At 51.8% G+C, this 71,070-nt stretch overlaps 1 protein-coding gene across 2 annotated transcripts; it reads right to left on the bottom strand.

The window, feature by feature from the left end:
• Positions 1 to 24,349: 24,349 nt before the first annotated feature.
• MYL10 (myosin light chain 10) lies at positions 24,350 to 41,440 on the bottom strand. 2 transcript variants are annotated; one of them, XM_063089037.1, is made up of 8 exons: positions 41,256 to 41,440; positions 32,195 to 32,287; positions 31,666 to 31,741; positions 30,961 to 31,053; positions 30,703 to 30,807; positions 27,087 to 27,165; positions 24,687 to 24,735; positions 24,350 to 24,592 (listed from the first exon to the last, which is right to left on the bottom strand). In XM_063089037.1, exons 1-8 carry the CDS (start codon positions 41,307 to 41,309, stop codon positions 24,494 to 24,496), a joined length of 648 nt encoding a protein of 215 aa, XP_062945107.1. In that variant the 5' UTR covers positions 41,310 to 41,440; the 3' UTR covers positions 24,350 to 24,493. The 2 variants fall into 2 exon arrangements, with proteins under 2 accessions (XP_062945107.1, XP_062945108.1); XM_063089038.1 differs by lacking the exon at positions 30,961 to 31,053.
• Between the last annotated feature and the right edge of the window lie 29,630 nt (positions 41,441 to 71,070).

Consider the following 71,070-nt stretch of genomic DNA (forward strand, 5'->3'; position numbering starts at 1 on the left):
ATGAGAGGTCTTGATTGCTCCCACACAGTGGGGGCAGGAAAGAGTCTGTCTGGAACGCAGTGTTTCACTGGGGCATCTCTTGGTGCCTCCATTCCTGGTGACAACCATGACCAGGTAGTAGTCATGTCCTAACAAAGGAAAGGCAATAAAGGGCTTGGATTCCTCATGAATGAAGTCCTGGGTCACCTCAGCTGGCTAGTGACTTGGACCAGCTGAAGTGCTGGCCAAGGGTGAATGAAACTTCGCATGGGTTCTGGAGAGAGTGGATGATGGATATTGATCATGGACTTGGGACCAGTCACAGCTGCAGGGACTGTAGCTTGTTCCGATACACCTCTGTGTTCAGTGTTTCTATAGGTTATGGCTGTCCACCACCCTGAAGATTCAGTGCCACAGTGGACTTAAGGTGGGCACCACTGGATCTGCGTGGTACCAGGGATAGGCTGTAGCAGATGCTTTTCGGTGGCCCCACATCACTTTGCCTCCACATCCCTCTGATTTCAGCAGAATCTGTGGTGGACAGTTACAGATGAGCTCCGCATGATGAGTGTCCCACACCAAGCATGTGACATGTGTCTCTCCTATCTCTGGCTCAGGGTCCTTTTGAACAACAAGGATCTATTCAGTCTGTGGGCAAGCTCTGCCCATGGGTGTGTGGAAGTCAGTGTCCCCAAGGGAAGCCGTTAACCACTGGGGCACAGGAGCTGCTGGACAAATGCTCCAGGCTTTTTTTTTTTTTTTAGAAGACATTCTGTACTCTTCCCAGGGGTCCCTCCAGAATCAAGCCCCCTTTGCTAAGAGAGGTGAGCATGACAACACCCTGACATTGGCTTTTCCTCCTTCCATTTAACACCTCCCTTTTCTCTCTGGCTGAGAGAAAAAGGGATATTTCCTGAGATATTTCCCCAGTAACCTGGCAACTCCCATGACCTTGTCTTAGGTTCTACTTTGGGGGCAATCAAAACTAGGACATCTCAGATGTGAGGGCGATCTGGCTGTGACATCTGTCACCCTATTGATTGCCAGGGTGGATTCAGCTGATCTCTAGCTGGCTAGGTGGGTGTCTCCTTCCTCCCTCACCACTCCATGTGCGTCCCTCCCGAAGCCGCGCGCTCGGTCGAAGAGGGCGACCTTCCCCGATACAGGAGAGGACCATTCTTCAGTCAAGGGTATACGAGTAGCTGCGCTCCCCTGCTAGAACCTCCAAACAAGCTCTCAAACTAGGACATGTCTTAATCAAGGGGTCCTGGTGGAAGGGCTGGGATGGCCAGGGCTGCAAGAGAGGCACTTCCAGTGTTTTGAATGGTTTCTATTTACTGACACATGCAGAATAGACAGTCATACTGTGTGTGCTGGCAGAATGTCAGCTCTTGTTTCCTGTTAGGCCAAAGTTCAGGGTTTAGTAAAAGCATCTACAGGTCTCAGATCTGAGCAGGTTAAGCCATTCACAGCCAGTTCTTTCATGTATTCTTAAAGTTCCAAGATAAAAACCACTTTTAGGTGGTTATCTGACTATCTGGGACCTACTTCATTGGCATCTGGAGTATGCAAAGCATGGTCCTTCTTTTAGGAAGGACCTGAATGAGGCTTCAGTCAGAAATTTGTCTTGTTTGGTTTTGTTTCATGGTCGGATTGTGCCAAACATTACATATGATGCTTGGGTAATAATCATGATGATAACAGAAAAAAACATTTGCAGGCACTTATGGAATGCCAGGCACTGTGCTAAGCACTTTACGTGCAGTATGTTGTACATCTTGGAATTACTCTCTGAGATAGCTATTGCTGTTACCTCTAATTTCTTGATGAGGAAACTGAGGCTCAGAGAGGTTAAGTAGCTTGCCCAGGGTCATTCAGCAGTGAGGTGACAGAGCTAGTATTCTCACCCTCCCTCTGCTCAGAGCATCTGTTGGACAGCATCTGCTTCCTGAACCTGTGCATGCACAAACGGGACCAACCCCTGGTGTCCCTGGGAGTCCAGGAGAGGCCTTGAACTCCACTCTGGATCAGCCCTTCTCAATGCAGATTAATTGCTGTTGATGTTCTTTGGATGTAATTTTCAGTGAGAGGATCATTTGGAAAGCCATAAATACACATTCAGATGCACGTGATGGATAATAAACTCAGCTCCTACAACTCACTTGAGCCCCCATAAATCTTGGCTGCCTTTTCTTCCCTGGTGCCTGTAAGTCAGGCCCCATCTCTGCCTTCCCCTGTTGTTCTGGCGGCCCCTACCTGCCACCCATCACGTGCAGGTGGAGCGTCCGACAGCCAGCCCCACATGCTGCCCTCACGTCCCACGTACATCCATCGCGTGGCTGACCCTGCATCCTGCCCCTATCCTGGGGGGCCCAGGTGACTGCGCAGTTTTAGGTCTCCCTTGTGCTTTTCTGAGCATCACCTGAGCCCCGCGCCTCATATCACGGTTTACATGAGCCTGGCTGGGTTTTAACAACATACAAGTTTGAAAAGCTGTTGCTGCTGCTTGGCTTCTCCCCTCTTCTCGGCCTGTGCAGCCAACAACGCAAAGAGCAGGAAAAATCTCACAGGTTTGGAGTCAGACACAGCGGGCAGAAGTGGCTCTGTAACTAAGAGACTGCAGCCAAGTCCCTTCTCTGGGCCTCAGTCTGCTCAGCTGCGGGGTGGAGATAACGATCCCTGTTTCACAGGGTCGCGTACTCGGGGTGTTAACACTCAGGTAACAAACATTAGAGAAATCCCTAACCCTCATTTGCTTAAACCCACATAAAGGTTTAATTTCTGTCCCCACAAAGTCCAATGTGGCAGTTTTCCTCCATCTTACAGCTTTATTACCTGGAACATGCGTCTGTCTAAAATCGCTGCAACGAGAGAAGAGAGGACATTGGCTGAGAACTGCTTCAGCCCAGAAGTGACACGGGCCACCTCTGCTCACATTTTATTGGCCAGAACTAGTCACATGGCCCCAGGCTCACTGCAACGGATGCTGGGAAATGGATGTTCATGGCTGATTGGTGAGCACTTATGTTTCTGCCAGAGCGGTTGTGAGTGTTCCGTTAAATGCAATTCACAAGAGGGTGCAAGGAAGGGATCCATTAGAGCCTCAAGATGTCAGAGACGAATCTAAATCGGGATGGGCTGATGGAGGATTTATGCCCAGCCCCCTTCCATAATGGCATATGTGGCCGCTGCTCATGGGCAGAGCATTCACTGTCATGCCTCCCTTGGGGCCAGGCTGGGCAGTGAAGGCCACACACCTGGGATGCCTCTTTGGGCCGGTTCAGCAATGTCTCACCCAACCTCAGCCAATGGGGAGGGACCTGGGATGCTCTTCTCTAAATAGCCATTCCTAAGGGACAGGACACAGGCCTGAGGTCAGACAGATGTGCGTCAAGTCCTAGATCTGCTATTGACTTGCTCTGACATCACTAAGGACTCTCAGGTGAGTCATTGATCCTTCCCACCCTTCTTAGTTTTCTTCTATGTCTGATGGAGGTAAATCAGGTCACTGAAAATTCCATGATGGTTATAAAGGGCCCAGAGCCAGGTTTCTAATAGGTGCTCAGGAAGTGGGCTTCATCCAGGCTGCTCCATTTTCCATGACACCATGCACACTCCCTAACGGCCAAGATCTCTCCCCTTCACACTCCCACCACCCGCCCCTGCTTTGGGCTGACACCTAAGCACCCATGGCCTTTCCCAGCCCTTGGTCCTTCCAGTCTCTGTCGTGGCTTCAGGCTCCCATGACTCAAGAGGATGGCTCCTGCCCACAGCTGGGCTCTGCCTGCAGGAAGCCCTCTGTGATTTCCCAGCTCTTGTGGGCGTGGGGAGGGGGTGGACTGCTGGTGGTCCTGGGGTGCCCTCCAGCTGTGGCTGGATAGGAAGGAGGCAATCCAGCAGATGAGGGTCACCCTCGTCTCTGGGGTTGGCCCATCCACCTAGCAGCCGCCACGGTTGGGCACGTGGTTTCACAGCTGGGACTCTTCACACACACTCTGCCCCCTTCAGGCATAGAAATGGCAGGTCAGGGGACAGCAGGGAGGCAGGAAGTCCAGAGGGCAGGGTCTGGGGTGGCTGGAGGAAATGGACAGACAGAGCACCCTCTGCTGTCGAGGTGGGAGGTTAGAGACACCTTGGGCAGCCTCTCCCGTGGCTGCAGACAGCTGGGGTAGAAAGAACCAGCTGCGCACCATAGGGGCAGATGCAGTCCTTGCCCAGATGCTAATTTAGCATGCGGCCTTGAGCCAGTTCCTCTTACACCCCGGCCTCAGGTTGCTCCTCCGTAAAAGGGGATCATTTCATCCCACCCACCTTACAAGGTTACCTACAAAGCACTTGTGGGGGTGGGCATGGGGATGAAGGGGTGGGAGTCCCAGGGACCCTCTATTGGGATCTAAAATCCTGCCCGTGACCAGCTCTGGGCCGGGGCAGCAACCCTGGCCCCCTGGGGATCCAGGCGTGACTCAGAGGTCAGCTCCGGGCCAGAGAGACTGCTCCTCCCCTCTCCCTCCTCCCACCGCAAGGGTGAAATCTGTTGCTTGTCCCGGGTGGAATTCCTTTTCCATGTCCCATCCTCAAAATCACCCCATAAAATACCAAAAATAAGTACCGTGCATGGCTTTCATTTGGGGAGGGTTTGTCATTCTCCTTTTATTACTTCTTACCACGACACACCAGCCTTTCATCTTGGCGCACCCTGGTCGGTGACCCTGGGAGGCAGACCAAAGGCCATGTGGCCAGGCCTCTTGGGTCACATGAGGACTCACGTTTTGAATGGTGAGCACAGGGGGTACCTGGGGAGGCAGCACACGCTGGACAGACGGGAAGATGCTAGGCCTGGGTTTTGCAGGATGAGTAGAAGTTTGACAGGCGGCAAAAGTCAGGGAGAGCATTCCCAGCAGAGGGAACGGTATGTGCAGAGTCGAGACAGGAACAAACTGGCATGTTCCAGGAGCAACTGGAGCTCAGCAAGGCTGGATACTAGGGTGCCTGGGCAGGGAGAGCACGGGAGGGCTGAGTGCCGGGCTGGGGAGAGCAGACTTCCTCTTGAGGGCAGTGGGGACGAATGCAAATGGGGTGGGAACACCCAGGACACCTGCCCATCAGGGCCAGCTTTTGTGACAGCACCCAATCTTGTTGGTGGCAGGGTGGCCCTTCTTCTCCCCAAATTCAACTTCCTGAGCAAAGGCAGTCTTAAAAGAATTTGAAAGGAGCCTCCACATAAAATGACTCTTAAAAAAAAAAGTCAACATTCCCGTGACTTTTGCAGAAATTAATCAGGAACACATGTGTTCTATTTTTCATAAATTGCACGGGATCAAAAGGAAAGGAAAATCCTCTTAGGGTAAAAGACGATGTGATTCCATCACTAGCTGAAACACCCCACACCACTGTCTTGGAGCGTGGGGCCTTCCTCCTGTCCAGCATCTCTGGTGGCTCCCGCTGGGTGGGGGCCCAGGCTGGACATAGGACACGGAGTGGACTCAGGTACGATCAGCCCCGAGATGCTCCCAGGCGGGAACAAGGTGTGACCACAGTCAGCGTGACCAGTGCTGGGAGGGAAAGCCCAGGGCTGAGGAAACCCAGAGAAGGCCTCTAGCTCAGCCTGATGTAGGAAACAGGATAGGCGACAATTAGAGATGAAGCCAGACGAGCAAGCTGGGGACATATGAGGACTGTCTTGAATGTACAGCTGAAAAATCTGAATTTTTCCCTGCACTTTCCCCCACATCTGCCTGAGGATGGGGTGTGACGGGAAGGCCTGGGGCTTGCAGACAACTCCATTCAGGTTTTCTCACAGCATGATCAGTCCTGCACCTTGAACCTCAACGCCCTCATCTGTAAATGGGGATAAAAAATTGACCTACGCCCCCCAGGGGAGCTGTGAGGAGCTGCGGACAGGTGGACACTCGCTGGGGCCTCTCTCACCCTTGCGGGCCTCCCCTGGGTCTGGGGGCTACAGTCAGGGGACAGGAGAGGTGAGGAAATGCAGCTCCTGGGGCCTGGACCCAGCTGACACCCTGTGTGTCCACAGCCGAGTAGTTCTGCAGCCAAGAAGCAGGGTCTGGGCTTCTGTGGGTCGGGACATTCCTGCGTCCATCCTGGGGTGGAAAGTGAGGCCAGGAGCCCTGCCTAGCCCGGCGCTCCGAGGGCCTCAAGGCACCAGATCTAGGGCACCCCCCTTCCCTGTGAGCAGCACCCCGAGGCCGCCCGCCCCCGCGGTGGCCCGTCGCCAGCCCTGCGGGCGGCCGCTGCGATAATCCGGCTAGACGGGCTGCCACCTTGGCACGTCCCGAGGCGCCTGGGGCCGCGAGGAGCTTCAAAAAGAAAATTAATGTCTCTTACAGCAATTAGAGGAAATTATTCAGATAGAAATCTTGTTTTATATCTCCTCATCCTTGTTTTTCAATCCCCAGCCTTTGATTTCTTTCTCCTTCAGGGATTCTCAGAGAGACACTTGAAGCCCGGGCGGCCACCGCGGCCTAATGAGCGCGGGCGCACCCGGGGCAGCCTGGTCTAGTGAGGCCCGGGCCTTCCCAGCCCCGCCCGAGGTCCTGCAGGCCGCCGGCCGGGGCAGCGCTCCGGGGTGGGCAGTCGTGGGTGGGCCTCTGCTCTGGCCCCTTTTCCTCTGCCCCAGGGAGGCGGCACCGGGGCCACAGGCCTAGCAGAGGTCACGAGTCTGGGGGTGGCTGGTGCTGAGGGCGATCTTGAGTAGAGGAGAGGACAGGGGGTGGCCTTGGTGGGAGCCAACATCCTTCCTGTCTCAGCGGGTACCCCCTCACCCACCATCCTGCTGCACTTCTCCGTTACCCCAGACGCAGTGTCGGCTCCGCAGCCTGGTGCTCAAAGGCCTGCAAATTCATCCACCAGCTTCTCTGGCCTTGTGCTGTCCCCTCCACCACACACCCCCACTTCAGCTGTCCCCAGTACCTGGCTCGTCCCAGACAGCAGCTGAGCTGCCTTTGCCCGGGGTCCTGTATAGCCTGGGCCAGACATCAAGGACCTCCTCCTCTTTCTCTATCTGGCCAACTCTTCAGTCCTCCTTTCAGGTCGAGCCCTGCCTCACCTTCCAGAGATGCTGGCTGGTACTGTACCCACCAGAACAACCAGTGCCCCCAGCACTTAGGCCAGGCCACTGGTCTGAGCTATTCATGGGCTGTTCATGGGCCCCTACAAGCTCCTCAAAGCCAGGGAACAGGTGCACTTCATCTCCAGGTCCCCAGCACCAGGTGACCCAGCACGGGCTTCAATAAGCTTCTGCTTGAATGAATGACACCCACTGACAATGATGGCCTGAATAAATGAAAGAGTTGAGGGAATGAGTGGATTTATTGGAAGAAGCACCACACAAGAACAAGGTGTCAACAGACTAATCTTGACTCATGCCTCAGTCACTTGCTCCCTGTATAACATGGAGCGAGTCACTTTACCTCTCTGATCCTCAGTTTTCAATTCTGTAGAATGGACTTAGTAGTTCTAGCCCTGCCTTCAAAAATGGAGATGTGAGGATAAAACAGAAATAAAGGAGTTGAGAATGCTTTGCAATTGTGTTAAAGGGCCATGTACCATCCTCCATTCCTACCACTACCCATCCATCCTTCCACTCATCCACTCATTCATCCATCCAGTTATCAGTTCATCCACCCATCCAGCCATTCACTCATTCATCCGTCCAATTATCAGTTCATCCTTCCACTCACCCACTCATTCATCCATCCAATTATCAGTTCATCCTTCCACTCACCCACTCATTCATCCATCCAGTTATCAGTTCATCCACCCATCCAGCCATTCACTCATTCATCCATCCATGCATTAATCCACCCATCTAACTCTCCGCCCATCTATTCACCCACCCACCCGTCCATCCACCTACCCACTCATTTATTTACCCATCTAGTTAGCCACCCATTCCTCCATTTATCCATCCATCCATCTATCCATTCACCCATTCATTTAACAGCCCCTCAGTGAAGTCTCCTGTGAGCCAGGCCAGTGTTGGGGTCTGGGGGACAGAGAGGGGTCAGAAGCAGGACCTGCCTCCAGGGACCCCACCACTAATGCACCAGCTCCTTTCACAGTCCTCTGACTTTGGAAACCCTAGGAGACCAGCAAGACTTCTGCCAGGAGTCCAGTTAGGAGGGTGCCTGGAGGTGGAAGTGAGGAGTCAGGGAAACTCAGGCTCAGAGAAGTTAAGAAACTTGCCCCCAACTACATAACTAGGAAGCTGCTGAATGGGACGTGGGCCCAGAGCCACTTTCTCAACCTCTGACTGGTCAACAGCCTGGACTGGAGGGGCCCTCAAGTCAAGTGCCCAGGAAGCCTCCGATAAGTGGCTGTCCAGCATCTGCGACACGCTTCCTCTGACGAGAAGCTCACTGCCTTTCCGGGCAGCAAGGCTCCTCTATGCACAGCTCTGACTGAAATGCCAATGTCCACTTTGGCCCTAGTTCTGCCCTCTGAACCCTGTGTACTCCTGCTGTCCCAGAATGTCTCTGCAGAAACTTGAATACAGTGATGGTGTCCCTGAGCCTCCTCTTCCCTAGCCTGGGCGCCCTGCTTCCCTCACACCCTCTCACCTCCCAGCTGTCAGTCTGGTACAGAAGGGCCAAGCGCACTGCCGAGGCCACGGGGGCAGGAGGCAGCCTAGGAGGTCAGAGGAAGAAAAAGACCTCGTAGCGCTAACTTGCGGTCTTTGCCTCACCGCTGGCCTTGTCCTGTGCCTTCCAAACATTAACCATCACCAGCCCCCAAATCCTAATTGAATCACTCCATGCTATTGTATTACCTTCATTGTTATAAAATATCTTGATTCCATTTTGAGAGAGAGTAGAGATAAATAAATGGCCACATCTGGGTCTTTTCTTCCTCACAGTCACTAGTCCCATTATACACACCCACCAGAAAATCCCCTGAGGTCCTCTGTCTGCTCCGTGGGAAGATCAGGGTCTCTGGGGTCAGGCAGACTCAGGCCCCTCCCATTGCACATGCCTAGCAGACCTCCATGTGTATTGATTCTTCTCCGCAGCGTGGGGGGACGGGAGTATAAACTCATCCAGCGTGTGCTGGAACCTACTCCAAGAGCCAGTTGTTCATTTTTTAATAAGTTGCAGGCCAGCTGATGTCATGATGGTATCTTGAAATCAGCCGTGATGAGAGTATTTATACCATGAGAATTGACAAATGCTGCCAGTTGGGGCATTTCCTCCACATTCTCCAGCACACAACTGAGTCCGTCATCTTTCTTCTTTCCGTGGACTTGTAGCAATCAAACAGGGAGGGCCTGGGTCTGCCTGACCCCAGAGAGCTTAATCCTTCCAAGAAGCAGAGGTCCTCAGGGGACGTTCCCATGGCCAGCCCCTCCTCTGCACAGGCTGTCTTCCTGTGTATTCTTTTAGGAGCTGAAGGGACTCAAGGATACGTTCATTCATTCATTCATTCAGCATATGTTGAACGCTACTATCTGTCAGGCACTGGGCTGGGGACCTAGCAATGGGACAGAGCTGCTGTCCTCTACCAGCTCCTGAAGGAGGCCCACTTTGTGCCGCATGCATCACACATGATCTCATTTAATCCTCACAACACCTGGGCCCATTTTATAGACGAGAAAATTGTGGGGCCTGGTGAGCCAAGTGAGTAGTTCCCATCCATCCAGCTCCAAAGACCCAGCCTTAACATTCTAAAATGACCACAGTGGTGGTTATTTTTTTCTTGTTTGCTCTTAACCACAGCTCTGAGAGGAAGCCATTATTGGCTCTCTTTGCCAATGAGGAAAACCTGAAAGTCGGAGAAGTTGGCTGGTCCAACTTGCAAGTTCGAATGAAAATACAGGACTCTGTCCCCTAGTCCAGGTAGTGAGGAAAAGTGAGCCCCATCCTGGGGGGGCCTTGAGTTGGGAGCCCTGAGTTCCTGTCCACACTCCACTCATGACACCAGGGGTGACCTTGGACAAGTCACTTCTCACTATCTGTAGTGGATTGAATTATGTCTTCCCCAAACTCACTGGAGCTTGAATTGTGTCCCCAAGTTTTATGTGTTAGAAACTTGGTCCCCACTATGACTGCTAAGAGAATGGGAAATCCTACTATGGTAATTGGAAGATGGAGCCTTGAAGAGGTGAGTAGATTGTAGGACCATGCCGTAGTGAATGGATTAATAATGGTGGTCAGGGATGTGGTTCTGAGAGCTTTAAGAGGACAGTGCTCTCTCTGCTCTCTCTCTATTTCTACCATCTTACAATGTGAGACACCTGGGTCACTGTCAACACCACCAGATGTGTTGCACTTTGGACTTCCCAACCTCAGAAACTGTAAGCAATAAATTTCATTTTTTTAATGAAATACCCAGCTCCATATATTTTGTTATAAGCAACAGAAGTAGATTAATATACCATCTAAGCCATTCTAGGTCTCCCCTACCAATCTGTCTCTGAGCCCCAGACCCTGGTACCCCCTGCCACCTGGGCTTCATCATGAAGTATCTCTCACACATTGCAACTTAGCATGTTTCAGATGGAACTCTCTAAGCCTCTGCTTCCTCATCTGCAAAACTGGAATAACAGCAGTTTCTACTTCACTGAATATTGCACAGATACAATGATATACTTTCAATGGGCCCCTTGTAGGTGCTCAATAAATGTTAGCCATTAACCATCTGGGAACATGTCCCCACTCTCCAGCTGGCTGTGGTACTCATGCATATGGTGCATGAAGCATCCCGTGATCATCTGACATTCACACCAGTTCACTCACCCAATGTTGACATTGGTGGGTGGACTAAAGCTGGCCACAGATTATCTGTTATTCCCTTCGAGAGATCTATTTCCCCTCCCCTTGAGTCTAGGCTCTCCCTATGAGAGCTTAACCAATAGAATGCAATGGAAGGGAGGCCACACCAGCTCCAATTTCAGCCTTTAAGAAGATAGGCAATTTCTGCTTCCTTCCTCTTGGAACACTCGCTCTGGGGACACCGCTTCTCAGAATCTAGCCATCATGCTGCAAAATGGGTTGAGAAGCCACATATAGGCAGTCTTATTGACAGCCCCAGCTAAAGCCCCAGCCAACATCCAACATGAGCTGCCAGTCATGTGAATGAGCCACCTTGAATGTTTCAGACCAGTTGAGCCCCTAGATAGTTGTAGTCCAACAACAGCACTTAAAAGCAGAAGAACCACCCAGCTGAGCACAGTCAACTCACAGAATGATGAGTTTTAATAAGATGGTTATTGCTTTACACCACCAAGTTTTGCGGCAGTTTGTTATGAAGCAAACCAAAGCATGTAGTATACCCATTTATGAGATATTTTAGTATTTGTTTGCTACTTTTAAAAAAAGATTAGTCATTCTACACAGGAAAAGTAATTGGAAAACTATGTTCAAAAGCTGTTTTTGAACAGCCCGCAAGGTAATAATGGTTTTTGTATTTTAAAATAACTGGAAAAAGTCAAAAGAAGGATACAATTTTGTGACCTGTGCAAGAAAATTATATGAAATTCAAATTTCAATATCTATAAATAAATTTCCATTAGAATACAGGCACGCTCATTCATTTATGTCTCATTCACAACTGTTTTCTCATGACAGCGGCAGAGTCATGTGTATGTGGCAGCAGCAGAGACTGTATGCTCACAGAACCTAAAATATTTACCATCTGACCCTTTACAAGAAAAGTTTACTGATCCCTTCTGTAGAACATTGCATACGTATCACCATTTTGAACTTAAAACTCTGCATGCAAGGATTCGTATATGTTTATGAGCACATATTTACTTAGCCTACTAAGTTAAAAAAACAAACCACTTCAGACTTTTTTGCTTATTTATTGAACGTTTGAAAGTTTTAAGAGGTATAAAAATGGCCAAAGAGTTTGCAAAAATGAAACAAGTTATAGGAGAAATGCTAAGAAAGCATTTGAGGAGAGATCAAAATGAAAGTCTCTGATGATGGGGAGGGACGGGAGACTTTGAAGAAAGAGAATAGGATTGAAAAGGGGGGTCCAGCTGGACAGGGGTGTTCCTGAAGCTGGCTCAGCATACTGCAGCTGCCTCCTTCTGTCCTCCCCCCATCCTGCTCTGGCCAGCGCTCCAGGCCTCCTGTCTCCCACTGGGGGGCTACTGTCCCCTCCTGTCCCCTGCTCCCTCCACCAGTGCCCAGCTTGCCAGCCCCTCACACACCCCACCCTCTCCCACAGGCCATTGCTCACTCCCTTCTTCATGTTCCGCAGCGCAGCAGATGGCGGGCGCCTTTAAGTTCCCACCTGCTGGGGCATAAGTTCGAGACCCACTCGTTGTCTTTCTGCTTCCCCGCTGGACACACCTCGAGGGCAGTCCCTGGGCTCATTCACCTCCGAGCCCCCAGGGGAGACATCAGAATCCAGCTGCTGCTTGCAGGAGAGCCATAGCCCTCACTGAGCATTTGGGTATCAGAAATCCCCAGGACGCTGGGGGGACCACACTGTGATCTAGCAGGACTTTGTGATCCGGCATCCCTCCCCACACCCCGCCAGCCAGGACTAGAGGTGCAGAGATATCAGGGTCCTCCTGCAGGTGGGAACATTCAGGACCAAGCTCTGGCTGCCTCTCACCCTTGCCTGGCCTCTGGCTGGGCAGGAGTGGCTGACAGAGTCACCTCCCACTAACAAGCCTGGCGCTGACAACTGGGATGTGGAGAACAAGCAGCCCATTCAGGATGCAGGGCCAGGCAGGCCCCACTTTCAGGTGCATGATCTCACCTCGTGGAAACCCCGCGGGCCTGCCAGAGGGCCCGGGACAGCCTTTGATGATCCACTGCTGAGGACACAAATCATAGGTCCCCAGGGCCTCCTGGGCCTGGCTGACACCCCACTTCATGGACTAACATTTGAGGCCGGAAAGGGGCCCAGATGGGGGCCTGGGTTGGGGTGGAACTTCATGGGCAGATGGGCAGTGTGTTCACCCCAGATAGCAAGCCCAGGCCGGCTGGGGCCCAGAGACTGGCCGAGTACCTGGTGTACCTGCCAAGGCAGGGGCGGCCCAGCTCCCTCTCACCCCACTTCCCTGACCCGTTGGCTTTGGCAAAGCTGACGGGTGACATCAGGCAGACACATACCAACCCACACCTGCCACCCTCACACACTGGGCCCAGCTGGGGTCTGGAGCTAACGGACTTTGCTCCCAGCCTAGCTGCATGTAGGCTTTGTCCCCCGGTGGCCACAGGTGTCCTGGGGGCACTGGACCAGCATGTGGGAGCAGTTGGCTCCATCTTGGAGGCCCTACATTTCTGTGAGCTTATGGGACATGTCCTGGGAACCAAAACCAACCCAGAGGACATGGAACTCAGATGGCCAAAGAAGTCACGGCCCTCTGCCCTCCTGGCATGGCTCCTTAGCTCCACCCATGAAGACCAGATGGCACTCTCTGGCTTTTCCAAGTACTCACAGGGCAGGAGTCCAAGACAGGGCACATGATGGCCTCTCCCTGTGCCCAGCAGCAGCTTCTGTCACCGCCTCTGTGGACGGCAGCACGGGCATTCTATTCATTCCCTGCTGTAAAGGCAAAGCCACAGTGCCCATCTGGCCCCCAAATCTCGAGGGAGGTGCCTCATGCCTTCAGGAGAACCACTGGGCTCTGGCTGGAGGCCCCAGTTCCTGCCACCTGACCCTGACAGCCTCTCTCAGGTCAGCTCAGATCCTGTCTCCCAGCCTCCCTCTGGCTTGGCCGCCCAGCGACAACAGGCTGTCTGCTGCCTTCCGAAGCTCCTCCTGCTCCGGGAGACCTGGCTCCTCCGTGCCCGCGCTGGCTCTCTCCTCCCCCCGCCGCAACAAGGGCTTCTCTCTGCTCCAGGCCCCCTAGGACACTGCGCAGCCCCTGCCATGGGCTGTTATGGATACAGCCGCTGCTCTCGGGACACAAGCTGCATGAGAACAGAGGCTGGGTGTGAGCCTGCTCCGACTCCCAGGGCCAGCGTGGGCCCTGTCATGGAGGCACCCACAGGTGGTTTGCAAAGTGACTGGTGCATTCAGGAAGGATCTGGTCATCAAGAGGGAAGTCTGACCACACCCTCGGAGCAGAAAGATGGCAGGTTTTGAAGGCAGACAGCCGTGGGCAGCCATGGCGCTTGGACAAGTATCTTAGCTTCTGTGAGCCTCAGTTTCCTCATCTGCAGCATAGGGACATTAGCGCCCTTTCCCCACAAAATAGCACGGTAACACAAGGCAGAAGAAGGTTTCAGAGAGATCAGCCGCATGAAGCTCCAGGCACGAGGTCCAGCAGACAGATGCTCAAAGAGAAATCAGTTCCTTATCCAGCTCCAGGCCTCTTCCATCACCTGCCCTCTGAGCCCAGACCCCAGGAAGCGGACCTGACCCAGGGGCTGGAGCCTTCCTGGCAGGCAGTGGGAAGAGTGTAGGACCCCGACTTTTTTTAGGGTCCACTTTGCTGCTTCCTGTCTGTGTGTCTAAGGCTAGCTGCTTTTCCTCGCTCAGCTTCCTCATCTGTAGAACGGACATTCCTGCTTCCCTGGCCCGCCTCCCAGGTGGTGGCAGGCCTGAACCTCATCATGGAGGCCCAGCTGCTATGTAGACTGTCAAGGGCTATGCATCAGGTGGCCCAGGCCTCCCCCTCTAAGCAGGTTTACATCAAGATGGCCCTTGTCCAGGAGTGCCTGCCTGGATGGTGGGTGTGAGAGTCCTCGGCCCCCAGCCAGGGATGCTCTGAGCCAAGCCTGATCTGAGGTTCCACCCCAAAGTCTCTTAAACTGGACAGTGGGTTTCTGGGGCACCCAATTCCCTTTCCATTTTATTTGCAAGTGCTCAAGCCAGCTGAGCCCTCCAGCTTTTATGGGAGACTTATGTCTGCCCACAGATACTTGACGAAGCTTGGAGGTGGAGCAGGAAGGAGCGGAACCAGTAATTACCAGAACTGATGAGTGCATTTCCAGGAGGGGCCATCCACTGAGTGGGAGGCCCCCACAGGAAAGGGGCAGGCTGGCCTGGATGGTGCAGAGGCCCGGGCTACACTCAGGCCTGTCCCAGGATCCTGAGCTTCCTTGGGGTCCCTTCCTCAGCCTTCACCCCCACCGCGGCAGCAGGAAGCTTGCTGCGCCCACCTCGGGAGTCAGACTTCACAAAGTCCTCCCACAGGAGGTATTTGGAGACCTTGAACCTGCGTCCTTGGATAATCCAATACCCGAAGGAGAGGCCAAGGGGAGGAAGGGAGAGGCTGGGAGGTGTTAGAGCTGGAAGTGGCTGGAGGTAATACCATAATCCCATTTGCAGGCAGGAAATAAGGGATCGCAGTGGGGAGACGAGTTGTTCAGGATCGCACGGCCAGGCGGTGACAGGCTGGAGTCAGAAATGCACATTTCCTCCCACCCCACTGTTGTCCCGGGCAGCCACCCAGGTTCCTGCGTGGGTGGTGAGGGCATGCTACACAGAGGGCCCCTGGAGGCCCACAAGGAGAGGGAGCCCTCTTCCGTCTGACACAGACGTTGGAAGGAAGCGTGAATTGGGGCAGACAGGCGAGGCCCCTGGTGCTGCCTCTCCCTCCACGCGAGGCCCCAGGGCTCACACAGCCTCAGTCCACTCCCCTGGACACAGGGACCAGGATGAAGGTCCCCTCCCTCTGAACATCCAGCACTCCATTCCCAATACCCCAGGGATGCAGGACTGCAGCTGTGCGAGGATTGCTCCTAGGACCAAGACTGGGTACATGGGGACCAGTGGGCGCCACCAGCTCAGAGCAAGGACTCGTGGATACTGAAAACAGTGAAGAGCTCAGGTGATGGGGTCCCTTACGTGCCTCATCTCTGATCCTTATGCCAAGCCTGAGAGGAGGGGGAAGCTGGTACTACCCCACTTTACAGATGGGGACACTGAGGCACTGCAAGCTAGGCAGCTTGCCCAGTTCCCACAGCTAGCAAGTAAAGCCAGGTGTGAACCTGGACCATCCACAAATGCTGTGCTGCAATCTCCGGAACATAGCAGCAAAGGGTTTCAGCTGGATTCCCAGGTGCAATGCTACTTGCAACCCTGCAAAGTAGATACCCCAGCTGTGTCTAACTCAGCCTAGCTGCTACAGGCAAGGCTGTGGAGCTAGCCCACCCAAGTTCAAATCCCAGCTCTGCCACTTACTGACTGTGCAAACTACAGCCAGTGCCTTACCCTGTCTGGCCTCAGTTTCCTCATCTGTAAAGTGGGATAATAATCGGTTCTACTCAGGCATGCTGGGAGGGTTACATGTGTGAATGTACAAAGCCTGGCATTGGGCACCTGCTCTTGAAGTATGTGCTACTGTTTTTTACTTAAGGAAACTTCAAGTCAAAAGGCGAAGGAGCTTCCTTGTCTTTCCGCCAGTAATTGAGGCAGACGGTATTCATATTCAGTCTTGTCTGCCCCAAAATTGTGCTCCCAGCAACTGTGCCCACAGCAACCAAGGAGGTGCTCAGGCTGGGGAAGCCTCGGGGAGGCCAGAGCATGGTGAGGCCGCTCAGTCATCAGTAGATGGCGCTGTGGGGCCACAAGGCACTACCCAGGAGGTGGGTGCCACTCACCCTGTTTCTCTGGATATGAGGGCCCAGAGAGGTTGAGCCTCTGGCCTCAAGGTCACACAGCTGTAAGGGGCAGGGCTGGGTCTCCCCCCCCCACAGATGCCCCACCCAGATCCCTAGCCCCGCCCCCATGCCACCCACCCCACCTCACACCCCCGCCCTCAAGAGGCCACAATTACTCTGCGGAGCTTGATGGGAGCCAGGCGTGCCCCTCCCACCCCCCAGCTGGACATTCCAATGAAGCTGAAGCCACCAGCTCTGAAGTGAGAGCTAAGCCCCAGATTAGGTGGCTCCGGCTGGCTTCTCCCACCCCGCTCCGTGGCCAGGCCCATGCGCAGCAGCCACCCCAGTCTAGAGTCCATGTGGCACAGAGAGGTCTAGGGCCCAGTGACGGGGAGTCTGTCTGTCTGTCTGTCAGCAAGCAGCCGTACCCCCCAACCCACCCTGCCTGTTTGGGGTCCAGGATCAAGCTTCTTTGTTAAAGAATATTTGAACTCGAGACTGAAAGCTGACACAGTCGGGAAGGCTCCCGGGTGCCAGAGAATTCTGGAACATCCACCTTTAGAATAGTCTCTCGCAGCTTCTTTAGAATTAAGCTCTTCCCAAACCAAGTGATTCCCATTTCACCTTCATGATTTTTGCCCCTAAATATTATTTACATTAATCTTTTTCTTAAACCAACTCACATACATACATTTAAAGAAAGCTTTTATAAAAACCCCACTACCAAAAAATGAAAAGCTAGTCCCACGTGCCATAAACAGAAGATGACCATAAAATTACATACGATAAGAACAAAACGATACTGATGAGTTCTAGCTGGTGCTGCGGGCTGCGGCCTGCTCCCCGGTTGTTAAGAAGGGCAGTGGGCTGGCCAGAGACTTGCCAGCCCCGAGCTGAGCCTCCTGATGCAGTCAGGAGTGAACATTTCTGGAAAGAGACTGCCTGTCTGCATCTTCCTCCTGGAGCCCGGTCGTCATCTCCGCCTCGTTTGCATTTCTCCAAGTTATCCCCTCCTCCAGGAAGCCTTCCAGGCTGGACTGGGCAGCCATCTGTGCTTCCTCAGTTCCACAGCCCCTTCCTGACTTTGTGCTTGTCACCTTGGGGTAATAATTCACTTTTCTGATCATGTCTCTCCCAATGGGATGGAAGTGGCCCTACTCCTTGGACAAACATTTACCGTGTCCTACATAGTTGTGGTCCACTCCCTCCCCCACCCACCCCCAGCCTGTCCTCCAGCCCCCACCTCTCTACCACCTTGAGTCCTTCTTAGGTCATGATGTCATCATTGGTCATGGTGTCTGTCTTCTGGATCTAGGCTGGGGGTGCCCCCAGATCTGTCTACCTTTGGATCCCCAGACCTGGCCTCCCTGGAGGAAGGAACCATCCTGTGAAGTTAGCACTGTCGTTGTTTCCATGTTCCAAATAGGGAAGCTGAGTCGCAGCAAGGTTAGTGACATGCCCAGGGTCACTCACCTAGTAATGATGTGACAAGATGCAAACACAGGTCCCCAGAACCAGCCCAGGTCAACCTGGCAGGACTTTTCTCCTCCTTTATCAAGTGAGACTCGAATGCTTTGTGTGTGACAGAGACAGGAAGAGACAGAAAGACAGACCCTTGGAGCCCCCAGAGGCCCAGCCAGACCGAAATCCTTGGCCCAGCCCAGGGCTCCGCTCGCAGCAGGCATGGAATAGAATTTCCCACCAAGCAGACTCTGTGGCTACAAGGGGCGTCCCCTCGGAACCTCACCACATGCCTTCACCACCCCTGAAGCCTGAAATTCCACTGGGACATTTCATAACGCTGAGGTCTGAGGTCCCAGGCTGAGGACGACATCATCTCCCCCACCCCTACCCCAGCCACTTCCTTGGCCATGAAAAAGGTACAGTCACCCCCAGAGTTGCCACAGAGACAGAGGATGGTGGAACCCAGTGTCAGGCTGGGTCTGTCCCCAAGCCACGCTGTCCACTGTCCCGGAGGGGCCCCGCCTCCTGCGGTCAGCAGAGGCTCCCTGGGAGATTCACCGCCCAGCCGGCTCCAAGCCCCTGGGGTCCGTCCTGGAAGGACCTTCAAAGGACTAGACCATTCTTGAGTGAGTGCCAGGAGGGAATCTGCTCTCAGAGTCAATTTAACCAGCCACACGGGTGGAAGGAATTTGCCATTTCTCTTAACAGCGACCCCCTCATGATTTATATGGGGGCCACTGTCCGAAGGCCCCAGCTGATGGATCCTGAGTGGAAAATAAAATGCCAAGACCCAGGCGTCTCACTGGGCTAATTACCCTCAATGAGACCCAGCTGGCCGGGGTAGCCGGCAGGGCCAGGGCAGGGGCAGGGCCAGATCCATGCGCCCAGCTTGCTGGGGACACGGAGGCCTGCCATGTCCTGCCGGGGCTTGCTGCCCATAACCTGCCAGGCCCAGTCTGGGGCCACCAGGAATTCCAGAAGAGCCAGTTCAGCCAGCTCACCAGACAGGTCACTTTTGATGCAGCACAGCCACCAGGCGGGCCCAGGAATGGTCCCAGCCTTGGGTTTGCTGCTGCCCTGGGAGCTGGAGGTCCCTGAGACCCCAAGGGCCACAGAGTTCGGTTCCCCTTATGGGAAGACTAAGGCTCAGACAGGGCAGGTCCCTGGGGATGGCTCTGGACCAGCTGCAGTTCTGGTCTCAGCTTCTGGCCCGCAGAATCCTCTGGGAGGCCCAGAGCCACAGAGCTGCCTCCGGATGAGTCATGCGGTCCAGGGTTGGCTCTCTGGGCCTCCTGGAGTTGGTCAAATGATTCCCAAGAATCTACTACATGCCAGGCCCCATGGGGGGTGCTGAGGTTATAGAGTCGGCAAAATCCAACCTGGTCCCTGCCCTCAGTGGTACTTCCCCACAGTGCTGCACCACTCTCAACTCCCGGACAAAAGTATCTGGTGCCGTGGAAGTGCACAGAAAGGGATTTGACCTATTCTGGGCTTCAGGGCCTGAGCACGCACCACTGAGTAACTGGGCAAAGGAGGGGATGCCAGGTGCAGAGAAAACAGCATAAGCAAAGGCCCTGTGGCAGGAGGAAGCAGAACATTCAAGGAACCAAATGGAGCTGTGAACCTACCGGGCCCAGAGCTAAGGGGACAGGTAGGGAGGTAAGCAAAGGGTTCTTGTACCTTTAGGAAAGTGATTCCAGATATGACTCAGGACAGATGGCACATCCATCAACCTGTGCATTCCTGCCAATTTCACTCTGGCTCTCAGGAGCTTCTGCCCCTACCCTGGAAGGGCAGCTCTGTGGACCACCCCAGCTTCCCAGACCAGAGGAGGACCCAGGGAGCCCATCTGGAATCACACAGAGCCATCCCAGGTGTCCCTGGAGAACCGGATGGAGAGTCACGGAGACCGAAGGCAGCCAGGACCACCTGTGCACCACAGCTTGGGGGAGGGGGCCTCAAGAAGCAGTGCTGTTGGACTCCAAGCGAAGCAGAGGCCAGAGCCTCGGAGCCACTAGCAGTGTCACAGTACCACCTGGGAGGCCCACAGTCTTTCCTTTCCCTAGGCCACTGGAGTCACGTCACTACTGTCCACCCCAGCAGCACCCACCCAGAGGCCCTTGAGGACAGAGATGGGCAACTGCTGGTGTTATTGATCGTCTCTGGGCCCTGGAACACAGGAGGTGTCAATGAACGGATGGACTGAAGGACACAGGAATGACTGAGGAGATGAATGCCCCCCAGCCTCCCCTCTGAGCGGGCACAGAGCCCCTCTGGCCTTCCTCACTGGCCGCCCCTGTGTCCTGGGGGGCCCTGCAGGTCGGCAGCCTCGCTGTCATGGAGTGGCGGGCCAGCAGGTGCCCACGGCCTGGGGTGCCCACTCCCTCTAGCCTTGGACTTGGCCTGGTTCTTTGAGACACAAACAGGTCTGACGAGTTCCTCAGCAGCGGAGACAGGGCTCAGTCCATGATGTCGAGGAAAGTGAAACTCTTAGAGAGCAAGAGGGAGCGAGGCGTGGCTGGAAGGGGAGCTTTCCCAATCCTCCCCCTCCTCTGCCATGTGCCTCTCCCTTGTGTCCTGAGCCAGGAGCTCAGGCTGATGGTGGCACCTCTGTCTCCTGCCTCCCCTGAAGGGAACAGGAGTGCAGGAGGACAGGGAAGATGAGGGGAGACCTTCTGCTGTGGCCGAGGGGTCTGGGTCGTGGCCCCTACGGCTTAGCTGCCACCATCAAAGTCCAGGCTGGCCCTCCGCAGGGTCCAGCATGCCACTTCCCTGGACCTCCTTCCTCCTGGCCTCTCAGGCTCTGAATTCTTACCCCCACCCTTAGCTGCAAGGATCTCCGCCCCCACCTCAGCCACCCTATGCCAAGGCCACACCCTGGACCTGCTCTTCCTTAAACATTGATTCCTATTGTGACCGCAACCCCAGTCCCCACTCCCACTGCCCCCTGCAATGGGAGGCAGCATGGGCCGAGCTTATGGGCCTAGGCTCAGAGCTAGGCCACCTGAGTTCCACTCCCGGCTCTGCCATTGACCTTGCTCAAGCTCTGTGCCTCAGTTTCCTTTGCCATGCTTGTACAGATGAGATGACTACGTGCACATTTAGACCTTTGCCTGGGGACTGGCGCTTCTCAGCCATTGTAGTTGGCATTTCTCCACCTGCCCCTCAACCTCATCAAATCCTCCGGCCCTCAGTGCCCATCTGCCAGCTTGTTCCTGGCCACAAGTCTCTGCATTCCTCTTCCTCTATGTCCTCGGGCTGGCCCAGGGCCTCTTCTCATCTCTCCCACCTGCTCTCCCTGCACAGGCCCACCTGGCCGCTGCCTCTCAGAGCTGTAAACATGGCGTCCAGCATCTCCCAGACTTCTCTTCACGCTCAATGGGCCCCACACTCAGACTCTCTCCCCAGAGCCTCTTCCCCTCCAGAGTTCTCCATCTGGGGGCACAGTGACATCGGTCACCAAAGCTAAGTCCTGTGAGGCCCCACGACTTCTCCCCACACACATCATTCTCCAAGAGCCCTCCACCCTATCTCCTGAGCATGCCATCTTTTCTCTCTCTTTCCTCTCTCTCTTCCTTCTTTTTCTTTCTTTCCCCCCCTTCCTTCCTTTCTTTCTATTGGAACACACACATATGTATAATATAGTGCACAAAGTGCATGAATCGTAATGGCACATCGCGATGCTCTCCCGCACGTGTTTACAGCTGAGTAGCCACCACCCCAGTCAAGACAGAGCATTTCCAACTCCCTGTAAGCTTTCTTCATGGCCCTTCCCCACCCCAGAGGGAACTACTATTCTGCCTTCTAACTCTGTAAATTAGTTTTGTCTGGTTTTGAACTCTACATAAGAAGGATTAAAAAGTATGCATTCTTAGACACAGAAATCAATGGCCTAGAAATGAGAATCCAGAAATCAACCTATACATCTATGATCAATTGATTTTTGACAAGAGTGCCAAGACCTTTCAGTGGGGGAAAAGTAGTCTTAACAACAAATGGTGCTGGGACAACTGGATATTGACATGCAAAAGAATAAAATTGGACCCCTGCCTTACACCATATACAAAAAATAAATAACAAGATGGCTCAAAGTCCAAAAGCTAAAACGAGAAAACTCCTGGAAGAAAACACAGGGGTAAATCTTCATGACCTCAAAATAGACAACAGTGTCTTAGACATAACACCAAAACCACAACTAACCAAAGAAAAAATAGATAAAATGAACTTCATCAAAATTAAAAACCTTTATACATCAAAGGACACTATCAAGAGAGTGAAAAGACAACCCACAGAATGAGAGAAAATGTTTACAAATTACATATCTAAAAGGGGTCTATTATCTAGAATATATAAAGAACTCCTACAGCTCAACAACAAAAAGACAAATAACCCAATTTAAAAATGAGCAAAGAAACTGAATAGACATTTCTCCTGAAAAGATATACAAATGGCCAATAAAAGCATAAGATGCTCAACATCATTAATAATTAGGGAAATGCAAATCAAAACCAAAGTGAGATACCACTTCACATCTGCTAGGATGACTATAGCTTAAAAAAAAAAGGCTAAAAATAACCAGTGCTGGCAAGGATGTGAAGAAATGGGAGCCCTCGTACATGGCTGGTAAGAATGTAAAATGGTACAGCCTCTTTAAAAGCAATTTGGCGGTTCCTTAAAAAGTTAAACATGGAGTTGCTACATAACCCAACAATTCCACTCGTAGGTAGATGCCCAAGAGAATTGAAAACATGAGTTCACACAAAACCTGTGCACAAATGCTCATAGCAGCACAACACGGGGAGACATCCCAAATGTCCACCAACTGACGAATGAATAAAAAATGTGGTATATTCATAGAATGGAATATTATCTGCCTATAAAAAGGAATGAAGTATTACAACAAAGATGAGCCATGAAAACACTATGAAGAAAGAAAGAAGCCAGACACATAGTGTAGGATTCCATTTCTATGACTGTCCAGAATACGCAAATCCATAGAGACAGAAAGCAGAGAAGCGGCTGCCAGGGGCAGGTGCAGGAAGGATCAGGAGTGACTGTTAACGGATTTCTTTGGGGGAAGATGAAATGTTCTGGACATAGATAGTGGGGATAGTTGCACAACCTGGTGAATGTACTAAAAGCCCCTTTATAATGGTGAATTTTATGATATGTGAATGAATAAAAAGATTTTTTAAAAAGTATGCGCTCTTGTGCGTCTGTCTTCTCCATGAAGCGACACATATGAGCATGATCCGTTCCTTCGTATCAGTAGCTTGTTCCTGTCGCTGAGGGTTCCCGTGTACGAACAGCCCATCAGTTATTTGTCGGTTCTGCTCTGATGGGCATCTGTGTCGTTTCCAGCATGGGGCTGTTCTCAGTCTGCAAATCCTGCCCATGTCTTCGGGTGGATACACGATGGACATGTCTGGTGGTACACACCCAGGAGTGGAGTCGGAGGATGAGACATGCGTGTACTCAACTCTCGCAGACAGAGCAGAACAGTTTTCAGAAGTGGTTGCTCCACTTTGCACCAAGGTCTGAGTCCTGCTTGTCCCACAACCTCACCAACACCTGGCATTGCCAGTCTTCTTTATTCTCGCCATTCTGGAGGGCGGTACCTTACTGCAGTTTTAATTTGCATTTTCTTTATGAGGAATGAAGTTGAGCATCTTTTCAGATCTTTACTGCCATTTGGATATCTTTTTGGTCACCTGTCTTCTTGCTATTGTTATCTTTCCACTATTGATGGGTAGGATTAAAAGTATACTCTGGATGTGAGGTCTCTGTCAGGATCGATGTGTTGCCAATATCTTCTCTCATCCTGTGCCTTGTCTTTTCATATTCTTAATTGCATCTTTTGGGGAGCAGAAGCTTTTAATTCTGATGCAGTCCAATTTATCCACTTTTTGTTTTAGTCAGTGCATGTGTGTTCTGTTTAAGAAGTCTTTGCCTACCCCTCAGCATCCCTTGAATCCACCCCCTCCTGTCCAGCGTCTGCCTCTGCCCCGCTCCTTCCTGGCAGGTCTTTTCTTCTGCCCCATCCTCCTCCCCACTGATGTCCCCACCCCACTTTTTGTCCCCTCTGACAATCTTACTGCAGTCGGCTTGATCTTCCTGCCTAAGGACAAGTCTGGCTCATCCGCAAGTCCCTGGGACTGGCACAGTGTCTGGCACGCACTAGGTGCTCAATAAAAGCTACGTAAATGAAGACAATGTCCTGTGCCCCAGCTGGGGATCATTAAAACTGTCAATTAGTTCTAAACACCAGCTCATCAGAAACATTTGAGCAAAGCCAGGGAAGCACAAAGTTTTGGAAAAACCAACAAGATAGGAATGTTTAGCTTTCTCCCCAACTGGAGCGTTAATCACGCAAACTCAGACCACGTTAGCATGATTTATTCTTGCTTCGTTCCGACCCATAAGACCAGGGGAGCCTTTCCCTGTGCACTCTGGCTGCAGGAGCTCCCCATCAGTGCCCACCCCCCAGTATTTGCTGACTCCGAATGTGGGAAGACCGTGGGCTCCTAGTCCTTCTCTTCACCATGCGTGATGACGTAGCACAGGTTCCTGTAGTCCAGGTTGCCGCACACATCTGGCGGGAAAGCTGCAAACATCTGCTTGATCTGGGGAGGGAGCAGGGGGTCAGCCTGGACCAGGACCGCTGGGGGCCAGAGCAGGGGATCTGCCGTGTCTGTGTCCGGAAAAGCCCCCACATACCTCCTCCTCACTGAACCGGTCTGCCTGGGTCATGAGCTTCTCTTTGATGCTGGAGAGAAACAGTCATGTTCAGAGCAAAGGCTTCCCTGCTTGGACATGCAGATCCCAGGGGTGATGAGGGCAGTGGGGGCAGGCAGCATGCTGGTCCAGGAGGACACCGTCCTGGGACTGACCCTACCAGCCCTCGGATAGCCGAGTAGCCTCAGCTTCCTCCTTTGCAATGTGGGCTGTCCTCCCAGCATCGGATAGGGACCAAACCTGGGGACCCCGACATGGCATTGGGGGCCACTCTGATTTCCCATTGTGCCCTAATAATCAACCTCTAGGTCACTGAGGGGAGACGGCCACCCCCCGGGCCTCCTTTGCCCTGTTCTTGACGCACTGCTTTTTCCAGCTTGTGATTTTTGCTGACGTCTGTACAGTGTTTTACAGATGACAAGATGCTTGTCTCGGCCAAGGGCACAGGGAGGCCTGCCCAGGTCCACGTCCTCCAGGCCTGCCCAGATCTTGTTTGCTCCTCTCAGCCCTGGGAAGTCAGTACCATGATCCCTCTTTTACCCAGGGGGATACTGAGGCGCGGGAGGGGTTATGAATTGCTGTATGTTCCAGAGCAAGCCAGTGGCAGGGTGGGGCCTGTTCCCCTTGGTGGTCCAGGAGAGTAGCTGCCCACAGCAACCAGAACTGCCTGGGGCTGGGGAGCGGCCAGAGTGGGGTGTGACCACTGCATTTGGGTCTGCAAGAGAGGGACTGAAGCCCCCTCGAGCTCATAGGACCCTGAAGAGCTCCAGGGGGGTCAGTGGGTGGGGGTGGGGTCCGAGGGCTGAGGACCCAGGGCCCTCTGGCGCCGGCAGCAGCAGGCCCCACTAAGGACCTACACACATTTTCCATTATTTATGTTACTGCAGGACAGTCACAGTTTCCGACTCTCCAGGCTGGGGACTTTTCACAGACTCTGTTTCAACCAGAGCCTCTGCTGTGGCCTGTCTGGCCCCCAGACACATCTTCCAGGTCCCATGTCCTGGGGTGGTGCCTCTAGTTCCCAAATTGGGTCCCCCCAAAGGGTTCCTCCCAGCACTGTCCTCATGCCGGTGGCAGTAAAGATGTGTGACAGTAGAGGGGTTGGTCTAGGCCACTCCAGCGGGTGCCCCTGGCGACTCCTCTGGTCCCCAAGATGAAGATAGAATGACCCCAAGGGAGGGTGAAGAAGTACAGTCTGCGGCCTGGAGAAACCCCTGCAGCTCCCCCCACCCAGTGGAGGGTGGGACTCCCCGTCTGAGAACGTGGGAGACGGGACAGACCCTCCCTGCCTCCACCCCCGCCCCTCTGGCCCTGTCCACCCCCCCTTCCCATGCGAGGACACTGAGAGGCACTAAACTACCCTCAGAACCCGAGGGCCTGAAGCGTCACAGTAGCTGGTCAGAAAGCCAGTGCCTGGGGAGCAAGTCTCACCTGCCTGGGGCCACCCCCAGGCCCAGCAAGGAGCTCAGAGTCAGATCAGCCCCCGGGTCCCTGGGCAGGCTGCTGCTCCCCTGCCAGCTCCCACCCCCACCCCTTGGCCCTCTGCCCCTGTACTTACAGCAGGCCATTGGAGATAGAGCCCCCAATTCTGCAGTGCCAGCCCAGGGCCACCTCCCCCTCATGCATCCCAAGCTGAGCTGCTTGCCTTCCCCAACCCTCGCCCCCACCTCCACCCAGGCGTCCGCCTGGGCTCTGGCTGACATCTGGCTCAGTCCTCTCCCCAGACCCAGTCTCCCATCGGTGCTGGCCTCTGGCTCTTTGCTTACCCCTCCGCCCCGCTCCGTCCCAATGGCCGTTGTCCTCCTGGGAGCTGCAACCCTCTCCTCTCCTCCTCCAGGCTGGCCTCAGCGCTGTCCCTGCCTAACTCCTTCTCGGGCTCACCCATGCTTCAAGGACCGGGGGTTGGTGAGCCGCCCCCTGCAACCCTGCCTGCGTCTCGTTGCTCAGTCCCCCCCCACCTCTGCCCACCCCCCCAGCTGCAGCCGGCGCCCCCTCTCTGAGCTGCGCACCCGGCTGTGGCCTTCACTCTCTCTGTTCCCGCATCTAGAACGCTGCTCTCGCCCCAGCCCAGGCAACCCACAGGCATCCTTCAAGGCCCACCTTTGCCCTCCCCAGCCCTGCCACCAAATGACCCCCACTCCCTGTCCACTTCCACACACACATAAAGATGGGGACACTGAGGCCCACAGAGGGGAAGGGACATCAACAGATGCTGAGCAGGGCTGGGCAGCAGCCTCCTGGCTCCTGCCAGACTCTGCCCCAGCCTGGCTGAGTTCTGGGTGGGAGAGGAAACTGGACCATCACCCCCTCCAAACCCACCCCAGCTCGTTTATCACCTGAGTCTTTGAGAAGAGAAAAACCCAAGGAGGGCAGGGGACTTACACATCAGCCTTGACGAAGCCTTTGCCTTCAGTATCGAACACCTTGAAGGCATGGAGAATGGTCTCCTCTGGGTCCGTGCCTAGAAGCAGCACACACAGGGCAGCGAGAGTGGCAGGGTGCAGAGGGCCCCACAGAGACAGGTGTCAGGCTGGGCAGGGGTGGGGGGGCAGGTCCCATGGTCCCCTGCAGAGGGGTCCCCACAGGCAGCTGTGAGGAGCTTCCTCTTCAACGTTCACTGCACAGCGAGGGCCGAGGCCACGTGAGCACCAACAAGGAGGGTTCAGAGACAAGCAACGGTGTTAATGGACAAGGGCGCTGCATGCACGCGGTTGTGAACAACCTGCACGACCGTACATGGAGACCCTGCCTATGCATGTACCATGTCCTTAACCTTCCTGGCAATTGTCCCTATTTACAGATGAAGAAACTGAGGCTCAGAGAGGTTAAGTGACTTGTCCAAGGTCTTGCAGCTGATGCTGCCGCATGATCAGTGAGGTCCGGAGGGGCATCAGCTCTGGGGCTCGCTGGCTTCCCAAGCTGTGCCCAAAACGCTGTGAGTGGAGGAAAAAGAGTTCTACACTGGGGATGGGGGGACCAAAGGCTGGGCTCAGACAGTGGCATTGGTGGGGTCTGCAAGACTGTCCCCATCAGAGGCAGGGCAGTCGGGCCAACAGGCAGAGGGGGGTTGGCGGCAGAGCAGTTCTGGTTTTACCACTTTCATAGTTTGGGGGAAGATGTCATTAGAAGACATGATTCTAATACCCATGATGGGATTGAATACTGAGACTCCTCGTTGTACTGATGGGGAAACTGAGGCCTGGAGAGAGGAAGCATCTGGCCCAGGGTGACTGAGCCTGGCACATGCTGGCTCTGCAGGCCTAGAGCTCCTGGAGGACAGAGCTGTAGGTGTCCGGTGGGCAGGGTGGCAGGGAGCCGGTGTTTCCGGCCCAGAGGCTCAGCCCAGGATCTGGCTGGGGCAGGGTCCAGGCCCTCACAGTCTGGTTGAGCAAGTGGGGGTTGGGGGCAGCTCCAGGCCGTTGAGGGCTGAGCAGCCAAAGGATCGTGATGGGGGCTGGTGTGGGGTATCCGCCTCTGAGGCCACAGCCTGCCAGGTTTCAATGCTTAGCTGAAAATTATTCCTGATGTCTTTGAAGAAGCCTCGGTGCTGGGGCAGGTTTGTGACCGGCTCCGGCCCACCCCCCTGAGGACAATGCACGTGGACTTGGTTAGCTCAGGCCGAGCTGCAGGACATTCACCATGGCCCCGCCGTTCCCTGTCACGGGTGTCTGGGAGGCTGGGCGGGCCATCCTCCCTTCCCTCCCTCCTCCCCAGAGAGGGCCTCTGCTCTGGGGACTGCAAACCTCATAAAATGGGCAGCAGAGTGGCTGCTACCCCCATCATTGTTGGGGACCTCATGACAAAGTCTCCTCGTCCCAATTAGCAGGATGAGGTGGTGCCTGCCCCGACTCCCTGCCCTCCCAGCTCCTGTCCCCTACCGCTGGCCTCTCTTGTATGCTGGGACAAGTCTGCATGACAGGCTCAGCTGGAGCCCCCGTCCCGGCGCCCTGCAAAAATGAGAAAAAGCTGCTGCCCTGCAGCCCACAGCAGGCCCTGGGTCACAGTTCCAGCTCAGTCACAGACTGACACAAGCTGGAGGCCTCAGTCTCCCATCTGTAAACCACTTTGAGGCCCACCATGAGCTGAGAAAGAGCCCTGTCGCATTCTCCTGAGCACTCCTGGATGGTCTCACTGTTTCCTGCTCTTAAAAGCAGGGTCCCCTCAGCTCACCCCCGACACACACACACCACCAGCGTGGGAGATGCCCATTGCCTTGTCTCCTGGGCCAGGCCCCTGTGCTGTCCACCTTGGCAGACCCGAAGGCCCTTTCCCCAGGCCCTCCCACTGGCCTCCAACCAGTTTCCCTCCATCATGTTCCTCTGGATGAAAGACCGAGGCTGCCCATCTGCAGTCATTAAAGTCATTGGCTGTAGTCCCACGTGTCTTTCCCACAGTGCACGCCCCCTGCCCCAGCCTCCTGCACTTGTGAACAGTTCCAGGAGGTGGCACGGTCCTGGGAATCACCCCTAATAGGTGCCTGGAGGTGGGCCCAGATGGGTGGGTCCAAGTCCAAAGCCTGCCCCAGAGGGTGCCTGCCCTCTCCCGTCCTCAGTTTCCTCATCTCTAACACCCAGGTCCGTCATCAACCTCCTTCTAGGTGAAGTCAGCCAGGACATTGTGCGAGGAGGCTACTGGACTCTCCCATGGGTCACGGCCCCTGAGAGAATTGATAACCCACCCAGGAAAATCTGTGATGTTAGGTAGAATCACCCTATAGTGGTAGAATGGTGGCCCCCCCAAAAGATACTCCCACGAGAGCCTGTGGATGTCCCTTATTCAAAGGGACTTGCAGATGGGAGCTGAAGATCTTGAGAATGAGAAGATCATCCAGGATTATCCAGGTAGGTCCTAAATCCAATGACAAGTGTCCTTATAAGAGGGAGGCAGAGGGAGATTAGACAGGAGAGGGGGGGCCTCGTGACCTCGGGTACAGAGGCGAGCGGAGCGGCCCCTGGAAGCGGAAGATGCAAATTGCGTGTTGTCCCCGGGAGCTTCAGGCAGCTCGGCCCAGCCTGGACTTCAGATGCAGACTCCAGAGCCATGAGAATTCATTTCTGCTGTTTGAGCCACCAAGTTTGTAGTGATTTGTTACAGCAGCCTCGGGAAACTAACACACTCCCTATTTTACAGATGCAAAACTGAGAACAGGATGCAGACGAGCCTGCCCAAGGCCACCTTGGGGGTCTGCAGGAGGCCAGGTCTTGACCCCAGACCTAGCTGAGGGAGGGAGGCCAAGGCAGGACACCTGGCAGGGGTGGCCTGAGGGCGGGTGACAACAACACCTACCTTCCAGGCTGGCTCTTCCTTCTGACCATGGAGACCTCAATTTCAGGGGATGTCATTAAAGGGGCCAGGAGAGAAAGGGGACAGAGATGGCCTCCGCCCCTGCCCCAGGCCTGATGCAGATCTCAGGAGAGTGCAATGGTTAGAGCCAGGGGTCGGGGTTGCTGCTGTATCCTGGCAGTTTTTTGCAGGGGCACCTGGGGCAGGTGTCACGGCCTAAGCCTGATACTCTTGAGCCTGAGACACCTCATTCGTGAGTGAGACTCCCTGGGGGCTGCGGTGGCTACAGAATAAGACCAGTGAGTAACCTGTCCAGCTCCGGGCTTGGCCACAGTAGATTTTGGAGGCACCCAGCCCCCTTTTCCTGTCTCCCCTCATCAGCAGGGGACAGTGAAGCAGAACAGACCAAATGAGCCCACAGGCAGGGAGGTGGGTGGGACTAGGGGAGCAAGGTGGAGGGCACCGGCCTGACATGGGCAAAGGGCTCCCAAGGCAGGTTGTTATAGTTAACTCCATCTGCAGTGCAGAGGTAGAAACTGAGGCAGGCCCTGGAAGGTGTGTGTACCCAGGGTTGGTGTCGGGGGGCCACACCACGCTCCCAGCTGTGGTGTGTGTGTGTGTCAGGGTGGGGGTGGGGGGCATGTCTGCACAAAGGACCCCACCAGCCCACACCCACCCCTACCCTGTCCCCAGAGCCCCTCGGAGCCCCACTCACCCTTCAGCTTCTCCCCAAACATGGTCAGGAAGACGGTGAAGTTGATGGGCCCGGGAGCCTCCTTCACCATGGCCTCCAGCTCCTCGTTCTTGACGTTGATGCGGCCTGGGGGACGAGACCCAGGAGCTTAATGGGGCCAGAGGAGACCCCATCTGCAGCAGCCCCGGAGAGCAGCGCTCGGGACCACCGAGGGTCCTGCAGAGTCTCCCAGCTCTACTGTCCCCCCTGCCCCCCACTCAGCCCCAGGGCCCTGCTCACCTGTTGGGAGACCCTGTGGGGGAGCATTCAGCCCCCAGTCAGCACTGGGCTGCCCCAGCCTCACCCCTGCCCCCTGTCTCCACCTCAGCCTCCCTGGAAAGGAGAGCAACTCGGTCCTTATCCCCATATTACAGATGAGGAAACTGGGGCGCAGAGAAGCTGCAGCTGAAGTGCACAGGGGCTGACGGCCTGGGCCTCGGGGCTCATGTGCTCTAGGAGGGGGGCAGCGGGCTGCCTGGAGGTGGGGACTCTGGGAGTCCCCCTGGTCCCAGCAAACACTCATATACTCAGGCACTCAAGGCTCAGGCCAGAGATGACTTGGTTATGCCCCCCTCCCCCACCTCAACCCCCCCATGGTGCCTTAAGGCCTTTCACTGGGCTCTTAGAGGGTGCAAAAGCCTCCCTGGAAGTGGAAACTTCCCTGCCTCCAGCTTCTCTCCCTGCTCTTTCTGCCCCTCACCACACCCAGACGTTCTACGCCCGGCCTTTACACGGGCACCCTGCCCCTGAAATGCCCTCCTCTTCCACGGCCATGTCCTCCTCCAACACCAGGAACCTTCCCTGACCTTCCAGGCAGCAGCTGACCCGCCTCTGCACCCCCCAAGCACCCAAGCCCCTCATGCCGCCAGCTGCCCTCTCTTTCTGGGTGGCCTGGACTCGGCTCCTCCTCAAGCCTCAAACTACCCTGGCTGCTGGGTCACCCACCCAGAGCAGCAAAGGTGTCCCTCAGGTCCTCCTTGTCGATGAAGCTGTCCCTGTTCTGGTCCATGATGGTGAAGGCCTAGCAGAGACACAGGCACTGAGCAGCTGCCCTCCTGCCCATGCCCAGCCACACCCCCCCGGGCGCCCTCCCCCAAGGGCCACCCTCCTGCCAACTGCTGCTGGAGGAACCTCAGTGCAGCCCCTCTGGCCACCCAGCTCCCCAGCTTAGCAGGAACGGCAGCCTGGGAGTTGTGGTCAGTCCTCTCCGAGCTCCTGCTGTATGCACGCTGCAGGGTTCCAGACCCACTCCATCATTTCAGGGTCTCAGCAACCCCAGTTTCCAGAGAGGAAAACTGAGGCCCAGAAAGAGAATGGCCTTACTCCAGGTTCTGAGGCATGCCATGGTGGCCTCAAAGAATAGTGACAACATCACCAGCCCCAGGCAACTGAGCACTGACCCTGTGCCAGGCCCCTAAGTGATTTACGTGAGCTCCGTTAATCTTCCCAGTGGCCCCATGGGCAGCTGACCAACCTCTTTAAACTCCTGGATCTGGGACTGATCAAACATGGAGAAGACGTTGGAGCTGGCTCCGCCTTCTGCTCTTTTCCGGGCTCTTCTTGGTGCCTGCGAGGTACCAGATGAGGCCTTGCAGTGGTCCCTTCCTCAGGAGGTCACCCCACCATGCCTCATCTCCCACAGCTTTGCAGTCCTGAATGACACACACACACACACACACACACACACAGACACACACACACACACACACACACACGCGCGCGCGCACACACACACACACACACAGACACACACACACACACACACACACAGACACACACACACACACACACACACAGACACACACACACACACACACACACACAGACACACACACACACACACACACACACACACACACACACACACACACAGTGCCCACAGCAGACAGGCAAGGCTCCCAGTGAAGGCTCGCAGATAATCAGGACGTTTCCCCAGCCCACAGCAAGAAGCCTGCAGAGCGCCCGCCCCTGGGTCCAGGCCCCACTCCCAGGCTCCAGAAGGTGGGTGGTCAGCGCCTGCACAGGGGGCAGAAAGGGGCGTCTTCTGTATCTTCAGCCCCTGTGTGCGGCTCTCTGTCGCCTCCCCTGCTACCCTCCACTACACCTAGAATCTAACCTTGTCATCCAGCTGCTGAAATTTTCCCTAAAATTCTCAGAAAAACGTCTGGGCTCTGAGCCCCACAAGGGCTGTCCCCGGCCCCTCTCCACGCTCTTCTACTCCCTCCCGAGGTCCCCTCCTCTGCCCCAAACCTGCTGCCTTCTCTCAGCATTTGCTCCTGCCGTTCCCACTGCCTGGAATGCCTTCCCCGTCTCCATCTGGAAGGATCCTGCTCATCCTCAGGCTCAGCTCCTCTGTCACCTTCTGGAGAAGCCTTCCCCGATGCCCAGGCCATTCTCCCCTCCCCAGTCGGCTCCATCTTGGACCGTCACCTCCCACAGCACGTACCACGCTGTCCTGCCACATCTCTGTGTGTCTCCCTCTCAGACTAACTGGAGACCTCAGGGGTGAGGCCCGGTCTCTCCATCTCTCCAGTCTCTCCTGCCCCCACCCTGGACCGGGCTCAGAGTGGGGATCAGTGTTTGGAACTAGCTGCTCAGAACTCAGGGCTGACCTCCTCAGCAGGTAGAGCCAGCGACCACCCACGTGGAGTAATTCAAGGGGCTCTGGCTGGTCTTCCTGCCACCAGGACGTCATGGTGCCTGAGAGTCCACCATTAGGCATGTGCTGAAAGCACTCGGTGCCCCAGACCCCCTGAGGGACCTTTCCCTGAGCAGCCATCATTATAGCCCCCAGCGCAGTGAGTCCCAGAACTGGCTCATGATGGGGGAAAAGAAGGGCGTGGGCTCCGCGAGGGGAGAGGTGCGTGGAGGGCCCAGATGTGGGCCCCACCCCAGCCCTGTCTGCACCTCTGTCTGCACCAGCCTCTCTGCCAAGACCGCGTCTACCCCCCAGCCTGGGCTCCCCCCACCCTGCCCCCAGTGCCTGTGTGGTCTCCCCTCCCCCACTCACTCCTGTCGCCCCCACCCCCGCACTCTCCCCCACCTCCTGGGCCCACGTCAAGTACAGCAGCTCCCAACTGACTTATAATTAGCTTTTACTGGGTGCTTTGTCTCCACTAATCCTTTGAAAGGGGGCTGGCAGGGCGGCTGGGACGTTATGGTGCTGTAAAACCTCTGTAATATTTATAAATCCCTTTAGACATCATAAAGAAAAGAATTTCCCCGCAGAGTTCATCTCCCATAATTACATATACATTTCCCTCTGATTAATAAAAAATGATCACTTCCGTCTGTGGGATATTCTGCCCTTCTCTCTCAGACCTGCCCTCGGCCCTGGCGTCCCCCACCCAGGCCTCAGCCCAGCCTTTCCTGGCCACCTTGCTGCAGGTTGCCTTATGTGTTCCTGAGCTCTGCAAGGGAGGAGGGACTGTTTTCTCTGACTGCACAAGGGGGACCCTGGCTGGGCTTCTGATTTCCCAACCAGGGCCCTTTGCAGCCCAGCTGTCTTGGAAATTCCCTTTTATAAACGGGCCCCTGAAATATAAAATTCTTCTGAAAGGAACATCCCAGGGAAGAAGGGGGTCACTCAGACCTGGGTTTAAATCCTGGCTTTGCTGCTCATAGCCTCCGTGATGTTAAGAAATTCACTTGCCCTCTCTGAGCCTCAGTTTCCCCATTTATAAAACCAAGAGAATGCCTACCTCAAAGCAACAGGACATTTATTAGACACCTGCTGACCTCCACTCAGTGCCCTGTGCCCAGTCCTAGGGACCCAGCGCTGAGTCAGGCCCCATCCTTGTCCCCAAAGAGCTCACAGTCCAGCTGGAGATGGGCAATCAGCAGAGGGGGGAAGACAGGCACTGAGAACACAGAGGAGCCCCCGCACCACTCGCTACTCGGCAGCAAGCTGAGACTTGACGGCTGAGTCAGAATTCTCAGGCCAAGAGGGACTGATGAGGGAGGCTGAGGCTCAGGCATGAAAGATCAGCAAGACTGAGAGCCTGAGGGGAGACCAGGGGCTGGAGCTTGGGGGCAGCAAAGGGCAGCCCCATGCAGCCTACAGGGCAAGAGCAAAGACAGGAAGGACCCGCAGCTCCTGAGGAGCCACGCTGCCCCGGATACCAACCCCCGACCCTCCAACAGGACCCACGTCCTCTCAGCCAGAGCAGAGCCCCGACCCCTGCTGCAAAGCACCAAGCCTGGCCCCCCACCCCTCTGTTCTTCCCTCTATCGCTCTCTTCCTTGTCCCCTCACTGTCACCACGGCAACCCGCACGAAGTCCAGGAAGGTGGAGACTCACATCAGGACCCAGATGAATGGACTGGCCACTCATTAAGGGGAGCCCAGGTCAGACCAGGGACAACATCAGGTCAAGGTCAAGAATGTCAGCAAAAGGAGCAAGGTCAAGGTCAGAGTGAGTTCAGGCATTAAGTCAAGGTCAGAATCACGAATTAAATCAAGGTCATGGGATGAGGTCAGAGTTGAGGAATGAGGTCAGGATTGAGGTCAGGGTTGGGAGAGTAACCCCCATGGGCGGGAGGGAGGGGACCGCAGTGCTGAAGCCTCAGTGGAGCTCCCTGGGGAGGAGACAGAGGTGCAGGGAAGGTGGCCGTGGAGGGAGGCAGGGCAGCCCCAGCCTACCATGGTCTGGACGCTCCCTCGCTGCAGCAGGGCTGGGGCAGCCCAGGGCAAGCTCTTTAAATAGTGCTCCTCCCAGGGCCCGGCAACACTCCGGGTCCAGACAACAGTTTGGAAGGTGACAAAAGACAGGATGGGGGCCTCCCTGCCAGGTATCTGCCTTTGGCCTTTCAGAGTGGGTGGGGTTGTGGGATCCTTGAGCAAAAAACACAGATCCAGAGACTGACTAAGCCACCAGGATCTCCGCGAGCACTGGGCCAACTATTTTCTCTATAGCCAGGGGACCAAGTCCCAGGAAGAGGCATCTGGCCAAGGACACACAGTAAGTTGAGGCCTGCCACCAGTTGGGAAGGCTTGGCTTCAGGCTCTGGAGGGTCAGGGAGAGGTCTCTGAGGCACGGCCACCCACACCAGCTGATGACACTCAGACTTTAATGTGGCTAGACCTCTCGAGCTGTGTGACTCTGGGTTGGGACACCATTCTTTAGGAGGCTCAGTCCTCTCATAGGATCAGTAGAGAGGACATGACATCCCCTGGTTTGCTTGTGGAGAGGGTGCCTGCATCAACCTGGCCTGCAGGGTCCCCTCATCCAACATGCCTATTGCTCTGTGGTTAGCATTCCCTCCATTACCTCAGACTAGGGGGCCCTGGGGGCATTAAAAATGCCCCAAGTGTTGAGAAAGCAGAGACAAACAAAAGAAAAATGGAGTGACCCTGAGGAGGAAGTAAAAACCGGACCTCCATCACACCCTCGCCTCACACACATTCCGGAGGGATGAGGCCCGTCCCCACCAGGCCTGGCCCGCACAGGAACTCTCCAGTAGATATGCCAGACAGTGCCCACACCTGCCCCTGGTGGTCCCTGCATGTCCAGTGCAGCCCTGACAGCCCCGGCTCAGCCTCGAAGGCAGTCCCCGTCCATCTGAGCAGCTGGACCTGTCACATCTGGTCAGCTGCCAGGGCCGGCAGTGCTGGCTTCAGGCTGGGAGCCCACCAGTCCCCGGAGCTGGAGAGCTTAACTGTCCCTGGAGCTGGCCTGGGGACAGCTGATCCCCTGCCCTGGGGGAAGGAAGTGTGATAATCAGAAGAGGAGCTAACATGTAGAAACACAGAAGGTCAGGCTGTTACAACGCGTGTGTCCTCACGTCAGTCCTTACCCCATTTTCCAGGTGAGGAAACTAAAGCACACATGGGGTAAGTCACTCATCCAAGGCCAGTAAGAGATGGTACCAGAATGTGAACCCCTCTTTCTAGTGGTTCCAGAAGGAAGCTTCTAGAAGCTTCTGCCCATCCAAACGCTCCCCTCCCACTGCTCCTCTCCCAGTTGTCCCTAACTACAGCCAACTCTGACCAGCCCCTCTGACGTCCCTGAGCACCTGTGCTGGAGCCCTCCCCTCAGAGCTAGAGCTGGGGCCAGGCCCTGCTATGCCAACCCCTGACAAGGCTCCTCTCCTGGCGTCCCCCCAGAGGGACTGGCCACACGCTCCGCAGGTGTTCAGCAGGCCGGGGTGAAGGGGAACCTGGCTCTGGGCATAGGATCCCTGGATTCCAGTCCCCAACCCCCTCGACCTGCTGTGGGAGATAGGCTGTGTGACCGCAGCAGGTGTCTGCCCCTTTCTGGGCCTGTGCAGTGAGACAGGTGGCTGCCGTCTGCACCAGCTGAGGAGTGCAGTCTTTCCTTGCCCAGCTTGTGAGCATGGCCCAGGGGCCTCCTGGCTCTGGGCTCACTGAGTGGGGACAGAGGAAGCCATCTGTGCTGTATGACTCCTGATCGGCCTGCTTCCTGCCTTGGCTTCCTGCTGGCCTGAGGCCTCCTCCTTCAGGGGCCAATGCCCTAAGCTCTCGCCTCCAGAGACAGCTACCCAGGACCATGGAGGGGCTCCTGGAAGCCCAGAACAGTCCTGAGCCAGCGGGAGCTGCCCAGCCAGCCCGGAGGAGGTGAAGGGAAGAGAGAATCAGGGCGATCACAGCAGGGCTTAGCAGCGCTTAGCAAACCTGTCCCACGTTTCCTTCCCTGGGCTCCTCCTCTTATGAAGACAGGAAGAGCGTCTGGTGGAGACAGTGGAAAGCCTGGGGTGAAATGGTTGGAGAGCATTTGTCCCTGGGGAGGGGAGTGTGGGGAGGGGGGGAGGGTGCAGAGGCCTGAGAAGGGGGAGATGTGGCTTCTGTCCTTGCTGTGGAAGCCGAGCTCAGCCACACACAGACCCTCAGTTTTCCCCATCTGAGAAATGGTGCCAGCAACCCAGACCCCTTGAAGCTGCCATCGGGCAGCCTAGTACCATTGGAAGGGGAGGTCCCCCCCACAGAAGGAGTCCCTGACAAAACTCACAGGCTCTCCAACCTGCAGTTCCCTTGCAGCCAAATGGGGTTCCACTGTTTGACTGAACTGACCATGGGGCAAAGGCCAGTTCCTGGTGTCAGGGACACTCCCGAAGGGTCTCTGCTCCCAGCCAGGGAATTCATGGGAGCAGGTAGCCTCTGGAACTGGGATTCCAGGTCTGCCCAGGTTTGAGTCAGAGCAATACTTAGCCCCCTTGCAAGGAGCACACCCCATTCCCAGAGGTAACCCGAGGTCCTGGGAGTGACCAAGCCAGGCTGGGAGCTTGGAAAAGGACCAGTTGCCTTTGGACACAGCCGCCTCCTTGCAGGGTGACAGCTGTCACTCAGATCACACCAGAGCAAGCTGGGGTAGGTGACTATCACTTTCAACCCCCACCCCCAACCTCTCACCTCTAATTCCTCAGGGTCAGCAGGCTGTCCCCAGCCCCCAAACCCCCAGCCCTTGGTCCCTGTCCTGGCCAGCCACCACCTTGACCTCCACTGTTCTCCAAACACTTCCTGAAATCCCCTTCCTCCAAGCTTTGCCAGGCTCCCTCCATTATCACTTTCCCACCCCCCTGCCTGCCTCAGATCACCTCTCACCTCCCCCCACCCCAAGGCTTCCCTTCCCACCCCTCCCCTCCCCCACTGGAATCATTGTCTCTGCTCTTCTGAGCAGGATCACCTGCCTTTGCCTTGGCCTTAGGGCCTCATCACCAAGGACCCTTGCCCCCCACCACCTGGCCTCCTAGGAACACAGAGAGGCCTCAGAACTGCAGCTCTGAGAGCGCCCACCCAGGCTCTCACACAAGCCCTGTTTGCTTTTCCCCGCAAAGGCCCCTAGAGGCTTGTTGGTACACAGCCTTCCACGTGGGGGAATCACTGTTGGAGACTTTCCGGCCAGCAGGACTCAGAGTCCCAGTGGAATCCATCGCCTGAGTCAGCCTCCAGATGCTCAGTGTCCCTTGCAGCCTCCCATCAAGTGGCCCTGGCTTGTGCACCAGCTGTGACGGGGAGCTCACCCCTTCCCATGTGGATCTCAAAGGCAGCCCAAATTGGCAAATGCTTGTTGATGGTCTACTGTGGCCTTACCCCAGGTGCTCTGAGAGACTAGGAACTCGTCCTTGACGATCCCCGAGAGGCAACCTCAAAGGCAAAGTGTTCCCAGACCTGGCTGCGAGACTCCCTCTGCTCTGGTGCAGGGTGACTCCAGGCCACTAGGCAGACATATCCCACCCCTTTCTCCTCCTCCCAGCCACCCAGTCTGCAGCTAATTTTACAGCAGGACGCTGTGACCACAGGCCTCTTGAACAGGAGGCTCTCACGTGCTTCTCAGAGACAACACATTTGCCAGCCCACTGGGCAGGAGCTATAAAACGGGCAAGAGGCATTCTGGAGACATTCTTCTTAGTTTTAAAGTTTCCATTGTCTTCTCTAAGTGGCTCCAAATGAGAGGAAGGCTCCAGACAGGGGCAGGGGCTGGGGAGGAGGGTATACCAGGGGGCTTTGGGGAAAGACAGACCTCCCCTTAATTGTCCTCAAAATCTCAGTCATCCCACCTGGTAATTAGAGAGTTGATGGATGTGAGAGACAGTCTCCCGTGGGGGAAGAGAGAGAAAGAGGGTAACGGGCTGGAAGTCAGGGTCTGCCTGAAACAGTCCCTGTGGGTGGGGGCCTGGCCCGACCGCTGGCCCCGGTCAGCTATGGCCCGTCAGGAGCCTTAATCGTCTCCTCAGCACGGCTGCAGGATGGTGGGGGCTGTGCTCATCCCCAGCCAGGACAGAGATGGAATAAGAGATGGGGGCAGGGGCAGGCAAATGGGGCTCTGTGGCTCTGGGCATTTTCTGTGGACCCAGCCGCTCTCTGTCCTTGGGCCATGGGTGTCTGAGGGGAGCCATGGTGCAGCTCCCGCCTCCGCCACGGGCATGGGAGCCACCATGCCTACTGCACATTCTGGAGGAGATGTGTCTCTTGGCTCAGTCTCTTGTCACAGGCAGCCACGTCTTCTGTGACCGGACAGGATTTATGGCCACAGTTAGTAAGCACCTACCGTGTTCCAGGCACAGCATTAAAAATCCCACAACAAACTTGCCGAGCAAAAGCAACCGCTCCACATGACAGGTGAAAAAACGGAGGCCACAGGAAAAGTCAGTGATGTGTGTGAGGTCACAGAGACGCAGGCCCAGCAGGACTCGGACCAGTTCTATCCGATTCCAAATTCACGCACTAGTCTTCCCACAGCCCCCAGAGACTGTGGCTGTGCTGCTGGTCCCCCGCAGATCATGTTTAAGTCTAACCATGCTGGTTATTACTTATTGCTACCTAAAGAACCACCCCCAAAGCAGAGTGGGCTGCTCACAGGTTCTCTGGGTCAGAAATTCAGAAAAGGCACATGAGCATGGTTTGCCATAAGGTCTAGAACCTCAGCTGGGAAGGCTCTGAGGCTGGGGGGAAGGGATGGCCAGCATGGGAACCCTCTGAAGGCTGATCACTCCCATGTTTGGCTCTTCCATGCGGCCTCTCCATATGCCTCAGGCTTCCTTACAACATGGCAGCCTCACGGTAGACTTGCCACACAGAGGCTTGGGCCTCCAGCACAAATGTCCCAGCAAATAAGGGGAAAGCTCCATAGCTTTTGTGACCTAAGCTTAGAATTCACACAGTGACACTTCTACCCTACTCTCTTGGTTGAAGCAGTCACAAGAACCTGCCCAGTGGCAAGGAAAGATGACGCAGACATCGTCTCTCAATGGGAAGAGCATTGAGGAGTTTGCAGACACATTTCACAACCACTGCTCCCACCCAACCTGGGCTCAGGGAGGCTCAAAAAGTGGCTGAGGTCACAGGCCTGGTAGGTAGAACCAGAATTCAGATCCAGGCCTGAGGAACACTATTTCACAGCCACATATGTGAGTCCAGGGTGGGACAGTATGGCAGGTGGTGGCTGTCTGTCCATAGCCAGGAAGGCGCCTGAGTTTGGAAAAGGGCCTGAGAAGAGAAAGGAGAGGCAGACCCCCTCTCCTGCTGAGAACAAGCTTGAGAGTAGACCCAGCCCCCTCTGACCCGGCCTGGACTGGGGACATCCCCTCTGAAACTTGGTGTCCTGCTGTTCTCTTTCTTGAGTCTCTGAAACAAGCCCTGGGCAAGAGGGGAGGTTGCTGCCTTGTCCTGCCTCTCTGTGATGACAGCTGTGGACACCAAGGCTCAGCAAAGTGAAGGGCCTCACAGCAACAAGGGGTGGTGGGCTGTGCCTCCCCTGCCCACTGTGACTGGGGGTGGGGGGGGCTGTGGGTTCTCAGGTCCACGCATTCCCCAAGCCCCAGTTGGTGTTTCTGTGGGGTCTCAGAGCAGAAGAGAATGTTGGGGTGGAGGAGGATGAGGGGTCTGCCCAGAGGAGGGGCGGGGGTGCTGGGCCGTGCTGATGGTGGAGGTTCAGCCCCCAGTTCCCTTTCTTTCCCCCAAGAGCCAGGTGGACCCATCCCACTGGCCAGCTGAGGAAACTGAGGCCTGGAGGGTCTGTTCAAGGTGCCACCACACTTCCAGCCAGGACCTTGCCTATCCCGTCGCCTAAGGGATACCTGAGAGTCAAGCAGCTGCGAAGTCCAGTGGGCTGTCCCGCAATCTTGGGGCATCCCTGACGCAGATGCAGATGGTGGCTCAGGCAGTGCCCAGTCTCAGGCCCTCCCGGGGCCTGGAGGCTGCCAGACAGGCCCAGTTTGCTGCTACTGGGTGCTTTATGCTGCTCGGGACCTCCTCACACTGTCTCCTGCGAGCCGGGCCAGCAGCAAATGAGCACACTGTAATAATGCCAAAGCACGTCCTGCTGCCCGGCCCAGCATCCAGCACCCAGGCTGGCTCTGAGCAGTGTCCATCAGAGACTGGGCCTGCAAGGTGAGCCACTGTTAACCCTCACCCCGAACACAAGTAGAACACAACTGGTGCTTATAATTAGCAACCTGTCCTGTCTGGTCATTGGCAGAGAACACGGATGTCTTGATAAGGTCCCCTGCCCCAATTTCAAGGCCACATGGCTGACTATCCTGGGCCCAGCAGACAGGTGGGCAATTAAGCCCTGCCCTTCCAGATGCCCTTCCCAGCCCCAAACACAGGCCCCAGAACACACAGGTACTCTAGCATCGACGTCTGTGGATGGGGTCTTCGAGCTGGTTCCTTCCACAGACACCGGCTGGCTCACTTAGGCCAGGTCCTGCACTGTGGCCCTGAATGGCAGGCGGCATTCTCCTCCCCCAGCATATGAGTAAATGTGACTAATAAACTGCCACCTGTTCCATCTGTCCTATGTCAGGTGTCAGGCATTCAGCCATATCGTGCTACTTAGGACGAGGGATCCCTCCTTTGCCAATGGGGTGAATTGATGTGATCAGAATACCCATGATTGCTTCGACCAATGGCATTGGAGTAGAAGTGACCGTGGGCCACTTCCACATCTAGGCTTTCACAGGCCGCCTCTGTCTCCTGCCCTTTCGCACTGCGCCACGTATGGGACACGCTGCTCCCCAGCCCGGGCGGCCCGCGGCCCCTCCACTCGTGGCAGGGCTTCCCGCCGAGCTCCATTCGAGCTGCTTCAGTCTTCTGCTGTCACGAGCAGAGCTGCCTTGGACGTGCTTTTACATTTCTCTGTAATGGTGCACGTGGGCAAGTTTCCCTTGGGAACACGGCCAGAAGTAGAAACACACATCAGCTTTACAAGGTAGCGTCAAATTGCCCTTCGAGGTGTCTGTACCAGTTTTCACTGTCCCCGGCCACCCACGAGGTCCTGTCGATCTCATCCTCTCCGGCACCTGCTGTCAGGCTTGTCCGCTCCAGCCAGTTCAGGGAATCTAAGCGGTGTTTCGTGAGGTCAAGGGTAGAACCGTGTCCTCCCTCAGACAGATACACTGGAGGGTGTGTTGGTGCGTGGTGAGTGGAGCTGCCTTCCCAGACATGCTGGAGTCCTAAACCCCCGCACCTCAGCATGTGACCTTATTTGGAGGTAGGGTCTTTACAGAGGTGGTCAAGTTAAGACGAGGTCCATTGGGAGGTCCCTAATGCAGTGCGATTGGTGTCCTTATGAAAAGGGGAAATTTGGACACAGACATGCACATACAGGGAAGAGGATGTGAAGACACAGACAGAAACCATCGGCAAGACATGAGGCCACTAGAAGCCAGGAGAGAAGCAGGGACAGTCTCCCTCACAGCTTCTAGAAGGAACCAAACTTGCCACACCTTGATCTCCGACTTCTGGCCCCCACAACTGTGAGACAATACACTTCTGTTGTTTAAACCGCGTAGTCTATGGCACGTTGCAGGAGCAGCCCCTGGAAACTCAGACACAGTGGTCTTCACCTGCGTTTATCTGTTTCCTAGTGACGTTGAGCGGGTCTTCCCACGTTTATTGGTCTTATTTTTAATTCTTCTATGAAATACCTGTTCTGATCTTTTGACATTTTTTTTCTTTTCTTTTTTTGGCTATTTTTCTATTGTATTTTTTCCTTCCTGATTTACAGAAATTATTTATTTATGCTTGATAGTGAGCCTTTGGTATTTGCACCCAGTTTGTAGCTTGTCTTTTTACTTTCTCTAGTATGTCGTCTGGTGAGTAGTTCTCCATTTTAATGTAACCAAATTTCTTGATCTTTTCTTTGATGTTTGGTGTTTCTTGTGCTTTCTTTATTAATAGCAAACAACATCAGCAGCTGGATATTAAATGTTCTATAGCAGGGCTAATGATGTCAAATTCACATGATGAAATGCTATACTGCAGTTGAATATGACATTAAAAGGTGGTAACATTATAATAAGTAAAAATGGCAAATGATCAAATATTATGCAGGATTCTTTTTTTTTTTTTTTTAATGTGTCGGGATGAACTGAAACCTCCCCACTTTTCATTAGACGCAGACTTAGAATAAAAATCAATCTAATTTGAGCTGAAGCCATCTCTGCAGGGAAAAAAAGAGCCCTCTACTGCTAGAGAGGGTTTTACTGCAGTACCGGCCAGGGTCCCACCAGCAGATCTACTGTTCCAAAGGAGACAAGGCCAAAGCCATACTGGCGAAGGAAGCAGAGTCACCTTGATTTGAAATTGTCCTGTGTCGCTTCTGAGAAAGAAACGATGGAGGTCGGGCTCACTTTGGTGAGATGTGCTTAGCTCTTGTCCGTATGGGAGCAGTCCCTGTAGCTCTCCGTGGGAGGGTCCTGAGCTGGGCCTGGGGCGTCCCTCTTTGTTTCCAGGAAGGTACCAGAATGGGTGGAGGGAGGGGAGGGGAGGGGAGATGGGGAGGCTCAAATTTTCTCTATCAGAGAAGGTTAGGAACAGCCATCTGTTGGAAGGCAGGACTTCAAGATATGCACTAAAGTTACATTTGCTTAACAAATGCCCTAATTGTTTATTTGTTGTCTATTTCAAGGGGCTGGGGTGGGGAGCACCTACAGAGATTGGAGGTGGGAGTTAAAGACCACCTACGCCATCACTCGTCCCCGTGTCTTGTCTACAGCTAAGGGGACTGGGGATTTCTTTCCCCAGCAGGAGGGAGGAATATGCAAGATGGGATGTATCAGACAGAGGGGCTTAAGGAGGGTCTGCAGGGGAGAAAGGTGAACAGGAAGAAAGAGTCTCACCACCTCCCCGCCCCACCTCAGACACAGGCACATTGTGGGTTCTCAAGGAAGCCTCCAAGGTCACGCTCCCCTGGGTGACCTTGGGGTGCTCATGCTATGGGGAGCCTGCAAGGTGCCCTAATGAACCAGGGGACTATTTGAAGTCCCTGCACCTTCTAAGGATTCAGCTGAACAAGCTGGGTGCTGCGGGCACCTGGATGAAAGACGTTGTATAAAGACATGATATAATCACCAATTAAAGCTAGTTTTCTTAGAAACAGGAAGGTCCATTTGCCAAGAGTAAACAGTGGGGGCAAGCCCTGCCCGGGCACGGGAACTGACGGTCGGGAAAGTCGATCTGGGTGGGCGCAGAAGCCAGCGTGAGTCAGAGCTCCGGGTTGAGTGAGGTCAGATTTCACCCCACCCAAGGGCGTATGGTCAGCAAAGACAGCAGCAGGGGCCCCATGAGGCTGGACACCCCCTTCCGCCCTCCACCCTACCTAGAAGGAAGGAAGGAATTACTAGACCAGCCTAGATGGAGAGGGCCACTTGGTCTAACTAAGAAACACCCCCATATTCTCTGCAGGATGTAGCCTCTAGGAAGAGACAAACGAGGGGGAGTTGGCCCTGTAACTCCCTTTTCATTAATTCCACAAATGTCCATTGAGCGCCCCCTAAATGACACTGGGTGCTAACACGACATCAGTGGACAAGAGATGAGCGTGTCGGCCCTTGGAGGGCTCACCTTTATTGGAAAAGCTTTCGCAGGGGCTCACGATGGGCCTGACACCGAGCTGAGTGCTTTACCTGGGCTGGCTCATTTTATCCTCAACACAACCCTAGAAAATAATCTATCAGGTTCCCTATTTACAGATGTGCACACTGAGCCTCAGAAGATACTAAGTGACTTCCCCAGACCCAGCTGGTAGACAGGAAGCTGGGCTGCAACCCTGGGCTGGCTCCAGGCCATGACCTGGTGACCACTGCACCGCCCTGCCCCTCCCTGTGTCCCATGGCATCTGCCTGCCTGCAGCTTGGAGGCTGGTAAACGAGGCCCTCCCTCCTTCCTCAGCATCCACCCCAGAGGGGCAGCCTCACTTGCAGGCTTCAGGTGGACCGCAGACCTCCAGTGGGCCCCAGAATACTCCCCAACCTGTGCCTCTCTCCTGGAGACCATCACAGCTGATCTGGAGCCAGGCCCACCCTCGCTGCCCGCACTGACCTCACCGTCCTTCCTGCCTCCCCATCGCTGCAAACCATCCATTCAATCTTCCAGGCCGGGGAGCTGGGATCAGCTTCAAGTCCTCCTGCTCCCCACTCCCCGCATGCACTGGCAGGCAGGCAGCAGTGGCTGCATCTCAGATGGGCCAGTCAGGGCCTGGGCTAGGACCCAGCATCCCAGAGCAGATCCAAGAAGAGACAGCTCCACTCCCCACCTGCTCTGGCTTTTGTCACCTGCTGGCCAATTCCTGATTAGGAGGAAATTTCCTTGTCAACTGAAAAGTCTTCAGCAATAGAAGTAAGATGTGTAACACTCAAGTCAAGTGTACAGACATAGCCCAGTTTCCCAAAGTCACGTGGCGCCTGGAGATGGATGGGGTCAGCATTGCACAAAGGAAGTGACCTACGTGTCCTGGTGCCTCCTTCCTATGCACCAGTCACCATGCTGAGTGGACTCAGACCTTGGCTACCCCAGGGTCCTCCTTCCAGATGAGGAGCTTGACCCTCAAGGAATGTAAGCACTGCCAGAGGAGAGAGACAGCTACATTGGAGATCGACATTGACTCCCGGATTCATTTTCTATTGCAACATAAAACATAGCCAAAACTTAGTGACTTAAAACAACACACACATTTACTGTCTCCCTCAGTTCCCTGCCGTTTGGCCTTCTCTGCCATAACTATTTACTTCGTCAGGCCAGCCACAAGGGTCTCTCTCCTGCTAAGCCGGAGTCTTAGGGACAGTAGCCTAGCTAAGGGAGTGACATCCCAGCACTTTGTCATCTTCTATTATTTCATCCACTCTCACAGGGAAGGGATCACACAAAAGCGTGGGCAGCAGGAGGTGGGAATCACTGGGGTCACCTTAGTGTCTGTGCTCGATATGCCCTGGAGGGATGACACTGCCCCAGCCTGATGGGACTGTCACAGGTTAGGCTTCCAGAAGCAGACACTAAGACTGAGTCTGGGGTGCGAGAGGCTTATTAGGGATCGTGCCCATACAGGGAACAGGAGGAGCAGGGCTGGGCAGAGGGAGAGGATGAGCTGTGATGCGGGCCTGAGGACTCCCCGGCCAACCCTGCAGGAAGCTGTGGAGCGAGTACCGTTAGCGTGGCCCACACAGTCTGAGGGGCCAGGCCTTAGACCCTCGCCTGGCTCAGGATCACACGCAGACGGCCAGGATGGTGTGACCTCAGGAGGGAGGTCCTGGAGACAGCATGTCCTTCTTGAAGTGGGATTGGGAGGCAAAGCTCCATGTCGGTGGCGGGGCCCTCCAGGAGGGGCCGACGGTCCAATAAAGACACAGCGGCTTCTCTGCTGAAGCTCATCTGTTTCCAGAAAAGCTGCCCTTCTTGGAAACTGACACTAGGCACACGCACAGAGACACACATGGACACATACACACAGAGACACACCCATACACACGGACACACACACGCACAGACACACACATATACACAGACACGTGCACAGACACACATGCACACACAGAGACACACACGGGCACGACACACATGCACACACAAGCCCAAGCATCGTCCTGCTGGGTGTGTCACATCAGAGGACGAAGACCAGCCCTCACCTTCTTGTTTCTAACCTCAGGAGCCTCCTCTGAGTCAGGGGCTAGCTTCAAGCTGAATCCGGACGCCCCAGTGAGAGTTCCAAGGGACACTGTGACCTCCGTGACCCTTCTGGTCCTTCCTGCTGGAAGGAGAGGAAGGAACTGCCTGTGTCACAGGGAGGTCGGGGCAGGGCTCAGCCTCACCTGACTCTCAGGCTCCTGCCGGCTCCTGGCTCCCACCTTCCCTCCTGGCTGCCCCTTTGCTCTCTGCCCTGCCACGACCAGTCACAACCTGCCCCGGACCTGCCTCTCCCCTTCACCCCCTCCCCTCCTGGGGGCCTCATCAGGGCCTCTCAGGACCAGCCATTCACCAGAACGTCTCTTCCTCATAAGGACACTAGTCCTGTTAGATCAGGGCCCCACCCTATGACCTCGTTTAACCTTAATTATCTCTTTAAAGGCCCTTTCTCCAAATTGTCTCCAAATGCAGTCACATCGGGGGTTAGGGCCTCAACACATGAATTTTAGGGGGACACAACTTATTGCCTAACAGGGACCCAGACTGCCATGGACCCCTCTGGGGCACCCCCACCTTCCCGGCCACTCCAATTCACAGTTTGGGAGGCACCTGCACCCCCTTTGCCGTCACCTCCAGCATCTAATTCCCACCACACTCTCTGCCCCTGCACGACATCCCAGGGCCCCTGCCCAGTCCAGGGGGGTGTCTAGACACCCCCATGGTCCCAGTCCAGGAAGCTCAATTGACCTTTCTAGTCACGTTGCCCTGACATCCCTTGTCCGTTCTCACCTCCGGACACAGGGGTCTCACTCTCCAAGCCCTCCCTGTCCTCTGGGACTAACACTCCCCCAGGAAGCCCTCTGTGATTGCAGAGGCCTACCTGACAAGCATCAGATTAGCCACCTTGAATTGAGGGCCTGTCGTATGTCAAGACTTGCATATATTATCAGTAACCCTTAGAACAAACTCGAGGGAGAAATTACTTTTCCCGTTTTGCAGATGAGGCCACTGGGGCTCAGAGAAGCTAAGCAATTTGTCCGAGGTCACATACTTAGTAAGTGAAGGATGCAGTATTTTGTCGCAGGTCTGTGCTAACCTGGAATGAATGAATGACTGAATGAATTAGGGAGAAGACACAAATCCCCTGTGCAAGAATTCCAAATAACTTATATATATACTCCACCCTCACGGAGGCAGAACAGCCACAGGCCGGGCGTGGCAACTTCCTTCCAAAGAGTACAACATGGAAAGGGCAGAAGAGTAACTTTACAGTGAAGAAACCCGGCAAGATGACCTCAGCCAGGTGAGCAAAGTCAACATCAACAGTGAGGAGTCAGCCTAGTAATACGTACCCTTGATAAGACATGATGAGACGGGCACTTTACCTCTGTGGTCTTCGTCCCCAAACCCCATAAACCCAGTCTGATCATCAAAAAAAAAAAAAAAAAAAATCAGAGAAATATCAACTGAGGGACACTCTACAAAATATCTGACCAGCACACCTCAAAACTGTCAAGGTCTCTCCAAAAACAAGGAAAGTCTGAGAAACTGTCACAGCCAAGAGGAGCCTCCAGAGGCATGCAGACTAAATGTGGTGTCCTGCATCCTGGAACAGAAAAAGGATATTGGGTAAAAACTAAGCAAATCTGAATAAAGTATGGGCCTCAATTAACAATAATGTATCAATATTGGTTCATTAATTGTGACAAAGCTACATACTAAGGTAAGATGTTAATAACAGGGGAAACCAGGTGTGGTGCATACGGGAACTCTTTACTGTCCATGCAGCTTTTCTATAAATAAAAAGCTTATTTTAAAACGAAGATTGCATATTGTATATAGCCTATTTATATAAAATTCTGGAAAATACAAACTAATCTATAGTGACAGAAAGCAGATCGGAGGCTGCCTAGGGTGGAGGGTGGGGGTCGGGGACAGAGCAGGGCAGGAGGGAGGGATTCCAGAGGGGCCAGTGGACAACGTTATGAGTGATGGACGTGCTCATTGTCTCAAATCTAGATTCTAAGTTCTGGATTGTGAGGATGTTTTTAATGGGTGTCTACATAGGTCAAACTTATCAGATGGTGCACATTAAATATGCGCAGTCTATCATGTCAATTATATCTCAATAAAGCTGTTTTTTTAAAAAGAAACAACTGGGGGGAGGGAGAGTGGCCTCACCTGGGATCTGGGACCCCCAGGTGCTGGGCCTGGCAGGCTGAGCTGAGCTTCCCCATCTGCAAAAGGAGGGACGGGCTTTTCCAGGCTATTCGGCTTTTCTCTCTTCCATTCCCTTAAGTGGGCTTTTCTGTTTCATGCAAATTGTGCATGCTTCCCGGGGTACAGGGAAGCCGGCAGAAGAAATTGGGGGAGGGTGACCAACCGTCCTGGTTTCCCAGAATGAGGGACTTTCTGTTTTAAAAACAGGATGAGTAGGTCATGCTATGTGGGTTCATGGAGGTTGCGCTACGTGGCTGGAGGGACAGAAGCAGATGGTGACAGCCTGCAGGGCAGGCACGGGGTGTCTGCGGGAGTCCACAGGCATCTGCAACCCACCTCTCAACCCTCAGGTGGAGAGGGTTCGGGGAGTGGCATCTCAATGGGGGAGGACAGAGCCCCCACCAAAGTTTTCCCTGCACAGGCTTGTTCCAGTGCACCCCCTGGAGAAGCTCTTTTTCCTCCCCTTCCTGCATCCCCGCCCTCCCTGTGCTCCCCAACAGGGCCAGAGCCCTGGAAACACTGAAGTCACCCAGCTGGTAAATAGCAGGGCTGGGGTTCAAACCCAGACATCCTGGCTCCACATCCACATTGTTAACTACCACACTGTCCCACCTCTCTAACCTCCTGTGACTGACGTTAGCAAACAGCCATGCACTCACTTAGTCACTCCTGGAACAACTGCCACTCCTTTGGGGGCCAGGCTTTGCCCTCAGAGCAGGGGAGTCCAGGGAAATAAGACACGGCTTCCACCCCAGGAAGCCCTACTCCAGTGGGCAGGAACCCACTCCTCCCAGCAGCTGTGAGAGAGGCCAGTCCAGGAATCCAGTGGGGCCCAGGAGGCCCTGCCCCACCCCAGGCTTAAGGAGGGTAGACTCGACACTGCTGGGTGCCCACCCAATATCCCTTCTCCTCTCTTTCCTTGTCAGCAGAACCCTGACTCTGTTAGGGCCATCAATTGCTGAATAAGATACTACATGTCTCAGTCTCCCTTGAAGATAGAGGTAATCTTGTGACTAAATTCTTGCCCATGACATGTAAAAGGCATTGTGTGCTATTTCTAGGAGGCACGGGCTCAGATGGCTTGCACCCTTTTGCAATTCCGCCTTCTTCTTTTGTGTGCTGGTGAGGACACGGATGTGATGGCTGAAGCTGCAGCAGCTGCCTTGAGACCAGGAGGAGACTTTGAAGATGAACTACAAGCACTAAGGATGGTGAAGAGGAGACAAGGAGGAACCAGGGACATCAAGAGCATCAGGGAGCTAGGAATCTTCAATCTCTAGTCCGCTCATTATGTGCTAAGCACCCATTTTGTTTAAGCCACTATTTTGGGGGAGAAAGTTCTGTTACTTGCAACCAAACACAATTGCTAACTGACACAAAATACTTTTTAGAAGATATGATGCCTGACCTTCACCTTGAAGGACAGATAGTAGTTGAGTGGACTAAGCAGTAGGTAACACCAGCCTCTTGTATATGTCCAAGGATATGTGTCCAGCAAAGCAGCTCTTCACCCATTGCCTCTGGAAATCCTCAGGAGGGCCCTGAGTGGGATGCATGGTAGGGGTTCCTATCCCTTCATGAGCACGAGGAAGCCGAGGCTTACAGGGGGCCTGGGGCCCAGCCCTGATGTGGCCTCCTGCTCCCACCCAGCTCCTCACCACTCCTGCCACTGCAGAACCTAGGGCCAAGGCCGTATCCCTCTCCCTGTCCTGCAGAATGAATCCAGCCTCTTCCGCACAGCCTTGGGCCACCACCCTCTCTAAGCCCTGCAGGAGCCAGAGTGCCACTTCTCAGTAAGCGTGTTTTCTCAGTCTTGTTTACAGTTGTTGAACTATTTTCGTCAAATTAATTAAATACATGCTAAATCCTCTCCAATTTGTTGTGTGATAAATTAAAGATGCTAAGTCTGTGAAACGCACAACAAAACCTGTTTATTCTGATAAAAGCCCGCATGACAGCCCTGAGTCAAGCATCAGACAGTCCAGAAACTGCTTCCACTGTCTGGCTGTATCAGAGCAGGGCTCTGACCCCCCAGTTGCCGGGTCCCAGGTACTCCTCGTGGCTACCCACAGTGGTGACTCCAGTCTGCCACAGGTCTTCCCGCTGCTCCTGGTCGCAGCCTGTAGGAACAGCAACAGCTAGAACTGATCCGGGGGCTGTAGTGTGCACAGTGACTCACGTAATAAACCTCATGCAACTCTCAGAGGGGGGTGTGCTATTGCCCCCTGCTACAGAGGGAGAAGTGGAGGCACAGAAAGTAACTGGCCAAGTCCACACAGCCTAGGACATGGAGGAGCCAGGATGGGGGCCGAACTGTCCAGCTGCAGAGTCTGTGCTGTTAACCACTATGCACACAGGATCCTCCTCCAGCTCTGGCCACCTGTCGCAGGCACGGCTTTGGCACAACCAGCCTCAACAGTCCAGGCCACCACCCTCCCAGGAGCCCTCTGGGGTCCAGGACACATACCACCACCCCACAGCTAGCACCTGCCTCACTCTATGCCTGCTCTTGGCAAAATGTGCCTTGTTGGCCTCCAAGAGCACTGCAGGCCATCTGCAAGAATCCCCTTCATCCACACACGGGCCTCCCACAGCTGCCCAGAGAGACTGAGGCACAGAGGGCCTGGCATCCAAGAGCTTGTAGCCTAAGCCCCTTTTCCCTGAGCATGTGGACACACAGATTCAGAGAGTTCACAGTCATAGCCAACGTGGGTCGCTCAGCAAGCCCTGGAACCATGTTTGGTTTTTTCCATTTTGTGGATGAGGAGACTGAGGTCCAAGGAAGAAAAGAGATTGGTCCAACTTTTGTAGAGAGTTGGTGGGAGAACTAAGCTCAGACTCCAAATAGGCTGAGTTCCAAAGCCTGGTTCCCACTTGGTTGCCCTGGGGTCACGGCCACCACTCAGCCCCCCTCAGCCTAACCAGGCAGTCTGGATGTCCGGGGGCCCAGGGCACATTTAACAGAGGTCCAGGCATGGGTCTCACTCTGCTCTGAGCCTCAGCTTCCACCCCCGTGAACACCCCCGTGACAGCTGCAGCTCACCCATTGAGTCACAGAGAACCTCAAAACCATTGTGGATTTGAAAACATCTTATGAATTCTGAATCCCAAAAAGGATGGCAATTGGTGGTGATGCTGGTGCCTTTGCTATAGAAGAGGGTGAGGCCAAACTGGGTGAGCACCAGGCTGGCTCCCCGGCTGCGGCAGGCACCCCCCGAACAGACCTCATTCCCGCAGGTCCACTCAGGCGGGCGGAGGCCGCGCTGCCCAGAGCCTGGCCTGCCCACGGCTTTCCAGGGAGGAAGGCAGGGAACACACCCTTGGTGGTCTCTTGAGGGCACTCCAGACAGCCTCAGAACTCTTGCCCCTACAGTGTCCCCAAATGGTGGCCTTGGCTTCATTCCAAGCCCTTCAACAACAGGTTGACCACGTGGCTCCCACTGATTTATCTCTGCCCTGAGCCCATTTCTTGCCATTAGCTGGGGACACAGTAGGTCCCAGCCTCCTCCTCCCCTCCCCGCAGACAGCCTTCCCCAGGCACCTCCCCCAGCCTGTGCCCAGCCTCGCTGAGACACAGGGTGATGGGACCCAGGACCTGCTGCCCGGTCAGTAGTGGGCAGAGGAAGACATGGAGCCAAAAGGCCACTGCCACCAGTGAGCAGGTCTGGGACACAGGGGGCTCAAGGAACCAAGCAAAGGAGGAGGCAGTGATGGGTTCTAAGCAGGGCCTGTGGGGAGGGTGTGGCCCAGAGAAATGAGCTGAGCTGACACCGAGGCTGAAGTTTGAAGAACAAGTAGTTTTCCAGACAGAGATGGGAGGGCGGGGGCAGGGTGGGGAGGGGATTCTAGACATGGCCTGTATGGAGGACATTGCCTTTCCCTCTCATTTTTCCCAAGAATGATCACTGAAGACACTAATTCAGCAGGGGGGACGTTGGTGTGGCTGGAACACAGGACATGAGACGAGGAAATGGCAGGGTCTTGTCTATGAAGGTGGTGAGTGTCAGGCCCCTGGGGGTGGGGGTGGGCGGGTGGCTTGAACTCAAGGTAAGAGGCCTGGTCCTGTGCATGACAGGGGCCCTGGGAGGTGTTGGTAGAGAGAATGCAAAGCAATCACCCCGGCCACAGACAGAGAGCCAGATGGGAGCTAGACCTCCAGAAAAGACGCATGAAACGGTGCAGGCAAGAGATGCTGGAGGCCTGGGTGGAGGGTGTTCTTGGAGAGGGCGTCAATTAGAGGGACAGTAAAGGTAGAGCCAACAGGATGTAGGAGCAGAGATTGCAGCTGAGGGTACTGGGGTCGGTACCAGTCGGGCCCATCAGGGAGGCAGAACTAGGAGTATTATAAGATAAGGATTAGCATTTACATGAACGGGGAAGGTCTGCAGTGGTAAAGGTATGAAGAAGGGAGCTTTACAAAAAAAAAAAAAAAAAAAAAAGAAGGGAGCTTTACTAGGGACCAGGGGAAAGTCACCTGCCAGCCCTCTTTTCTTCTGAAGCAAGGGTACAAGCAGATGAGGTCAGAGCCTACAGGGGAATCTGGAAGCCGGCGGACCCAGCTACCGCAGCGGGAGGCCAGGGCCAGCGTGGACCTCGATGGACTGCCACCACCTCCATGAGGTCACAGCCAAGCACTGGTGGAAGGCCCAGGTCACTGTGAGTCAGCAGGGCCAGTGGTCGGGAAGAAGAGCTGGCTGTAAATCAGGGAGAGGACACGCAGAGGAAAGAGCAAGGACGAACAGAAACCTGCCGGCACCTCTGTGTCTGTCTCTGCCCACCTCTAGCTGAGATGACGCTTGGAGCACAAAGTTCCGTTCAGTCTAACTCTAACTCAGACCCGCAGAGGAGAAGGGATTCTAAGAAACAAAGTTCCAGCTTGGCCAACCTGACCCAGGTCAAAACCACCACAGGGGACAGACGAGGCCATTTGTTGGGACCAGGCAGCCGGGACAGGGGCAGGCTCAAGGCTCCTGGTATGGTTGTGTTTATCGTTCACTGCTCAAGGTCACCTGGCTAAGGGCTGAACCCCAACTCTGGCAAGAAGCTGTATCTACCTGGAGGAAGGGACGTTTTTTTTCTAACTTGAATAAGACACCCTTTGAGCCTGGGCAGGGTGGGAGAGAGATGAGTCTTCTAGCCGTGTGGGAGTGTCTGGTGTCTGTGGGGTTCAGCTCCTCCTAGCCTCTGCCTTCCCATCTGTGGCCAACAACAGGGAAGAAACCATCTGCCTGTAAAGGCCCCACATACAGGGTTCCTGTAAACTGTAGGACTAACAAATAATAGCCTCAGGGCATTTGGTGATAGTCCTAAAATTCCCAGAGGGCAGAGCTAGGCTTAAGGGAGGGGTGCAAATGGGGGAAGAGGTGGGCTTACTCGGAGGGAGAATTTTGATCGAGGCAGAGCTGTTCCAGATAAGACGAGGTGCCTTTGGAGGTGGTGAGCTCCCCGTCACCTGAGATGTGCAGGGCCAGGTGGATAATTGCAGGGTTTGGCGCAGGGGATGTTATGAGGTATCAGGTGGCGGTTCAGCCACTTGCCCCTCATGGGCAGTGAGTCAAACTTGAGAGAGACCTTGGAGGACAGAGGTGGGGCTGCCCCTCCAGCCTTCCCCCACCCTTTCTCCCTGCTCACTTCTTTTTGGAACCAACTGGGGTATTTAGAAGATTAATTTCATGTTTGTGCAAAGCAGGGGATTAGGAGGGGAGGAGACTGAAGTTCTCTGTAGGTTGTTAAGAAAACATCATCTAAAAAAAAGACTGGCAAAAAGCTCTGCATGCAAGGCACAGCTGAACATGCTGCTTACCGCCAACAGCCTAGGCTTTTCATCGGTGATTCGCTTTCATTCTCTGCAGTCTCAGGACCAACACCCTTGGGCCCTGGGGATGTTAAAAGACAGAGCAGGTGGAGTGGCCTCCATCCCCTCAAGCAGGGAGGCTACAGTGTCACCCCCACCGTCCCCCATCGTGCCCAGTTCCAGACTACAGACCTCAGACAGAATTCCTGCCACAGCGACACTGTGGCTACTCTGTCCCCTGCTGCCTCCTGCATCACTTCTCAGTGTTCCTGGAGGAGCCAGAGGCTCAGAGAGGGCACGAGCTCACCCTGGCACACACAGCAAGTCGCTAACTCCTGGTCCAGAGCTTCTTGTTGGTGCTGCCGCTTACTCTTAGAGATGGAGGTGGTGGGAGCCGTTGGACCACCGCAGCCTTTCCAGGGCATCTGGAGGTGCAGCCCTGCATCCCGGGAGACCAGGAGCTCTTGGCCTATTTTTTTTTTTTAACAGGTTTATTGATATATAATTCACATATGATACAATTCTTCCATTTAAAGTATAAAATTGAATGGCTTTCAGTATACTCAGAGTTGTGCAACCATCATCACAATCAATTTTAGACATTTTCCTCACCCCCAAAATAGGCCCCGTACCCATTAGCAGTTACTCCGCGTTCCCTCCCTGCCCCTGCCCCTAGTAAATAATCTACTGCCTGTCTCTATGGATTTGCCCGTTAGCACATTTCACAGAATATATATGGTCTTTCGTGACTGGCTTCTCTCTTGCGGTTCATCCATGTTTCAGGGCTTCATTCCTTTTGGTGACCGAATAATATTACATTTAATGGACATACCGTATTGTGTTTATCCATTCATCCGTTGAAGGACATTTGGGTTATTTCCACCTTTTGGCTGCTCTGAACAGCGCTGCTGTGAACGTGCGTGTGCAGATTTCTGTGTGGACGTGTGTTTCCACTTCCCTCAGGTGTTGCTCTCCTTTTGGAGCCCACTGGAAGTGTCAAGAGCAAACTCGAGAGTGAGTGTTAAGAAGGACGGGAGGAAAGATCACACAGGGCAGGAGTGGCCTCGGAAGGCTTCCTGGAGGAGGGAGCCCTCTGCTGGGGCTCAAAGTGTGGTCTGGGCACCAGCAGCATCCGCACCCCCCCCCCCAGGACTATTAGAAACGCAGATTATTGGGCCCACCCCAGACCGGCTGATCAGCAACGCTGGAGACGGGGCCAAAGTCTGTGTTTGAATGAGACCTCCAGGCAGGTGACTAATGCTCCTTCAGATTGGAGACCTGCTGCTGTGGATGCTCCTGGGCTCAGGCAGACACACAGGTGTGGACGGCATGAAAGGAGAGAGGAGAGAGAGACCGGGACCCATCGTTCAGGTGCAGGAGCCAAATGGGGTGCCCCCATCCACCCCATCAGCCACCCTCCCCATCCCCACCCCGGATCACAGTTCCTAAGCCCTGACTTTGTCCACGTGGCTCCCTCCCCTAGGGAATGTGTCTCTATGTCCTGGGGCCTGGTCTACAGGTTTCCTCCTCCTTTTTGTGTGTCACTCCCCCCAGCCCCCACCACCAGCTGATCACTAGCCCTTTCCCTGCATTCTCACCCCTGCCCTATCCCACCTCAGCCCTTCTCTACATCTTCAGAGGCCAGCACAAGCCAGTGCACACAGCAGGTGCATAATACAGACTGGACAGAGAAAACAGCGTCAATGAATCAGAGATCTCTGGAAGCACCGTGGTGTTCCCTCCCCAGGGGCAGGTGTCTTGGTTGTTCGAGCTGGCTGGGAGCTGCCTGGTGTATTCAGACGGTGTGGCAGTGTTCAGAATGCCAGCAACAAGACGACAAATCTCACGCTGAGCAAAGGAAGCCAGGCACCAAAGGGTGCATACTGCAGATTCCACTTGCGTGAAGTTCAAAGGCAGCAACACTAACCTCTGGTGAGAGAAATCAGAGCCAGGGTTGACTGCAAAGGGGCCCAAAGGAAATTTCTGGGGTGAAACCAATGCTCTAAATCTTGACTGCGGTGGTGGTGACCCAGGTATGCATTTGTCAAAACAATTTCACTATATACTTAAAATAAGTGCATTATATTGTATGTAAATTGTACTTTAACAAAATGGTTGTAGTTTTAAAAGATATCCCCCAAGATGGGATATTCTTCTTTTGGGAAGTGCAGAGACTTCAAAGATCCTCTGATGGTGCCCTCTGCAGCCTCCTATGCCCTGATCTGAAGGGCTGAGCCCTCCCCCAGCCCCACCAAGATGCTGTTTCTACCTGAAGCTCAAATCCCCCAAAGTGCCCCTTTTGCAACATAGTCAGATGCAGAGAACAGCTAATCTCAACAGTAAACCAGGATTGGGACTAGCCCTGCCCCTCCTTGGACCTCTTCTGTCTCCCCAGGCATTGGACTGCCTACTCTGGGTCCTCCGGCAGGCACCCGGGCAGGTCAGACCTGGGTCTGAGCAGGAGAAGCTGGGGTAGGGGGGTGAAGAAGGAAAGAGGCCTCTAAAAGGAAGAAGCTGAATGACTTGGAGATCTTCAGACAGGCAGAAACACAGGGACACTTCAGCCTGGCAATCCCTACTCCCAGCACCCCAGCATCCCAGCCAGCCAACTCTCCCTTCCCTCCCCGTGGCCTCTGCACACCTTGCCCCAGCTCTCAGACCCTGCCGCCACAACTCAGGAATTCTGTCCACTCACTCAACAAACTCTCATGGAGCACCTGGTAGGTTCTAGGCATAGCACAGAACAAGCCCAGGCTCCAGCTGGAGCAACTGAGAGTCAGCTGGAGAGAAAACACAGCCACAGGTGATTGCCACACCCGATGAGCACAACAGGCTGGTGGGCACATCTGACAGAGTCAGCAGAGGCTCCCTGCAGGAAGTGGTGCCTTCTTAGAGGACCAAGGGACAGCAGAACAGCCAAGCAAAGGAGAAGGAAGAGAATTCTTGACCCAGGGATGTGAAACCCTGGCCTTCTGTAATGGCATGTGGCTCAGCATTGCTGAAAGGAGCACACAGAAGATTGGGAGGTGGACAGGGTGGTTGGCAGGGTGTGAGGTGCAAAGCCCCGGAGAAAGACCATGGTCAGGAGCACAGTCATTGTCCTGGAGATGGTGAGAAGCCACAGAAGTCTTTAAGCTGGAGCTGACATGGTTAGATCTGCCCTTTTAAGAGACCATGCTTGCTACAACATGGAAAATGAGTGGCAGGGAGTAAGACTGGAGGCAGGAAGATGCTTCCAGAGAGGACAATGCTTGGACTAGGCTGGTGACAGCAGATGAGGCAGAGACTGCTAGTTGTTCAACAAAACCATTTCCTCTCCTTCCTGGGCACGTGGCTGCAATACATTTCCCAGCCTTCCTTGCAGCTAGTTGAGGTCCTGTGGCTGAGTTCTGGCCAATAAATGTGAGAAGAGGTGATGTGCACACCTCAAGGCCTGGGCTGTAAAAATCTCCCATTTGTGGTTCTCTGTGCTCTTTCCCTTGCTGCCAGCAGAAGATCGACACCCAGGCTGACCTAGGAAGCCCCCCAATTCAAGATGGCAGAATGTGGGAATGAGAGGCTGGGTGGGACATGTGGTAGGAATGACGGCTTAAAGCAGACTCCCAATCAGACACGACTAGGGAATCCCACTGACTACGCAACTGGGAAATAAACGTCTGCTGAATCAAGCCATTGTAGGGGTTTACTCATTATAGCAGCTAGCATTACCCTAACTCACACAGAAAAGTGCAGTGGTACCACTATAATAAAAATCTAGAACATGTGACATCGACTCAGAGGTTGGTGGCAGATGGCAAAGGAACAGACATATCAGTTTGGAAGGCTGGGGAGCTCTGTGATAGACGGCAAAACATGTGGTAATGCTGCAAGCACTGGGTACGCAATAACTCGGAAGACAGACCACATGCCCAGTGAGCCTGCATCTTTAGGGAAAGTAGTTGGAAACAGAGTAAAATGTGTTGGCTCTTAAGGGCTGATTTTAGTAAGATATTATAAGAAAATATGAGCTCAAGCAAGATCTGGCCGGTTTATAAGCAAAAATGGAAGGGAATAAGGAAGAGACCAGAAATTTAGGGCTTTGCAGAGTTTGAAAAGCCAGCTGATTCTGGCTTTTAACTTTATGTATGTTACATGTTTATAAAATTTACCCTGAAAAAAACGCCCTCAAAGGAAACAAACCTAATTCAGGAGATGCAAGATAACTTTACCAAAAATTCCAATTAACATCCCCAGGGGGATTCAATTGATAAACAAAAAAGAGCTCTGGGAAATTAAAAATATGTTTGCTAGAATTTTTTAAATATAATAAAAGTGTTGGTGATTAAAGTTGAGGAATCTCCAAGAAAGTAGGGGAAAAAAGAGATGGAAGATGAAAGATTAAACCTAGAGGATCAATTGAGGAAATCCAATGGCTTACATTGGGGGTTCCAGAAAGAGAGAACAGAGAATACAGAAAGAAGTATATGATCAAAGACACACAGAAAAGAAGTTTCCAGAAGAGAAGGCCATGAGTCTTCAGATTGGACCTGACTGAGTATCCGGCACGATAAATGAAACTATAGAGAAGGCAGGTAGAAACTTCAGTGGGTATACCAGTGGTAAACAGATGGTCCTAAACATTGCTGGTCGGCAGAGGTGGAAGCAAGCCACCTGCAAAGGAACTGCAAATCAGCTGGCACGGAGCTCCTGTCTGCAGCACAGTCTATCAGAAAACAATGCAGCAGCGCCTTCCATGTTCTGCGGGGAAATTATTTTTAACCTATAATTCTACACCCAATCAAGTTGTCAAGCAAACCTGAGGACCAAATTTAGACATGCAAAGTCCCAGCAAGTGCATTAACTATCCATTCCTCCTAGAGGGGGGTAAAAAAAGTAAATCAATCAAGAAAGAGGAATAAATGGGATGCAGGCAACATGGTTCCAATACAGGACTTACGTAACAAAGGGAAGTCCTGGATGACGAGGCCCAGGTGAGCAAAGAGGGTGGGTTAGCAAGCGCCAGTGAGAAGGAGCCCAGGAAGACGGGCGCTGCATAGATCTGATAGCGTTCCTGAAACATCCAAAGAACTTAAGATGTGATAAACGTAGGCAAAAAAAAAGAACGGCATTTAGAAACTGCAAGAGAAAGAAAAGCTGGACTATAAAGAAGGAAGCATTCATGCACCGCCACCGAGTTTCACTGTGAGCACTAATTTATATGATCATAACAATGTAAGCCCTGTTTATTTCCAGCTTTCACAATCAGCCTATAGACAAAGTAAAGAAGGTATAATTAAGGTTAAAGAATGCAAATATTTTCAACCACAGCAATGGAAAAGTACAGATGACGGATACGGAGAGGGAAGAGTGAACATAAATTCACGAGAGGTATCAATGTTTCTGTCTTGTGCCGCAGGTTGTCAGTAATGGACAAATCAACTAAAGTTCTGAAGATTACTAACAGAGTAATTTTATTTTATTTTATTTATCAGAATATCACATAAGTTTATTTCGGATGTAACAGCAATGTTAAAATTGACAAGTTTAATTCTTAACTGCACAAAGTAGACTTAGCCATTTAAGTATTTTTAAAGTTATTGCCTCCAAAAAAAACTCAGGGAGCTTTTCTTTTCCACTGCCACCCACCACGGTGTCCCAGTCGTTCTCTTTTTGGAGGACTTTCAATTGATAAGTAAACTGCTTTTGAGATATTTCAGAACTTCTTTCCCCAAGTGAAAACTAACCTGGACAAATTAGATATTACATAAATTTCTCTGCAGATTCCTGTCTTTAAGAACCTAAATGCAATTACCATACAGTATAATTTTAACCTATTTGCCCCACTGTAAAAACAATCGGTTCTGAAAAATGATGGATATATCCTGTGATCTTCCAGTTAACAGTATCATTTTACCTCAAAGATAATTTTTATCATATACTGAAATAACCAGCTCAGCGTGGGACATCACTTCAGTCTTTGGTGACTCACAGTCGTGTGAACTAGTGCCCAGCTTGTACCTCTTCCACATCCTCCTCCTCCAGAGTGGATGGAATTATTTAATATGAGTTTGATGTAGGACAACTAACTAATCCTTCCCAAACGTTTACAATTTAAGTCATTGACCAGTGTGGAAAAAGAAACTCTATAATGATAGGAGCCTACCCACTCAATCCAAAATTTAATATCTTTTTTCTCCTTAAATAACATGTACTTAATTTTCAGGAGGCAGCTATTCGGGTTTTCAATAACCACGTATAGGGATACATTCATAGGACTGGTTAGATAGTCCAGGTGAAATGGTTACAGAAAGAGAGGCAGTGTCATCTCAGAAAACTCATTTATATATCAAAATCTATTTTGATATTGGAAGTTTAGAAAAAGGCTGAATTCTGCAAACTAATCATGCCTTCTGTAACTCGAGCACTCTTCTCTTGGCAAGAGCAAGCTGAAGCTTATCCATGAAGGCTGAGGTGTTTAATGCTACACTTTTCTTCTAAGCTTCGATTCGGACCATTTATGAAACTCATGTCCAAGAATCCAGCATTGTCTTTCCCCATTTTTACCGTCTTAAATTGGAACCTTATAAACTCATTCATCCACTATCTTCCGTTTCTGTATTGTTCCTGGAGCTCAAGGCTGTTGAAGTCTCTATAGTACTTTGTACTTTCACATTCTCAAATAAAAACTTAATGTGTGTAAACATACATATTTGGAAGTGAGACTTTTATACTAGAATTTTACATGAGAGGATAATATTATGAATCAACCTTCCTTTTAAAGTCAGATGACAGAAAACTCAAGCCCTGTGCCTTGTTTTAAAGTCTAATGAGAACATTTTATTGGGCCATCAGTACTAGCAATATAAAAATTTCTAAATATTGGAGATGGGACTATGGAAGGAAAACATTAATATTTCGGATGTTGAATAGAGTAATTTTAAATGATGGGGTAACTATTGGGAGAAAGGTTGGGGCTGACAGCGATAGTAAGTTAAATCTTCAGTTCTCAGACCAATAAGTCATCAGGTATCATCTAAAATTGATAAATCAAGAAATACCAACCTACGTCATTCTTGCTGGTTTTTCGCCTCTGGGCCCCTCCCATTGTTTGGGGGAGAATGCCAGAAGCTCTCCCAGCCTCCCTGCCTGGCTCAGCCCATCCGACATGCCAGCTCGGACATGAAACAGAGGCCCTGAGACGAAGAAGCAGACAGTGCCCAGACCCCATTCCCATGGGGCTGGGGGCCGCTTGAGCAGCTGCACTAGGCTTCTAGAAGTGGTAGTGACCACCAGCATCAGGGATGCTGGTACCACAAGCTGCAGCGTCTGGGCCCAGCAGGGTCTTCGCCAGGCCAGTGCCGGGGTGTGAATTGGGATGTCCTTCCTATGGGTGTCCCCTCCCCCTGGATCTCCAGGCTTCCACTTATTTTATGAATCTCCCAGTATACTTTTAATAAATGCCCTTTCTACTGAAATTACCCAGAGTTGGTTTCTATCTCTTGCAATTCAAAATGCTGATAACAAGTGATATGAGATGTTCTTCAGAGATAGGAAGGTAACTTCCAGGAAGAACTGAAAGGAAAATACAAGTACAGAGGGTCCCTGACTTACGGTGGTTCAACTTACAATTTGCAACATTACGATGGTGCAAAAGCCATCTGCATTCCATAGAAGCTGGACTTCAAGTACCCCTACAGACATTCTGTTTCACTTTCAGTAAATTACATGAGATCGTCAACACTTTTTTTTTCTGAGTTAAAGGAATGTATATTTTCCAGGGACTGGGAATTGAACCCAGGCCGTGGGGCTGAGAGTGCCAAATCCTAACCATGAGACCACCAGGGAGATGTGAGCCACTCAACACTATTATCAAATAGGCTTTGTGTTACATGATTTTGCTCAGCTGCAGCTAATGTTATGTGTTCTGAGCATGTTTAAGATAGGCTAGGCTCAGCTATGATGCTCAATAGGCTGTGTTAATAAGTGCATTTTCGACTTAATGATATTTTCAACTTACGATGGGTTCATGGGGATGTGACCCCATTGTAAGTCAAGGAGCATCTGTAATGATAACAGCTGTCTCTGCAGGAAGGGGACATGGGCAAGAAGGAGCAAAACAGGGCTCTCCCACTTGCCATTGTCTAAGCCCTTCTGTGAGATCTTATTTTTTGACCCAAGTGCATTTATTAATTTGATTAAAATTTAATTTTTATTTAAAAAATTTTTAAATGTCGGGGTCACATTCTGGTTGATGACTAAGCCAAGGCGTGACTGTTCGGGGAAGTGGCTGAGTGGAGTGGAGAGGAAGGCACTGCTGGTCAGGGTGTGGGATGGGTGACACACAGGCTCGGAGGCCACCAGGGTGGTGGAGAGAGAGGCAGCCTGTGAGTGGGGGGCTACTGTCTACACTGAGTGAAGGGTAAAGGAGTTAGATAAATGGGGCCTCCAAGAATCCTCAGAGATGTTTCCGCTGCCCAGCCAGTCTGGCGCCCCCGCAGCCCCAGGAGGCCAGCCTGTGTATTGGTCCATTGCTCCAAGATCCCTCCAGACCCCAGGCTCCTCTGGCCACTGATTCCCACCCTGCCCCACCCCTCCTCTTGTCTAAGCCCACCCCAGTTGTGACAAATACATTCCCCAGGTGCTCATCAAGTCCCACATTGGTATGTGCACGGGAGGGGTTGGAGCTGGTTTCAGAGAGGTCCACACTGATGTGGTTTGAAGAACGAATGGAGAAAGTAAAGAAGTTTCCTGGAAGGAGAGGACTTGGGGGTGGAGGTAAGGGGGGACCCTGCTGCTGTTGGCAAACATCTGCAGAATAGCCAAGGCAGAGGAGGTCAACTGACTGTGGTCTGGGGCCCCAGACTGCCGAGCCATCAGCAATGGGTAGATGCTGCAGGGAGTTGCATCTGGGTTCAGTGAGGAAGCCCAGTTGGAGGAGTGAGTTCCCTGTCAGGGGAGGTGTGTAAGCACAGGCGGCACGTCCACCTGGCTGGGATGGAGTTGGCAGGATTCAGGCATGGGATGAGGCTCTCCCCAGATCTGAGACTCTAAATAAAAAAAGAGAGGAAGAGCAACAGGAGGTAGGGGAGAGTAAAACAGAGCCCATGGCGAAAAAGGAGCCACCGCAATAACAGCTGCTGAAACAGCAGCTCAAGATGGAAACGTGCCCTTTTCTGTGGGGAATTTGTTTCAGCAAATGAGAGACAGTGATGAGGCTCAGACTGTCTCCTGAAATGAATACCATCTGGAAGAAATACCGATTCAACAGGACCAATTTTTTTCTTTTTCCCACTAATGAACCAAGCCGATTTTGGTGCCATCCTGATTTATCTGTTTAGAAAGAAGCTCCCTGTTCCCATGGGCCAGGCCACTCCTTGCAGGCAGATGAAGGCTCACAACCACAGAGAAGTTCCGTGTCTGAGGCTTTTGGTTCAACAATGTTTACCGTGAAATATTTCAGATATACACAGAGTATATTCAATGCACAGGTACAGTTTATATGATAATCATTAACTGAACACCCAGGTACCCACCTCCCTGGCTTAAGATCTAGAATATAGTATTCCTAGAAACTTAGAAGCCCCCTGTGTGCCCCTGGTGGTTGCCACTGTCCCAAATTTCAGGTTAATTATTCCCTTTGTTTAAAACCACCCACATATGCATACTGAAATGACATGTTCTTTCATTCTGCTTTTCTGCAACTTAGCATAAATGAACTCATATTATATATACTCATGTGTGACTTTCTTCTTTTGCTAAATATTGTTGGGAGATTCATTTGCATTGATGTGTGCTGCTGTATTGAATTTGTTTTTATTCTCTATAGCATTCCATCCAATGGATATACCATGATTTATTGACTGACTTTATTTTTTACTTGTTTATTTTATTCATTTTTTTTATTTACTTTAGTGTTCCTGGATGTTTGGGCTCTATTGTCGTTACAGACATATCTTGAGGTGCTCGCGTAAGTGGGAGAACATCTCCAAGGTACGTAAGGAGGACCAGGACTCCTGGGTCATGGGCCGGCATATGTTGCACAGCACTGGCGGGCCACCTGTATGCCCATCAGCAGTGGATAAAACTGCCCATTGTTCCTCATTTTTGACAACCATTGGTATGGGGTAACTTTTAAATTTTTGTTAATCTGGTGGATATGAAATTATATCTCATTGTGGTTTTAATTTGCATTTCCTTGGCTACTTGGTTGAGCATTTTTATAAGGCTTATGAACCATGTTCTCTTCTGGGAGACACTTGTTCCTGTCTTCTGCCCATTCTTCTGTGGGGTTGATTATCTTTTTTTATTTTTATTTTTATTTTTTTTTAAAAAAAGATGACCGGTAAGGGGATCCCAACCCTTGACTTGGTGTTGTCAGTACCATGCTCTCCCAAGTGAGCTAACCGGCCATCCCTATATAGGGATCCGAACCCGTGGCCTTGGTGTTATCAGCACCACACTCTCCCGAGTGAGCCACAGGCTGGCCCTATCTTTTTTTTTAAAGATTCATAGAAATGTGTTTTAAATTCTGCTTACTAATCTCTTGCCAGTTGTATGTGCTGCAAATACCTTCTCCCAAGTTGGTGGCTTATCTTTTGACTCTATGCTCTCCAATGCTGAACAGGTATTCTTAATTATACCATAGTTGAATGTCTGAATTGTGTGTGTGTGTTGTATTCCCCTATATTGTTTATTTCAAAGTTTAAAGTTTACTTTTCACATTTCTCTATCTTTAATCAAGCTGGGATTGATTATGATGTAAACATGAGATAAGGATCCAATTGTACTGGTTCCAATGTATTTGAATAACCAAGCCCCTTTTACTGAATCTCTCCTTTTCTCTCTGATCTGTGATGTCTGCTTTGTAAAGCATCGTTTCCCGTATGTGGGAACTGCTTTCTGGGTTCCCTGTTCTGTTTCATTGGTCTGCGTGTCAGCCCGTCTCAACATCTGGAAAGGCAAATGCTCCCATTTCATTTCTCTTGGGCATAGCCAGAGTCTTGTCATACTTACCCCTTTGTTTTTCCATATAAAAGTTAGTCAGATCGTCAAGTTCTGTGAAAAGCTCTGCTGAGATTTTAATTAAAATTGTACTGAATCTGTAGATAAGAGAGAATTGACATCTTCACAATGTTGAGTCTCCCTATCTAAGAACATGGTATATCTCTCCATTTACTCAGGTCCTTTTAAATGTCTTTGAATATCATTTGCATTGTTCTCCATATAAAGGGTTTTAACCTGTATATTTTTGTGTTATTATAAATATTACCTTCTAAGTCTTTATTTTTAATTGACATATAATAACTGTACATATTTATGGGGTACTGAGTAATATTTCAATATGTGTATACGCTGTGTGATGAATACTACCTTTTTAAAACTACATTTTCTGAAAGATTTTAGCGGGTATAACAGGTAGACATTTTTGTAGTTTATGCTTTTCCCCAAGTTTTATTTTAAAAGCTTTAAAATAAACTGAAAAGTTAAAAGAATAGTATAATGAAGACCTGTATTACTCTTCACCTAGATTTACCAACTGTTACAATTTTAGGTACTTTATTTTTAAATGTTGATATTTTTAAACAGCATTCTTGCTAAGTTTTCTTATTAATTCTAATAAATTATATAAAGAGGTTTTTAATTTTTCTATAAATACAAGGATACTACAAAAGTTCATGGAAAAATAGAATTAAAAGATAATACAAATCTTTCTGTGAACTTTTTAAAGAATCCTCTTAGAACCATAGCATCTACAAATAATGATGGTTTTGTTCCTCTCTTTTCTATCTTTATGTCTTTTATTTACTTTTCTCATCTCACTGCACTGAGTAGAAATTCCAGTACAATGTTCACTGGGCTGATAATAGCAAATATCCTTATCTCTTTCAGTAAGTGGGTCAGCATTTCATCATTTAGTGTCATGCTTGATAAAAATCATTTTTACAGATGACCTCTGTCAAGTTAAGACAATTTGCATCTATACCTAGTTGGCTGTGAATTTTTATCATGACTATTAGTTATATTTTATCAACATTTTTCTGTACCTGTTGAGATGATCATATGGTTTTTCTTTCTTAATCTTGTACGGAGTCAGTTGTATTAATCAATTAAAAAATATATCTAATATTCAACCAGCCTTGCTTTACTGTGACCAAACTGGCTATGATGTAGTAATATTTTTATATACCTAAATTCAACTTACTAATAATTTGTTTAGGATTTTTGCATCTATGTTCATATGTAAGTCAGTCTGTAGTGTTCTATTTTCTGGCTTTAGAATCAAGGTTTCCATAGCTTTATAAAATTGTTTGCAACAGGTTTCCTTTCTTTCTGTTCTCTGGAAGAGTGTGCATAAGATTGAATTACCTATTCCTTGAATGTGGAAGACTTCACCTCTCAAGTCATTTGAGACTGGTGTTGTCTTTGCAGAAAAAGCTTACCTAGTGATTCAATCGTTTCAGTGGTTATTAGGTTACTCAGGTCCCCTGTTTCTTGAGTTTATTTTTGTTTTGTGGGTTTTTGCTTAAAATGTATCAATTTTAAGTGAGTTTTCAAATTTATTGCCATAAAAATGTTCATAATATCAACTTTCTGTTTCTTTTTGGCATCTGACCGGTATGGGGATCCAGACCCTTGACCTTGGTGTTACAAGGCTGTGCCGTAATATCATCTTATTGATTATTTAATCTATGAAGCATTTCTAGTGAGGTCCCCTTTTTATTACTAATATTATTTTATTGATGCTTTTTCACTTTTTTCTTAATTTATATTGCAGAAATCTGTCTATTTTATTTGTCTTTTTAGAGAAATTTTTGTCTTTGTTAATCCTCTAATATTATTTTGTTTTCTGTTACATACATTTCTGATTTTTTTATGTATTATTTTCTGGCTTCCTAATTTATTTGGGTTTATTCTGCTATATTTTTATAACTTCTTTTAAATTTGAACCTTTATTATTTTCCAAAGTAATTATTTTAGGCTATAAATTTTTCTCTAAATTACTGCTTTAACTGCATCCCACAAATTTTTATAGTATTTTCACTGTCAGTTTAGTTCCAGATAATTTTTGATTGACTAACGGATTTAGAAGTTTTTCTTTTTTTAACTTCCACATGTATGCTATTTTTCCAGTTATCTGTTTATCGTTGATTTCTTAATGAATTTTATCATAGTTCTAGAATATAGTCTTATGATACACATTCTTTGAAATTTGTTGAAGCTAGCTTTATTAACTAACGTGGTAATTTTTCATTAAAAAACACCTCCCATGGAAAGAAGGTAGGCAGAGGGAATGCAGTGGATTGAGTGGTCCCCCCAAATCACTGAAGCTTAATCCCTACTGTAACCATTGAGGGTGGGAAATCCTACCATGATAATTGAAAGGTGGGGACTTGAAGAGATTCAATTAGACTGTAAGACCATGCTCTAGTGAATGGATTAATAATGGTGGCCATGGGCCTGGTTCTGAGGGCTTTAAAAGGAGAGTGTATGAGAGTCTCTCTCTCTGCTCCACCATCTTCTGCATGAGACCCCCTGCGTCACTGTCACCACCAACAAGGCCTTCCCCAGATGCATTCCCTGGACTTAGGACTTCTCAGCCTCCAATACCATTAGCAATAAACTTCATTTCCTTATAAATTACCCAGTTACAGGCATTTTGTTATAAGCAAGAGAATCAGACTAATACAGGAAATATTTGATAAATGAGAATACATCCCACCATGATGGATCGAAGTTTTTAGTTTAGTTTTTTTTTCTTTGATTCCTCTTCTTGCCCCCACTAGTTTGTGAGTTATGTATTATATGTCTCTTCTTTTAGCCATTATGCTAGCTATTTTAACACATATATTTAATAAATTCTAAAGTTAACTAACTTCCTCCTCCTGAAAAATATGGGAACCCTAATACTTTTTAACATAAATCACTCTCCTTCTAATTTACATGCTATTTTTGACAGTATTTGAGCATTAAACTGTTTCCCACACACAGGTAAGACATTATTATTATTGTATGCAGTCAATGTTTATTTTTATTCTCACATTTATGCTTATCTGCTTCTCATTTCTTCTTGCATCTTAGTCTTTTTACCCAAGATCATATTCATTCCTCAAATACAGCCAAATTTCCTTTCATAAAGATCTGGCTGGGTTTTTGTTTATCTGAAAATGTCTTTATTTCACACTCATGCTGAATATGGAATTAGTTGATTTATTCAACAAATACTTATTTGGAAGCCTACCATGTGCCAAGACCATTTCTAGGCATTTAGGATACCTGTGAACAAAACTCAAAAAATCCTGCCCTTGGGAAGCTTACATTCTAGAATAAGTGTAGGAAGAATAAACAGTGAATAAAACAAACATATCAAGTATCCTGTATGTTATAAGGTAAGCATCTAAGTCAAAAAGAAAAAGTACAACAGGGTAGGGGAAGTCAGAAATGACTAAAGGAGAGACAGAAGGGGGGCAGGGGAAGAGAAAGAGAGAGAGATTATTATAGTATGAAATAGGGTGAAAGTGGACCTCATTGAGAAGGTGGCATGTGGGCAAACAGCTGTGAATATCTGAGGGGTGAGTGTTGCAGGTGGTGCAAAGTGCAGGAGCAAAAGCCCTAAGATGAGAGGGCTCTTGGCAAGTTCAAGGAAGAGTTAGGAGGCTAGAGTGGATGGAATAGAGTGTGCGAGAGAAGGAGCAGCATGAGAGGAGGTCAGGGATGTCACAGGAACCAAATCACATGGAGCATGTAGCCACTGTAAAGACTGAGCAAAATGAGGAACTACTGCAGAATTTCAAGCAGAATTACATTCACATAAGTTTTTGTAATGATCGTTCTGGCTTCTCTGCTAATAGTTGGAAGTTATTTTATATCTGCCCATTGAAAATATTGTATAACCTGCTGTCTTCTAGCTTCCATTGTGGCTGTTGAGAAGACAGCTGTCAATCTAATTGCCATTCTTTTGCAGGTCCTTTGCAGTTGTTGCTCTTTGTTCACTCCTTTTCTTTGGAGTTCTGCAGTTTCCCAGTGATGTGTTTGAATGCATATTTTCTTGAGTTTTTCCTGTGGCAATTCATTGGAATTTCTGAATCTGTAGATTAATTTTTCAACTATTTTATAAAATTCCTAGCCACTATCATTTGAAATGTTGACAATCTCCATGTAGAACTCTAATTAAATACATATTAGACATTCTCACTTTATCCTTTATGTATTCTCACTTCTCTTTCACATTTTTCATCTCTTTTTGACCATTTTCATTGTTTAATTAATTTCTTTAGATATCTCTTGCAGTTCATTAATTTTTGTCTTCAGCCTCTGTCTAGTTTTCTCTTCATTTGTGACCACAGATTTCTTTTATTTTCAATTATTGTAATTTTCATTGGCAGAAATCCTGTTTGGTTCTTTTTTCAAAGGTGTTAATTTCATGTTCCTATTTTCAAGTTTATATTTCTTTAAACACATAGTTATTTTACATTTTGTTTAATTCTCCCAGTGTTAATATCTTTGAGGGTCCAATTTTGCTCTTTGGTTTCTGTTGGTTCTCACTCATAGTGCTCTGAATTTTTGCGATTTGAGTGTGAGTGGCTCCTTTTTGTAGGAAATTTGTGAGGCTAGTTTGAGAATAAAGATTGTTGGTCTGAGAGTTTCTAGCGACCCAAGCCAACAATGCCTCTCTCTGCTGGCATCTGAGTTCCAAGCTGCTCCTGCCCTCCATCACTTAGTATCTCTTTCCAAAACTCCTTTGCCCTCTTTCTTGTGCAAATGAGATAATAGCACAGTCAGTTTTCATTACTCATGGTAGTTATGTTCTATAAAGTTGCCATTAACACTGAATTAACAAATACTGAAACATCGCTCCTAAGAGAAATGTATGTGTGTACACACAACACACACACACACATACCCCTCAGAGAGATTATAATCTTAAATTCTAAAAACAACTCATCCTGGTAGATTCTATTTTCTTTATTTTACAAAAGAGAAAAGTGAAGTGAGTAAAT

Source organism: Cynocephalus volans, chromosome 3 (genome assembly GCF_027409185.1).
Source record: "Cynocephalus volans isolate mCynVol1 chromosome 3, mCynVol1.pri, whole genome shotgun sequence".
In the NCBI taxonomy this organism is placed as follows: Eukaryota; Metazoa; Chordata; class Mammalia; order Dermoptera; family Cynocephalidae; genus Cynocephalus; species Cynocephalus volans.

Excerpts from the sequence above, each read along its gene's own strand:
- MYL10 (XM_063089037.1), bottom strand. The coding sequence starts at position 41,309 with ATGCCCCAAGATTGCGGGACAGCCCACTGGACTTCGCAGCTGCTTGAC. Across the intron at positions 31,054-31,665 it reads GGACACCTTTGCTGCTCTGG|GGAGGCTGAGGTGGAGACAG; the intron begins GTGGGTGACCCA and ends TCTCCTTTCCAG. Across the intron at positions 24,736-27,086 it reads GGCTTCGTCAAGGCTGATGT|CATCAAAGAGAAGCTCATGA; the intron begins GTAAGTCCCCTG and ends GTTTCTCTCCAG.